General features: G+C 54.3%; 1 protein-coding gene across 1 annotated transcript; it reads left to right on the forward strand.

Moving 5' to 3' along the window:
• The first annotated feature begins 11,822 nt into the window (after positions 1-11,822).
• On the forward strand, positions 11,823-39,302 carry LOC142004027 (IgGFc-binding protein-like). The gene is made up of 11 exons (XM_074981448.1): positions 11,823-11,909; positions 12,831-12,884; positions 15,872-17,107; positions 23,654-23,991; positions 24,350-24,923; positions 25,317-25,915; positions 28,247-28,817; positions 31,625-32,214; positions 35,129-35,699; positions 37,150-37,349; positions 38,869-39,302. Exons 2-11 carry the CDS (start codon positions 12,833-12,835, stop codon positions 39,019-39,021), a joined length of 4,884 nt encoding a protein of 1,627 aa, XP_074837549.1. The 5' UTR covers positions 11,823-11,909; positions 12,831-12,832; the 3' UTR covers positions 39,022-39,302.
• Positions 39,303-70,322: the final 31,020 nt, after the last annotated feature.

Here is a 70,322-nt window from a genome sequence, read left to right on the forward strand (position 1 = left end):
CAGCTCATGCGAAAGTTCCTGAGCCAGCGGTCGTTGTCCCACTCTCCGAGCACCAGCCGCTCCCACCAGTCGGTGCTCGTGGGGTAGCTCCACAGCTGGCGGCGTATGAGGCCGGGGGGGGGGTGCTGCAGGGTTGGGGGCTGCGTCCTCCTCCCCTGAGGGCAGCTCCTCCTCTGTGGCTAGGATGTGCTCAGCTGCCTCCCGTATGGCATGGATCAGGGCAACCACTGCTCCTACAGGGGCGGCTGGGTGGACCTCTGGCTGCTGCTGCTGCTGCTGCTGCTGCTGCTGCTGCTGCTGCTGCTGCTGGGGGTCCATGACTGTGTCGCCCGAGGTCTGCGTGCCTATGGCTCTGCAGACCGCGTGCTGTGCAGGCTGCGTATGTCTGGGAGGGGCCCTTTAAGGGAGCGGCTAGCTGTTGCCCTGGAAGCACTAGTCCGCCCTGTGACCCTGTCTGCAGCCATTCCTGGCACCCTTATTTCGATGTGTGCTACTTTGGCATGTAGACGCTCCCCCGCAGCGCCTATTTCGATATGGTGCTGCCCAACGTTGACGTTGAACATCCACGGCACCAGCCCTGGAGGACGTGTAGACGTTATTCATTGAAATAGCCTATTTCGATGTAGCGTTCACGTGTAGACATAGCCTTTGAGACCAGATGTCACGGCCAAAAACTGGATGCCTGGCAGCCCTGCCCTGTGACTACGTGCACACCACCCCCAGACATCTCTTGTGTAACTGCTCCACAAGAGCTCTGGTTGGCCTCTTTCCAAGGAGCAGACATTTCCTATCAGCCCGTCCCTTTGATTGATATGGAGGAGGCGGTCGGTCAATATTAGCACGTCCGATAGCAACCCACTCTCCCAGTCACCAGCGGGGGATAAAGAGAAACATACCCAGCCTGTTCTTTACCTAACCTCGGCCAGCTTCCACAAGCCTGTGAAACGGAGCCAGGAGACAATGACCTCGTGCCTCACACTTTAGACAGGGGCTCCACCACACGGGCGGGTTAGTTTTCCATCCTCTTGCCGGATCATACAGATGTGGAGTGGGAAACGTTTTGCTTCCATAGTTAGGGATTTAAAGGTGCGCACTCGGAAACTGGCAGCGGCGAGGCCGGGGAATTCTGTTAGGACAGTGGACGCCGAGATGGAAGAAGCTGAGGACTGATGAACCTGTCAAACATAAAAGGATGGATATACCAGGTAAATACCCCTACTGCGAAACTGCAGGAAGGCCTGTCAGGCTAGCTACAGGTGTGCCTCCAGGAAAGCAGGGGATCTCCTCGGTGCAGTCAGCAGAACAGTGGCTGTGGCTTGAGGGGGAGCGTAGCATGTGTCACAACAGCTCAGGATCTCAGAGCAGTTAGCAGAGGCTTCGCACAAAGGAGCTGGAACTGGAGCTAGAAAACTGAGGTCCAGTCCTGAGCTCTGCCACTAAATCTTCATGCGAGCAGGAGCTAGCTGCAGCCTGGCTCCGTGCCTGCACTCGGGACCCCCCCATTTTTCACTCCACCCTGGACCCTAGGGAGTCACTCAAAATCTAACAGCTCCAGGCCCCAGAAGAGCCTCTGTCTCAAGCGGTATGCAGAGCAGAGCAAGGCTGGGACTGAAGGATACACAGGCGCGTTTGCAAATGGCTGGGCAGAGTATTCATGTGTGTGGGTGTAGGACTTTTGCCTGGTGGCTGTGAGAGAACAGGGCCTGGAAGGGGTTGCTGCTCACTAGCAAAGCTGTGTAAAAGACATGCCAGGCTAGAGAATGAATGGGACACAGCAGCTCAGGTTGCACCCGGGGGGGGTGTCACAGCCATGCCACAGCTGGCCCCAAGCTGCTCGTTACTCTGATTATAAACCATACTCACTTTTTTTTTTTTCTGATTTCTCAAACTTGATTACTATTTTTAGTTCTCTGTGCCTTAAATATTGAGTCTGTTCTGGTCTGGCGATGGTCTGAAGAAGTGGGTCTGTCCCACGAAAGCTCACCTAATAAATTACTTTGTTAGTCTTTAAAGTGCATTGTTGGCACATGATGGCATACATGATATTACTTGAGGAACAGGAGAATGTGCCCATGATTCTGTGACTAACCTGGTTAGGTCCAGTGATGGTATAGACTGTGTCTGTTGGTGAGAATCCTCATAAGGTTGGGAGGTTGTAACACAACACATTCTTAAAGACCTACAACCTATCCTTAATCAGGATGCCACACTCCAGAAGGCCCTAGGTGACAGGCTTGTCCTCTCCTAGGCCATGTCTACACGTGCACGCTACTTTGAAGTAGCGGCGCCAACTTCGAAATAGCGCCCGTCACGGCTACACGTGTTGGGCGCTATTTCGAAGTTGAAATCGACGTTAGGCGGCGAGACGTCGAAGTCGCTAACCCCATGAGGGGATGGGAATAGCACCCTACTTCGAAGTTGAACATCGAAGTAGGGACCGTGTATGTAGCCAATCCGCGTCCCACAACATCGAAATAGCGGGGTCCGCCATGGCGGCCATCAGCTGAGGGGTTGAGAGACGCTCTCTCTCCAGCCCCTGCAGGGCTCTATGGTCACTGTGTGCAGCAGCCCTTAGCCCAGGGCTTCTGGCTGCTGCTGCAGCAGCTGGGGATCCATGCTGCATGCACAGGGTCTGCAACCAGTTGTCGGCTCTGTGGATCTTGTGTTGTTTAGTGCAACTGTGTCTGGGAGGGGCTCTTTAAGGGAGCGGCTTGCTGTTGAGTCCGCCCTGTGACCCTGTCTGCAGCTGTTCCTGGCACCCTTATTTCGATGTGTGCTACTTTGGCGTGTAGACGTTCCCTCCCAGTGCCTATTTCAATGTGGTGCTGCCCAACGTCGAAGTTGAACGTCAATGTTGCCAGCCCTGGAGGATGTGTAGACGTTATTCATCGAAATAGCTTATTTCGATGTCGCTACATCGAAATAAGCTATTTCGATGTAGCGTGCACATGTAGACATAGCCCTACAGACAACCTCCCAGCCTTATGAGTATTCTGACCCACGACCACAGTCTATACTGCAGGAACACCAATCCTGGAACTTTTGCTTGCAACAAGGCCCGCTGCCAACTTTGTCCACGTATCTATTCTGGAGGTACCATCACTGGACCTAACCAGGTTATTCACAGAATCACAGGCACTTTCTCATGCTCCTCTACTAACATCCTCAACTAACCCATCTCCCCAAGATGGGTTGAATAACTGCTTTTTTGTTCTGATAGGCACAGTAAATTGTCCCAGAGGGGTGGCTTTGGTAGCCCGTCAGTCACTCGAGCAGAGGCTGTGAAGCCATCACAGAAGTGCCTGGGCCAGGATCTGTGCCTGGGGACGCGCAGGAGATCAGACAAGACAATCACATAGGTCACTTCTGCCCTCAAAGTGTGGAAGAGCGTTTTTCCGTCTAACAGGCCAGACAAGGCTAAGGGGTGGCAGCTTGCAGGGTCCGGTGCAACCAGAAGGGGAGTTCGGGAGCAGGGGGAAGCAGGTCCATCCTGATCGCCAGGCAGTAGATCTGGATCTATTAGTAGATCCTGCAGCATCTGGCGGGGGCCCTGACTGGGTTTGGCAGGAGGCTGCTGAGGGGCGGCACTTCAGCTGCCCGTTCCCCTGCCGCTGCGCAGCTCCTGCCCTTGCCTTGGGGCTGCGCCCTTGCAGCCTCCTGTTTGCTGTGCAGGGTGTTCCCCTCCCGCTACCCCTGTACCCATCTCTATGGGAGAAGGAGGCAGGACAGGGCTCTGAATGGAGGCAGCTTGCTGGCAGCTGCTCCTATGTCTTAACCTGCTCGGCATAATTAGAGGGGCAACATGCATCTGCCACTGTCTCGCAGCTTGTGTGTCTCTGTCTCTCCCCAGCGTGTGCATCTCTGTCACTCTCACACACAGGTCCCTCGAACTCTTCGACACTGGATGGTCTGGAAAAAAGGTTTAATTCCAGTGCCTTCGATCTCAGGCCTGGAATCCCGGCCTTCTCCGCTGGGGATGCAGGTTTTGTTCCTGAAATGTTGGGAAATATGTCACACTGCCCTTTCCACTTGCCACAACTTTAGTTTTGCTTCGACTGTTTGGACAGTGGCAAGAATTTGCTCTTTAAGGACTTCTTTGTGACACCTGGAGCAAGGACTGCAAAGGAAAAAAAAGGAAAAAAAAAACCCTCTTGGTTATTTTCGAAAAACGATGAACATCTAAGAATGAATAACTTGTATCTAAAGAGCAAACACTGCGTGATATTGAAACGTTGGATAATTCCCGCAGTGTCGGCCAGAGAGAGAGAAGGTTGGGGAGTGAAAGTCAGGGAGACAGTGGTACACACACACACACACAGGTGAAGTGTGAGGAAATAGAAGACGTCAAAATTTGTGACCGTCCTGCAGTAAACGAGTCACACTCCAAATCATTGTGTGCGCTGCTCCTAATCGAGGGGTTATGAAAAGTACTGTTGGTCATAGTTGATTAAGAATCGTCTCTTATTCACATGCCTTGCCGCTCTTGAAGGATAGGTTTTTTTACCACGTTGGAAAAAATGTGTCTTCTTGCTCTTTTGGTGACTGACACCTGTGAACTCCAGGTCACACAGGCACTGAGGGTTCTTCACCTCAGCCACAGCCTTTCCCTTTCGTGCCAGGAAAAGCTTCTCTTCTCTCCTCCGTTCATAGAACTGCACAAGCCTCCTCAGCCCTTGCACTTCACAGTAACAAACCAAAGCACCAGACGCTGCTTCAGGGGCTTTCAGTAGCTCTTTCCACTGCTGGCTCCTCAGCCCTTCACTTGTGATAAAGTTAGTGCCTGATACCACAGTTGGCATCGTGCTGTTCAGTCACATGGACTGTGTGCGCAGATCCTCTTGATGAACGATGCACAATCTACTCACCTGGATCAAGACCAGCACAATCCTTTTCTTTCTTAAATCCCTTCTGAGGCCCATCCGTAGCTGGAGCACCATCAGTAGTAAGACTCTGGGTAACAGGCGAAGGCACAGCGGGGGAAGGCATTGAATTAGAGTGGGGGGGGGGGGTTGGGGGTGCCTGGCTCTTGGGGGAAGGGGAGGGGATTGGGTTATAAATATTGGGTGCACCATGAAATTATAATGAGTGCTGAAGTGTGCCACAGGGTGAGAAAGGTTGCTGAGCGCTGACCTAGGTGGTGCCTGGTCCTCAAGAGACTAAACTCGATGACCCCTCAAGGTCCCTTCTCTGATTCAGTCCCCTGTGTGATCCCCTTGGTCGTATGGCAGAATGAGGCCGACCACACACCGTTCTGATTGTAAGGAGATGTGAGAGAGCTGAGCAGCGTGGTATGAAACGATGGAACATCAATAATCTGCAAACCGCAGCTCGCGGAACCTCACGGAAGGTCCTGGTGAAACCCTGGAGTCCCCATCAGAGCCCGAGCTCTTTACTCAAGCTGCTTTTTGGCACTCAGGTAATTTACAGAGGCAAATCCTCTGTTCCTTGGAAAGGTCCGTCCCCAACCATCTGGGCCGCCAGCCAGTGCCCTGCCCCGGCTCATCCAACCACCCAGGGGTTGAATTCCTTCCTTGTTCACATAGCTTTGGAGTCTCTGCTTTGCCAAGCAAACACTGCCCTGGCCTCCCCTCTTCTCTGCTGTTGAACAGGGAACCAGACATGGGGCCTTTAGCAGAACCAAGGAAGGACACTGGCTGGCTCAGGGGGCTGGGAACTGGGCCTTTCCTCTGGGCTGCCTCCGCTCGCATCTGGCCCCAGGGCAGGGGACTGCTGGCTTTGGGGCCCAGGAGGGTGAAACTGGGCACAGGGCCTTTCCGCTCTGGGAGGTTCCAGATTTGATCTGGCCTCAAGGCATAGCATTGGAGGGATCAGGGGAGTAATGAGGCAGGGGGCCTGGCCCCTCTAGGAGCACAGCTTCTGGCCCAGGGACCAACGGGGTTGGGGAACATGATGTGTCAGTACAAATGGGAACGCCCAGGCCTAGGCAGGGCAGAATGAGCCTCAGAGCAGTGGACCTGCTGTGAGCAAGGCGGGAGCAGGCCAGGGTGTCAGCTCAGGCCCTGCCACTGGTCCATGGCAGACATTGCATTTCCATCACTGCAGGATCTGGGCAGTTCTGGCCAACAACCCAGGACCACCAGACTTACCCCTCAGATCATGTCCCCTGGGGCTCGGTGCTTTGGTTGGAAGCTTCTGTTAATACTGTTCTGGAGCTATAAAGTTTTCTTCCCACACCGGCGGGAGCACTGATTTAGATAAACACAGCCAGGGCTAGCAGCAGAGGTACACAGCATCCTTTCATCCTGGCACCCAAGCTGGCTTCTGACCTCACTCAATCCAGAGTCACTCCCAAACTGCAGCGGGATGAGAGCTGGAGTTTGGTCTCCGCTCCTCTGGAGTCGAGCCGCAGTCACCCCCTCACTGCAAAGGTGGAAGAGGCAGCTTGCGATGTCAGTCACCCCGGGGTCAATCTGGAGTCACTCCTGATTGGAGTGGGGTCAGGGCCGCCCACAGTTCTGGGTCACACTGGGCATGGTGGGTGCAGTGGGATCTCTGGTGTTACAATGCTGAGTATCACAAACTAGAAAATCCCAGGAGCCACCTCTTGGCCATGTGCAAAGCCGGAGGAAAGAGCTAAATCTCCTACATCATGGACAAGGTGAGAGAGGTGCCTGAGAGCAGAAACTCCTGTGCCAGGTGGGCCCCATCCTTCCCACAGAGTTCATGCCTGATCCCAAGCTGCAGGAAGGCCTCTACAACAGGTAAGGGAACTGCATCTATTTTTCACTCTGTATCATCCACTGAGGCAGCCACTCTCACACTTTCAGTTCCCCAGCCACCTTGGGAAAAGACTCTCCTTCCTGACAGGGATAGCTCCAGAATCCTGCCCCCAATCCCCTGGCCAGACCCTCTCTGCCCTTGACGTGGTCCCCAGAGAGTAATACCACAGCAGTTGCCAACAGCTGGTCTGAAACAAGCACATTTATTCTCAGGGCAAAAGCACGACAAATAAAACGTCCTGACACACTCAGAGAACCTATTCGCTTGTGGAGCTTCCCCAACAGCCATTCACAAGCCCCGTCTGTTGTCTGGCCAGCCCCGCAAAGGGGTCTGTTTTGTGGTCACTGAGCTCACACCACCCAGCCCACTCCTGGCCAGTTTAATCCCTCCTTTGGACCAGGACTTTCCACAACCAGGTAACCACCGGAGAATGGGTGTTCTGTGCAGGGCAGAGCTGCAAAAGGCCTCCAGGCACCTCAGGCTCCCAAGTACCTCCTAGGAAACGCACATCATGTGCAGCCCAGAGGAGCCCCTCAGGGTTCCCTGTAAGCTGAGCGCTTGCGCGGCCACTCAGCAGAGTCAGGTGCTGGCCAGCTTTTTAGCAGAGCACCCACAGCCTGCAGCAGGCTCTTCTATGGGTGGTGCACATCTTCATATGCCTCAGTCCCCAGAACAAAATTTATTCTACCCATGGATGGAAAAAATTAGAGGGAACCCCAGAGCCCATCCAAGGTCCTACCCGAAGGCTGACATAGACACACCCCCATCCCCCACCCCTTCGATAGGGGCCCACTGACTCCTGTAATAGGTATTTAAATTCAGGCGGGGGAGTCCAGGATCTGGCCCTCTGCTGTGGCACTGCTCTCTGCTTGCGATCTATGGCTCAGCCAGCTGCCTCTGGTCTGGGAGGGAATGAGCTGGGTCCGGCTGCTGCCCCACACAAACTGGCTCAGGGGGGAGGAGAGGATGGAGATCCCCCACTTACAACGGGGCCCAGCTGCCGGAGAGGGAATCAGGAATCGAGGCAGCATCTGCCACCGTTAGGAGACTGCTCTAGCCACGGGGAGGAACAAGACTTTCTGAGGCCGGGGCAGTGGGAGGGGAGAGTTGGCTGCCCTCGCCCGGGGGCTACAGATTCATTTGTGCCCCCGTTCACACGCTCTGGCCCTGTGTCCACTCACATGTTTATCCACAATTGGTCGCCCCCCCTTGTGGGCTAGCCCCATAGCTAGAAAGGAAGTGGGTGAGAGTGGGGAGGCTGGAAGCCAGGACTCCTGGGTTCTCTCCCCATCTCTGGGAAGGGGCTGGGATCTAGTGGGTCAGAGCAGGATGGGCTGGGAGCCGGGGCTCCCAGGTTCTCTCCCCAGATCAGAGAAGGGACTGGGATCTAGTGGGTTGCAGCAGGGCAGGCTGGGAGCCAGGACACCTGGTTCTCTCCCCAGCTCTGGGAACGGACTGGGGTCCAGTGGGTTAGAGCAGGGCGGGCTGGGAGCCAGGACTCCTGGGTTCTGCCTGCAGCTCAGGGAGGGGTCTAGTAGTTAGAGAATAAAGGAGGAAATTGGCCATCAGGACTCCTGGCTTCTAACAAGAACCCTGTTGTTTCCGCCAGCTCCGTTCCTAGCCCTACAATCTCTGAGTCCCTCCCCAGCTACCACTTGAATTGTTAAGAAAGAAAAAACTGCCCTTTGCTTTGAGATTGGTGTTGAGCAACTGAGCCTTGGCCAGGCCTGGGGTGAGTCACAGCATTTTCTGAGATCAGCACAAGGGAACTCTGTTCGCTTTCATGGCTCTCTGCCAGGTTGGATGGGAAATTCTCCCAGGAGTAGGGCTCAGCCGTGAATTTTATTCTGGTCCCCTCTGCTTTTACGCTGATCTGGAATGGATTAATTACATCAGGTTTGGATCCAATCAAATAGCTGCCGTGCCCTCACCTGTGTAGACACACTGACATAAGAGTCATCTGATTGCTTTGATTCAGCCTGGTGTACTCAGGACTTGTCTACACACCAAGCATGGCCTGGTTTCCGTTTGGGGGTTGAAGTCAATCCAATTAAACTGGTGCGAGTGCTTTTATCTTCAAGGGAGCAGTTCTGATCATTGCCAGGAGAGGGCAGCAATCCTACGCACACAGAGTTCAAGGCTCTGCTGGTCCTTAAGCCCACTGTAGTTAATTCAGTCTTGGGGTCTTCCATCAAATATATCTGTTAGTCTATAAGGTGCCACAGGATGTCTTGTTGTTCTCCATCAAATATAGACACAGCAGAAACCTTGGCAGATGAGAATCCTCACGCTTGCGGGTAGCTCTGACGGGAAATAGATGGTTAGTGGCATCTCAGCAAACTGATAAGTGTTTTCATGATGTGGGACATTTTATTTTGGGGGAAATTTCCACAGCGTTGTCTTTCTCCATAGGCCTGCCCCTTGGGAGTTGGTAACTGGTAGGGGTAAAGGAAGAGTACAAGCAGTGAAAGGGTTAAAAATGAAAATTATTTTTATGCTTTTAAATGAACTCTGTCTGACCTGTCTCCTATGCTGTTAGATTTCATCTGGTCCTGGATGCTTCTGAATAGGCTCTGTCTAGACTACCTCCTATGCCATTAGATGTTATCTGGTCTTATGCACGGTTGAGCACAATCTGTAGCCTCCTTTCCCCATCCCTGAATGAGTGCAAAAGGATGCTTGTGGTGAACGAAAAGCCTGTGGAAAAGGTCTGTGTTAACCAATGGGTGCAATATAACAAGTGGTCGGCTAAAGGCAAAACGACGGACGTGCCTACAGCCCACGGGCACGCCAGCTAAGGAGGGAGTAGCAATCCACAAAAGAAAGAGGGAAGTGGTGGCAGGAGTCGACCACCAAACAGATCCTCCTGACGGTGCCGCTGCTCAGGTTGCCTGGCCAGCGGACTAGCTCAGGAGCTGCCTCGGGAAGATAGTATGAACTGCTGCCTGCTCATGCTGATACACTGGCTGGGACTGTAAGTGTGCTTGAAAGCAGGAGTGAGTTCCCTTTTCCCCTCCCAGAATTTATACCATCAATAAACTCTTTACACTCCTGTAAGGTGATCCCTCGTCCTGAGTGTCTAAAAGCAGCTGCAGCCTTTCACCTTGCAACAGTAACAGCAGAAAAAGAATTATTTTTTAAATTTGGTAAAAAATTTTCCATCTGACCGTTGTTCTCTCTCATTTTTTCCCATCCAGGGCAGAATGAATTTTATTCTGTGCACCAAGGTATGTACTGATGTGCACCACCAATAGCAACACATGCTGCCCACTGTGCCTAGGTGTGTGTGCTCTGCTAAGAAGCTGGACAGCACCTGAATGTCTCCTGGGCCGCCACCCAAGCACTCAACTTACAGGGAACTCTCCATGAGGCTAATCCCAGCATGCAAAATGGCAAGTCATTCAGACCCTCTCATAGACCTGCTGAAGCAGGTTCAGTGGAGGAAAACGAAAATGGTTAGGGGGCTGGAGCACATGTCCTGGGAGAGGAGGCTGAGGGATCTGGGCTCATTTAGTTTGCAGAAGAGACGAGGGAGGGGCGGTTTGATAGCAGCCTTCAACTTCCTGAAGGGGAGCTCTAAAGAGGATGGAGAGAGGCTGGTCTCAGTGGTGACGGTTGGCAGAACAAGGAGCAATGGTCTGAAGTTACAGAAGGAGAGGTGGAGGTTGGGTATTAAGAAAAACTATTTCACCAGGAGGGAGGTGAAGCACTGGAACGTGTTACCTAGAGAGGTGGTGGGATCTTCATCCCTGGAGGTTTTTAGGTCCTGGATTGACAAAGTCCTGGCTGGGTTGATTTAGTGGGGGTTGATCCTGCTTGAAGCAGGGCACTGGACTCAATGACCTTCTGAGGTCCCTTCCAGCCCTGGGATTCCATGATTCTAAAGCAAACACGCAACCAAACAAACCCCCTAAAATTAGAAAAGGAGGGAAAGCCCGACCTGGAAAATTCTCCTCACTTAACCCTGATTTCAGTGCAGCTTTCTGTGGGAAAATATTGATTCTGACAATTTTCCTATTTTCCAATGGGAAAATGTGAAAACCGAGTTTTGCCCACTTCTTATTGCGTGGAAAATCATGTAGGAAAGTAATTCCTGCATTTCCTGCTCTTTGTTAAGTGGTATTTTAAGTGGAAACAAAATAACTGTTTTCATTTTGGATCAAGGTTTTGTCATTTTTTTTTCATTTCATTTTGATATGCTCTGCAGAAAACAAATTTCAAGCTGTCAAAGGGGAATTTTCCCACAAAAAAATTAGTAGGAAAAATTTTGGCTTCCCAAAATGAAACAAACAAAAACCATCTTGCCTTCTTTCTATCCGTTCCCGACAGACTCTCATGTGCTCAGTTAGAAAGACCAATAGAAAACCATTTTTATTTAACATTTCCATGGAAAATATTTCCCCCCATGTAAGTGTGGAGTGGGGCCAGCCGGGGAGAAGTAGAAATCTTTTTATGAACAGCTCCAAGGGTGGGAGCTATATGAGAGTGAAAAAAATGTTTTTCTTCTAAACTGACAGCCAGCAGATGTCACCAAACAGAGCTGTGCTGGACTGCGTGAGGTCCTGCTTTCCCAGCTGTGCTACTGGTGTACACTGTGACCTTAAGCATGTCTCTTGTCACCTGGGACTCCTATATTGTCCATCCCAGCCTGTCAGTCTTGATGATAGACTCTTTAGGGCAAGGCTGCCACATTGGCAGAGCCAGGAGTCCACAGCCCCTTGCTCTAACCATTAGACCTCATTCCCATCCCACAACTGGGTATAGAACTCAGGAGTCCTGCCTCCCAGCCCCACCATGAGATCTCACAACTCTCCTGGGATGTCTCTGCAGGAACTAGCATGACAGGGCCCTGATCTTGGTCACTCTGTGTCTGGGCAGCGCCCGGCGCAGCAAGATCCTGCCTCGATCACTGTGTGTCTGGGCAGTGGTTGGTGTCTGGGCGACAGCTGGTGCCTGTAACCCCAGCCTGGGGCAGAAAGTTGTAATGCAGCCCTGTGGGTGCCGTGGTTTGGGCTCCAGGCACTAACTCCTCCTGTGCTGCATTCGCCACTAGCTGGAGCTGATGGAGCACACGCCCGTGCCAGGCTGGGCAGCTGCAGCAGACACATGCCCTGCAGGTCCCAGCGCTCCAGGAAGCTGTGACTAATACCTTGCTCACAAGTGGCACGGTAAGACATGGGCCGGGTTTCCCTGGCTATATAAAACCCGCAGGCTCCTGTTCTGGGCCAGCCAGGTGCACAGAAGCGGTAAGTCCAATTCTCTCTTTGCTTCTGACCCCACCAGCTGACCCTGGGCTGCCTCTCAGCAGGCTGGGAGCCTGGCACGCTGCACCCCTCCCCCTGCCCCAGTTCTCTGAGCTCCAGGAGAGTCCAAGGGGCTGCCCCAGCCAGCAGCAACAGGTGCAGAGTCGGGGAGAGAGAGCAGAGGTAGGCAGCATGTCACCACCTGGGCGCTGTGCAGAGATGAGCGGTACCACAGGCAGGGCAGAGACAGGCGCTGCTGAGGGAAAGAACAGAGGCTAACCCCAGTCAGCTGAGGCTGCCCAGTCTGGCGCCTCACTTACTGGCCTCGTTGGGTACACAGCTGTCTGGGCAAGCTCTGGGGGGGATGAGGGATGCCCAGAACCCCCAGGGGAGGTCCCTGAATGAGGGGTGGGAGGCCGAGAACAGTGAGTGCTGCCTAGACTGTGCCATAGAAGGGTGAGGGGATGCAGGAGGGGAGGGATGCACAGGATTTTAGGGACGTAGGTAGCAGTCACCAGAGAATCAGAGGGGCCAGCAGGATTTCTGGCCTCCACCCATGTGCTCCCCTCTCCATCCAGAGCTGGGGATAGAACCCAGGGGTCCTAACTCAACACTCCCCACTCAACACTGTGTGGTGCCTCACAGCAGACCAGCTCAGGAAGCGTTGGGGTTTGCTGGGGCACCTACCCTTAGAGTGGGTCTCCTGGTGTCCTCCTCACCAGTCCCAGGAGCTCCTCAACTCCTGGGGATGCAGGAGGCCCCCGAGTGCCCCCCCCGGGGGCCCAGAATTGGCAGTCTGGGCCCTCACTCCCCAAATTAACTCTCTCCCCATCCCTTGTTTTGCAGCCATGGCGATGAGGACGAGGCTGCTGCTCTGGGCCTGGCTGGCGCTGCTGGGGGGTGAGTGGAACATGTGGGGCAGGAGAAGCCCAGGGTCAGGGGTGTGACGTGGGTGTCACTGCTCAAGAAGATGCCCCTCCCCTGCCCCCAGTCTCTGGGCATAATCCTCAGCCACCAACGGGGCATCGCACCAGAGCTAGGGGGGAAATGGCTTTCCCATCCCAGGAGAGCTGTGAGGAGCAAGGTCTAACCTGGAGGCAGGACTCTCGTGTTCTGTGCCTGGCTCTGGGAGGGGAATGGGGTGCAGTGGTTAGAGCAGGGGGGCTGGGAGCCAGGACTCCTGGGTTCTGTGCCTGGCTCTGGGAGGGGAATGGGGTGCAGTGGTTAGAGCTGGTTCTGCCAATGACACGTCAGTAACAAGCCCAGCTCCTCAAGGAAGGGAATACAACCCCCGCCCCGACCCTCCACCAGGCCTAGTTGTTTGGTGCTGGCTCAGGAACACTGTGACTTTCATGGGCCCTAGGGGATGTGGTCTTCTCCCTTTGCCCCACACAGCTGCTCCTGGCAGTGTGAATGGAGGGCTTTGAGGTGGCTGTTTTGCACACCCAGTTTGCACCAGTGTCACTGGGCACCCAACATGCCTGGCAGGAGAGAAACCTCCCAGTGCTCCTGGAATTCGTTGTCTGTCACGGCGATGGGAGCAGCAAGCCACCCCTCAGCCCTGTCTCGCCTGCTGGGGAGGGGTCAGCCGTGCGTGGGTGTGCGAGAGAACAAACACTGATCAGACGGGCATGTGTGTGCATGTGAGAAAGCAAACACTGCCCCCTGCTGGGAGGTTCTGTCACACAGCCGTGGGGCAGCAGGAGGTGAGCGCCACACGCTGCGGAGGGGCTCAGACACGGGTGCGTGTGCTTGAGAGAGGGAACGCTGCCCCCTGCTGGTAGGTTCTGTTGTGCTGCTGCGTGCGCGTGGGCGTGAGCACCGTGCCTGCTGCCTCGGCTCTCTCCGTGGCTGCCCCCTCCTCTGCCCACACATGCAGATCAGGGCTTGTCCCTTCCGACAGGGGGCATCAGGGACATGCACACATCAGGGTCCATCTCAGGGTTGTCTCACACACACACACACACACACACACACACACACACACACAGAGCAGAGCTGGTCCTCTCCAGAAGGCGTGCACGCACACACACACACACACTCTCAGGGTCCATCTCCTCCAACAGGAGTTGTCTCTCTCACACACACACACACACACACACACACACGCACAGAGCCAAGGCCATCCCTTCCAGGAGGGACACAAGCAGAGTAGGGCCTGTGACACCAGCAGGGGCAGCAGGACACACACACACACACACACACAGAGGGATGGTAGGCAATGCTTGAGTGACAGTGACTTTGCCAATTTCCCACCCAGCTGCTCGGGGCTGTGGGTCTGGGGAGCAGGGCGGGGGGGATGGGAGTTTGCTCTGCTGAAAGACAAGGGGATTTAGCGATTCACACAGTTTAAGGCCAAAAGGGGCCATAGACTCCAAGCTCCCATATAGCTCAGGTCAGAGGAAATCCCTGAGCCCTGTTGCTGTGGGGTGGGAGGGGTGGGAGGGGCCCAGGCCAAGGCTGGAAGTTTACATGCAGTGAAGCAGTCCTGCAGCCTGAGCCCTGCTGCCCAAGGCGCTTAGCACTGGCCAGCCGCCAGCTCCTCCTGGCTGTGCAGACATAGTCCCAGAAGTACTGTCCTTGCAAGTTTGTGCTGCTGCTTATTTCCACCCGTGTTCAGCAGAGGTGGAGTCGCTCCTCCATGTCTGCTCACTCTTCCCCTGGTTATACAGCCAAGAACAGCAGCAGCCCCAGCAGCTTACATCACCTGGCTGTCCAGTATGGGCCCTCCGTCCTCCTCAGAGCCACGGCTTCCCTGAGTACCATCCCCATCCCAGCTCACTGGCTTGTGTTCCTTCTGCCTCGAGAGAGAACTTGGCACTGAGGGATATTCAAACCCATTTTCTCTGAAAGGGCCCAGCTTACCAGGCGACCCAGGTGGTGCTGAGTAATGGCTCCACCCTCACCCTTCTTTATCCTTCCACCAAACTTTGTGTCATCTGCAAATATTTTCGGCCATGATCATTTAATTCTAGGTCATTGATGAACATGTACCAATCCCTTCAGAACTCCCTTTGGGCGTGCTTGATAGAGTCAGAGAACCAGGGGGTTGGAAGACACCTCAGGAGAACATGGATTACAACCCCCTGCTGAAAGCAGAACCAACCCCAATTAAATCATCTCAGTCAGGGCTTTGTCAAGCTCGGACTCAAAAACCTCTGGGGATGGAGATTCTAGAGCTTCACCAGTCTCCTAGGCCAGGTCTACACTATGGGCAAAAAGTAAATCTTAAGATACACAATGCCAGCTAGATGAATTGCTTAGCTGGAGTCGACATATCCTGAACTGATTTTTCCTGCCATCCCCACAGTGGGAGGTCTAGGAGAGAAACTCTCCTATTGACTTCCCTTACTCCTCACAAATCTGAGGAGAACCAGGGTCAACGTGGAGCTACAATCATTCAGTTTATCACGGTCCCCACTTGGCGAGGTAAACAGAACCCCAGAAGATCAACCGCCACCGTGTTGATCTTTCGGTTCCTCTAGTGAAACAGTTTTTTTCCTGATATCCAACCTAGACCTCTTCCACTGCAACTTGAGACCATTGCTCCGTGTTCTGTCATCTGTCACCACTAAAAATAGCCTCCCTCCAGCCTCTTATAAGGCCCTTCAGATAGTTGAAGGCTGCTATCAAATCCCACCTCGCTCTTCTCTTCCGTGAACTACATAAGCCCAAATCCCTCAGCCTCTCCTCCATTCCCCTACCCAGCTCCGGTTTACAAAGGGAAAGTCATGGAGAACCCAGCCAAAGCCCTTAGAAAGTTGTCCTGATGATCCAGATATGAGGTAGATTAGATAGTATGAGACTTTTGTCTACTAAATGCTGTTGGCACATCATGTGCTCTGGTACTGTGTGGAATTGGTTTAGCTTGTCTTTGCTGCATGTAGTCTTTGCAGGCCTCAGCGAGCCCAGCCTCCTTGGCCGGGAGTTCATCACCATATTCATGGAGAACAATGGCAAGGCCAAAGATTCAGACTTCCAGCTGTTCATTACCGGCTTTTCCAACGACACCTGGGTCACCGTCACTGTGCCCAACTCCAGTTTCCGGAGAGAGCTCATGGTGGGGCAAGGGCAGACAGTGACGATGCATTTGCCACCTTCGGTGGAGATGGTGGGCAGCGGGACGTTCAACAGCACTGTGTTGATCTGTGCCGATAAAGACATCACTGTCTTGTCCCTCAGTTACAAGCCATACACATTAGAAACCACGGTGGTGTACCCTGTGCAGAGCCTGGGCAGGCTGTATTACGCCATCACGCCGAGCGGCAAGGAGAATGATGCTTACAAGGAGTTTGCTGTGGTGGCTGGGCATGACCCCACCACCATCAGCATCCTGCTGAAAGGCTCCGTGACTTTCCGAGGGGTCAAGTACGCAGCAGGAAGTAAGCTCACCGTTTTCCTCCTGGCTTTCGAAGCTGCCCAGTTCCAAAGCCGGGAGGACTTATCCGGCTCTAGGATCGTGTCATGGAAACCCGTGGCCGTCCTGAGCGGCCATAGCTGCACTGCCAAACACAGCTCCTGCGATCACATAGTCGAGCAGCTCCTGCCTGTCTCCAGCTGGGGCACCACCTTCGTTGTCCCACCCTTGTCTTTCCAACCCAAATATGACTTGGTGTATGTCGTAGCCTCTCAGACGAGCCAACTGAGCTATCTCTGGGGAAGAGAACTCTTCAGGGAGGACATGGCGGCTGGAGAGGTGATGGTCCTTGAAATCACACGCTCCAAACCTTTGTACATCACCTCCAGCGCTGGAATCCAAGTTGTCTTCTTCTGCACAGGCAATAGCAAAAAGGACTTCACGTATGACCCCTTCATCATTCTCATCCCTCCCATCACAAGCTACTGCAGTTCCTACCACCTGGAGGGGATAAAGGGTTTCCAGAACTATGCCCTGATTATTGCAAGGAGCAACAAAGCTGATGAGATCACAATGGGTGGCCAAGCACTTGGCAGTGTCCAATGGCAACCGATCTGGGGCACAGATTTCTGCTGGGCAGAGTATGACTTGGGTGAAGGGGTCAAGTCCGATGACCTGGTGAGCCCCACCTCCGCTTTCGGGGTGCTGAGCATTGGGATCTCCGCAAAGTACACAGGATATGGCTCGCAGGGTCTCTGCATGTGTGGTAAGTCCAATCTCTCCCGTCTATCCTTGCACCTTCTGGGGAGGCGGGGGGCGAGTTTCTAGGCAAATGTCTTGTTTGATGAAAAACGCAGGTATGGGTTAGCCCAAAACCAGTCCAAAATTCAACAGATAAATCACTTGTGGGTGAGGTTCACAAGGGGGACTTTGAAACCATCCATGTGACAGCTGGAGCTCAGGGGTTATGGTGCTGCCCTGGGACGGGTGAGACATCTCCCAGTCAGTGGAGGGATTTAACCCTGGTTTGTGCTATGCAGAAGTGAATCTCCTAACCACCCCACCCCGCCCCCAGGCACAGGCTGAGCTGGTGTTGGGGGACTGTCTTAATCCTACCAGTTGGAGCAGTTCCATGAACCAGATTCTAATTCCAAGCACGCTCACCACCTGGCTGGCCTGGGGCAGTCTGGGAACAGAGCCGGGTGAGTGATTAAAGGATTAGAAAACCTGTCCTAACATGATAGCCTCAGGGAACTCCATCTACTTAGCTCAACAAAGAGGCAGCTCAGAGGTAACTCAATCACAGTCTATAATGTAGCCCTTCTATCAATGGCAGGTGACCACCAGAAGTCCGGGTTCAGTTCATATGAGATTCCATCAATAATGCAACCTAACCGGCTCCAGCCCCCACCCAGTAACCTGGGACAATCTCACCCCACCTGCTGGAAGCCTGTAAGGGCAGTTCTTCCCCTCTCACCTGCACCGAGTCCAAGCTAGACAAAGTGTGTTTAATAAGAGTAGCTTAACATAAACTTGCACAGTGACACATACAATATTACTAAACAAGGGAAAGGAGAACCCCATTAAGCAAGGTACTGTCCACAGAGTCTGCTAAGCTGAGTCTTACTTGCACCCCCGCACTTCTAGGGTGTACATCTCACAGCATGGTCTGGTCCATACAAACCCAAAGTTCACTGGTATATCGCTTGCCCCGGCTGGCCAAAATCACCTGCCATCTGCTCATCTGCGGCTCCCACCGGCCACCCCTGCCATCCGCCAGCCACCCTTGCTGGTCACTTGTCCATCCTAGAGAAATATTTTTTCCTAATATCCAACCTACACCTCCTGCTCTTTAACAGGTCATGGATGATTTGTCATCACTGGCCATTTTTAACCAAAAACTGACTGTTTTTCTAACAGCTCTGCTCTAGGAATTTTTTTGGGGTCATGTCTCTGGCCAGTGTGATACAGGAAGTCAGACTGGAAGGTCAGAAGCCCAAATGATCCCATCGGACTTTGGGGTCTATGAACCGTTCTCTCTCTTGCTGCCCCCATGGCTGGTTGAGTATTATATACCAAGTGGAACACCTTTCACAGGCTTCACTGGGCCACCACTGCCCCCAAATGCCCTATGGGCTGGCAGGTAGGCTCTTATTTCTTTCACAGCAGTGACTTTCTCCTGGATCTCCCATGGGACAGCCAAAAGCCCTAGGCTGAAGCTTGTAATAGGGGCAGGGCCTCCTGGCTGGTGAATTTAGCCCTGTAAAACCACCCAGAAATAAAACATTTAGGGTTGAAGAAAACATTTTCATGCCACACAACATGGACTTTCTCTGTCTGCCAAAAATTCCAAAGAAATGGCACGTTCGGTTCAATCCAAACCAGCTCTTTTTCTGATGTTTTTGGAACTGCCAGTGAACTGAAGACGTCGGTCTTCACCTGGTTGTGCTTCTGCTGCACCCTTCCCTTAGCAGGGGCATGCCCACAGCCTGTGACTTAGTCTCATGTTTCTGCAGTGAGGACAAGAAGAAGGTCATAGCTCAAGCACGGAGAATAGAGCAGGGACTTTCTGCTATAAGAACTGAGGGGCTAAGTTCAATCCCTCCGGACACCATGATAGCAGAGAGGCATCTAGTAGCATGTTTTCACTATCTGCTGGATCGATGGACCGCAATCGATCCAGCCAGGGTTGATTCATGATGTCTAGTACAGACATGATAAATCAACAAGCGAGCGCTCTCCTGTTGACTCCAGTATGCCACAATAACAAGAAAAGAGCACCCGCTGTTGACTTAGCATGGTAAAGACATCACAATAAGCAGACCTAAAAAGTGGGTCTGTCCCACGAAAGCTCACCTAATAAACCATTTTGCTAGTCTTTAAAGTGCTACTTGACTGCTTTTTGTTCAGACCTAAGAAGGTTGACTTGAGCTACGTTATTCACGTAACTGAAGTAGTGTAACGTAGGTCAACGGCCTGCGCTAATACAGACAAGGCCTTAGGATTGCTCTGGAAGAGGTATTGACTAGCAGTTGGAGCGATGCAAAACTTGGCTTCCAAATGAAATGTTCATATTGCCATTTCTTGTAGGGTTCTTTGCATTTTATGTTTATGTTATTTCCAGACATCCCCAGGGTAAGAATGTGTAATATGTCACAATATAATACCTGGAATATTCCATTTCTATTTCCATATGTCATTTTGAAAAAGGACTGCAAGAGCCGATGTTACACAGTAGAGATGTGAGCATCTGTGGACTTCTTTTCCAGATAGGAGTCTCTGTTTCTGTAAGGCACCAAACAGGTGACAATTTTGCGGGAGTTGGAAGGGAAAAAATAGGAAGTCTGCTGTTGAGTACAGACTGAAACATCTTATCTCGTTCCTTCGATCGAAATGGCTCCTGTCTGTGCTGGGAGGAAACATTCTGACACAGTGTCAGCCTGTTTCCTGGCAAGGCAAACAGTCACACTTTGATCTAGAATAGAAGAGCAAATGTTTCATTGTGTGTGGAGCAGCTGACCTCCATGGGGTTTTTCAATAAAATAGAATCTTAGGGCTGGAAGAGACCTCAGGAGGTCATTGCATCCAACACCTTGTTAAAAGCAGGATCAACCGCAACTAAATCATCCCAGCTAGGACTTTGTCAAGCTGGGACTTAAAAACCTCCAGGAATGGAGATTCCACCACCTCTCTAGGTAACACATTCCAGTGCTTCACCGCCCTCCTGGTGAAATAGTTTTTCCTAATATCCAACCTACTCCTCCCACTCTGTAACTTCAGACCATTTCTCCTCATTCTGCCGTCCGTCACTAGTGAAAACAGCCTCTCCCCATACTCTTTAGAGCATGGGTGTCCAACCTTTTGGCTTGCCTGGGCCACACTGAGTGAAGAGGAATTGTCTTGGGCCGCATATAAAATATATAATATAGTTAATGTATATAAATCACATAATAATGTTAAAAGTTTACGATCTTGTGGGGCCGCATTACTAGCTGTCCAGGGCCGTATGTGGCCCGCGGGCCACGGGTTGGACACGCCTGCTTTAGAGCCCCACTTCAAGAAATTGAAGGCTGCTATCCAATCACCCTTCAGGCTTCTCTTCTGTAGATTAAATGAGCCCAAATCCCTCAGCCTTGTCTCATAGGTCACGTGTTCCAGCCCACTGATCATTTTTGTAGCATCCACATTCTTTTTGTAATGTGGGGCCCAGAACTGGACAGAATACTCCACACATGGCCTCACCAGTGCCAGATAAATAGACTATTTTAATGGCTGTATTAGGTCTAGACTTGGCAGAATTCAGCATTTATTGGTTTATAATGTTGACAGATAATACAGAAGTTTATTTTATGCATTTTTTATTGGTTTAAATGTTCACAGGAACACAAAATACTGGGTTTCAACATTTCTTTCTCACTTTTTATTAACTTAAATGTCCACAGTTGCAACAGATTGGGCTGGGGGCAGACAGCAGTTATTTAATAACAGCAAGCACTGAGCCAGAGAAAGTTAAAGCTTTATCAGCAGCATCACCCGGTGTCAGCTTCCTATGTCAGGACAGACCAGGGAACTAACTTTAAACCAAACTCCAAAGCATTCTTGGGCTGCATCGTTCTTTCTCTGCCTAGCTGAGGACTTGAGACACAGAGTGTCCATCAAAAACAATGAGTCCTGCAGCACCTTACAGACTAACAGATATTTTGAGTATAGGCTTTCATGGGCAAAGACCGGCTTCATCAGATGCATGAGCTGGCAGGGGTGGAGGGAGGTCAGAGGAGGATTTAAAGAGGGGGGTCTCAGTAAAGGGGAGGGCCGGAGCTGGTAAGGTCTATTCAGTCAGGGTCGAAATGGCCTATTATCGGTAGTATACATCAAGAGGGGAGAAAACAAGTTGGATCAGTCACGGGGGATGTGGCCCATTGTCAGATTGTAATGGGTATGTGTGAACATCAAGAGCAGAAAAACTGCTTTTGTAAGGGGCCAGCCACTCCCAGTCTTTGTTTAATCCTTGGTTGATGGAGCCAAATTTGCAAATGAATTGCAGCTCGGAGATTTCTCTCTCCATCGTTTTTGTTGTTGTTCTTGTAGAACGGCTACTTTAAATCTGTTAGAGTGTCCAGGGTGATTGACGTGTTCTCCTACAGGTTTTTGTATATTGCCGTTCCTGATGCCTGATTTATGTCCATTTATTCTTTTACGGAGAGACTGTCCAGTTTGGCCAATGTAAATTGCAGTGGTGCATTGCTGGCACATGATGGCATATATTATATCAGTAGATGTGCAGGTGAAAGAGCCCTTGAAGGTGTGGTTGATGTTAGGCCCTGTGATGATATCGCTGGTGTAGATAAGTGAGCAGAGCTGGCAGCGAGGTTTGTTGCAGGGCTTGGTTCCAGGTTTAGAGTTACTGTGTTGTGGTCTATAGTTGCTGGTGAAGGTTTGTTTCAGGTTCGCAGGCTGTCTGTAGGTGAGGACAGGCCTCCCTCCCAAGGTCTGTGAGAGTGAAGGATTGTTGCCCAGGATGAGTGTCTGTCTACACTGCACCATAAACCTGGGTCTTTGGGATCCCAGCTTGCAGACTCAGTGTTACCGAGCCGATGCCTGAGCATCTGCCTTGTGTTGTAAACCTGGGTGTGCAGTTGCTGGGCATGGAGCCAGGAGTGAAAGTAACTTAAGTTTCTCATAGGTACCGTTGTGACACATCCCTACCGAAGGGCAGGGGCGTTCAAGGGCAGGGAGTTGGGGAAGTGCAATACAACAGTGTCTGTAAGAAATGTAAGTGTGGGAGAGCAGGCTGGGGGGCTCATGACGGGATTACAGTGGGGAGGGGGTGGGGATATGGGGGATGTAGGAGTCAGGGCAGGAGCATGGGGGTGAGGAGGGGCTCAGGGCAGGGAGCTGGGGGTGCAGGAGCTGGCTGGCGGTGAGGAGGGGAGAGGAGGGGCTCGGAGCTGGAGGGTGTGGGAGGCTCCAGGCAGGGGATTGGGAGGTGCCAGAGGTAGGGCTCAGGGCCAAGGGTGTGGGGGCTCTGGACAGGGGCCTGGGTGCCTATACAGGTGAGTGGGGGGGTTAGGGAAAAATGTGGGGAGGGCGGGGAGGGCTGCAGCCACACATACTGCAGTGCTGCTGTTCGTCCCCTTCCCCTGCCCACCAGGGAGTGAGGAAAATGTGCACAGCTCACTTGAAGTGCTCCCCTGCCCGTCCTCTCAGTAGCTGGGGGAGAGAGGAAGGCACACCCGCAGTGCACTTTCCCCTCGCTCCCTGGTGTTCAGGGGCATGGCAGCGCAGCCGAGACCTGGGTATGCGTGGCTGTAGCATCCTGGCCCTCCCTAGATGGAGTCTTGGGTGGGAGGGCTTGGGGCTGGGACAGCCCAGGGCAGTGAGGGATGTGTGCGCCCCCAGCCCACTGCTGAGCAAGGCAGACTGCAGGAGTGCTCCAGGAGCCAGGCTGGGAGCAGTTGCAGCCAAGCACCCCTGCTGGCCGGCTTCTTCCCAGAGCACAGCACCAGGGCGCACCGGCTCACTTCCACCTCTGCACGGCTCTCATGGGTGGGTTAGCAGGGGTCTGCACTGCACGGCACCGACCATCCGACTCAGGTCTGCACCTGGAGATGCAGCCACACTGCAGCATGACGAGGCTTGCACCAGCCCTATGACCCGCACCCCTGGTGCTTGCTGACCCTGAGTCTGACTGATCTGTCGGTGGCTGGAAGGGGCACATGGGCTGACCCCGATCCAGGCTTAGGGGGCCCTGGCGCCCTCCCGAGAGAACCCAGACCCTGTTTCCAAAGGTACTTAGGCACCTAAGGATGAAGGTCAGTGCCAGAAGCCAGACCCACCCAGGGAATTACAGATTCTTAGGCCTTTCTCACTAATCAACCCCTTCTTAGCCTGACTGATACTAAGCACAACTGCCATCATACTCAGCTTCAGCCTCACCCTCTAGCTGCCACAGGTCAGATATTAGGAAACACGATCCCACCAGGAGGGTGGTAAGACACTGGAGTGTGTTGCCTAGAGAGGTGGTGGAATCTCCACCCCCAAAGTCCTGTCTGGGATGATTTTGTTGGGGTTGACCCTGCTTTGGGCAGGGGGCTGGACTCAATGAGCTCCTGAGCTCTTTTCCAGCCCTAGGAGTCTATGACTATATGATCAACTTTTGCTGGTGGAAGAGACAAGCTTCTGAACCACAGAGCTCTGTGCAGTTCCCTTTGCTAGAAGAGGTCACTGCAAATGTTTGGGTCAATGACCCAATGCAGTCCCACTCTAACCTCTGGCATGGGGTTTTGTGTGGCCTGCAAACCTCTCTCTCCAGACAGCCTACGTTCCTGCAGCTCCCTGGCGTGCAGGAAGAAGGAGAGATGCAGGGTCACGAACTGCAGCCCGGCGTGCGTGGCCGAGTCCAACTCCACCTGCCGGGTGCAGGGCGAGCCGCGTTATCACACCTTCGACGGGACAGCCTTCAACTTTACGGGCACCTGCACCTACGTCATCGCCAGGACCTGCGGCTCGGACCCCACTCTGCCGTCATTCAGCGTTGAGGCCAAGAACGAGAAGCAGCCCGGCACCAGCGGCCCTTCCATTGCCTTTGTGACAGTCCATGTCTACAACGTCACCCTTTGGATGGACAGATACGCACAGGGGGTTGTGCAGGTAAGAGGTACAGGGCTGGAGGCTTGAGTTTTGGATTTCCTTGTAGTCCAGAGATGGTCAATGCCCCTGGCTATCCCAGCCCTGGGCTCACCTCTTGCCTCCAGAGCTCAGCTGGCGCCCTTCATCCATCATCCCCAGCCTCTCACCTAAAAGCAGTGGTGAGTTCTGGGTGGTCTCATTCATGAGTCCTAATGGGAGGAGCACCCAGAGTAAACCCCCATGAAAGGTCTACTCCATCTGGCGCTGGGAGCCTCTGCAAGGCTGCTGAAGTGGGAGCTGCCCTAATCAACCCATGTGGAGCTGGTCACCCCAGGGTCTCAATAGCCCAAAGAGTAAAAATTGATTTGTACTCCCCCAGGTGAATGGCCAGCGCTCCCACATTCCCATCTCTCTGCTTGAGGGGAAACTGAGGCTGTATCAGAATGGGGGTGCCGTGGTCATCGAGACCGACTTCTCCCTGAGGGTCTCCTACAACTGGGGCACCTCCCTGGAGGTGAAAATCTCCAGCAGCTTCTGGGAAAACATGTGCGGCCTGTGTGGCAACTACAATGGGAACCCCGAGGATGACTTCACCACTCCGGCCGGGACGCTGGCTACCAGCCCCGTGGAGTTCGGGAGGAGCTGGAAGGTAGAGGACGGGGACAGGTTCTGCTGGGACGACTGCCACGGGCAGTGCAAGAGCTGCTCCCCAGAGCTGGTCAGCAGGTACAAGGCTGAGCCCTTCTGTGGCTGGATCACCAAACAGGCAGGTGGCCCCTTCAGCCGTTGCCACTCCACGATCGACCCCAAAATCTACATAGCCAACTGTGTCTACGACTTGTGCATGAACGACGGCCGCAAGGAGATTCTGTGCCAGGCACTGTCGAGCTACACTGACGCCTGCTGGAGGGAAGGGGTGGCCGTCTCCGACTGGAGGACTCCCACAGGGTGCCGTGAGTACACGGTGGGGAAGGGATGGTGTGGTGTAGTCCTAGGTCTGATGGGAAATCAGCAGGGCACATGTTCTAAGCAGGAGATCTATGGGGCTAGGACCTTCTCCTCAAGAATACCCTACTGCTGGGACATATAACACTACCTAGACAAGGCCTGGAGAACAGAGCACAGGGGACGGTCCTGTCCTGGCTGAAGGGCTGCAGGAGATGGGACCTGATGGGATTCTGCCAGCTGCAGGTCTGTGGGTTGGAGCTCATGGGAGGTCTGGGAGCTTTGCTACAGGCTGTTCTGCTGGAGAGAGTCCAGCTGGGCTCCCTCGGCACTGTGCCAAGCTGGCCAAGGATGAACACTGTGATATGCCCAGTGACCCACATGTCCCCTCCCTTTGACAGCTCTGCCCTGCCCTGAGAACAGCCAGTACCAGCCCTGCGGCTCTGCATGTCCTGCCACCTGTGATGACCAACAGGCCTCTAACAACTGCTCCCTGCCCTGTGTGGAGACCTGCCAGTGCAACGAGGGCTTCGTGCTGGATGCTGGAAGATGCATTCCCCAGGCCAGCTGTGGCTGTCAGTTTCAGGGGCGGCTGTATGCCCCCAGAGAGCGATTCTGGGCGGACGGCACCTGCACCAGGCGCTGCGTGTGCGACCCGCAGAGCAGGCAGGCGAGCTGCGAGGCTGCAGGGTGCCGGACCGGGGAGCAGTGCCGGGTGAAGCAAGGCACTCCAAACTGCTACCCCTCCAGCTATGCCAGCTGCACAGCCAGCGGAGACCCCCACTATACCAGCTTTGATGGGCACAGGTTCAACTTCCAGGGCAGCTGCCAGTATCAGTTGGCCGGGCGGTGCCAGGATCGGGAAGAGCTGGTGGATTTCCAGGTCCTGGTGCAGAACGCCAACAAGGGCTTCCAAGCTGTGTCCTACACCAGAGCCGTGGAGGTCCGCGTGTACGGCATGAACATCACACTTAGCAGGGACTACCCAGGGAGAGTTTTGGTGAGTTCTTCATTGCCCAGTCCCCGTTCATTAGTGCTTCAGCTTTGCCTGGCATTGTATGCACAGCTTGTGGGCTGAGGTCCTCTCCGATTTCCTCCCTGTGCCATCCTCTTTCCCGGCTTTGCTTGTCATCACCCTGTTCTTCATCCTTCTGCATGTGTCCTCAATGAATGGAGCTGGGTGCCAAACGGGGGACCACGGAGATTCCGCAGGGAAAATTTCAAGTTTGGAGCAAGAATGAAAAAAAAAAAACAATCTAAATCTGAAACATTCTGCCCCCAAACTGAAATGTTTCCATTCTGAAATGCCACCGCAGCACCTCGCAGTGTTTCGGTTCCTCCACAGTCCTTCAAGACAGACTACATCTCCCATAATGCACTCCAGGCGCCACTCATGGTGAACAAAGGCCCTTCATCATGGCGGGTCCATGGCCTCAGGGCATCATGGGAGATAGAGGCCAGCTTTGGAAAAAGGAGAATGGAGACCTAAGCTTGAGTCCCATGAGGTAAGCCGGTGGCATTTCAGAATCAAAATATTTTGGGTTTCATTGAATATTTAAGTTTTCAACCACAAAACAACTGGGAGTGGAGGGGGTTGGAAACTCAGTTTTGCTGCAAAAAGAAATCTTTTTTTTTTTTGTGGCCAGCACGTATTGCAGGAAAAAGTCATTCAAAAAACCAATCAATTTTGCACCAACATTATAGTTTTGTCCAGAAAGTTTTGATTAGCCATAAGGGTCAGCCGCAGCCAGCCCTTAGTCAGGCATTCATCTGTCATCACTGTAACCATAGTGTTCATTTAGTCTGCATGGTCAGAGATTTCAAAGACAGGAAGGAGCAGTTTGGTCAAACAAGCCCATCTCTTGTACAACACAGATCAGAGAACTGCCCCAAAACTTTTTCTCCCGCAAGCCTTATCCACCTGCTAACCTCTTATTGAACGACAGAGATTTTCATGATCTTCTTACATTTACCATAAGAGATGAAAATTTATCAGAGCCACTGTCCGTGACTTGGCATCATTTTTGGAGGAACGGAGCAAACTCCTGATCTTGGATGTTAAGGGGAGGTGGAAAGTAGAAGACACACACATCTCATAGAGCTGGAAAGGACCTCAGGCAGCCATTGAGTCCAGTCCCCTGCCCTCTTGGCAGGACCAAGCACCATCTCTCTCTTTTTTCCCCCCTCTCTATTTTGCCCCAGACCCCTAAATGGCCTCTTCAAGGATTGAACTCACAACCCTGGGTTTAAAGAGTCAGAGTGGGGCTAGAGGGTGGCTTTTTGCTTTAGATTGTGTTCTTTCCTCTCGCTGGGGTGCGTGTTGTGGGGCTTTCTGGTGCTGCTCACATTGCCAAGTTGCACAAGGCAGGATTTTTTCAAAAATGAGAGTGAGGGGGATGTCAACATGTGCCACCAAAAATTCTGGTAAGTCAAAAATCCAAAAGCACGTGACTGTGCAATGCCTGTGATGATCATTTCCCCGATTTTGTTCTTTTAACCGGCTAAAATATCGGCAGCCCAGCCCATCCTGGTCTTCTCTTCTTCAGACCAAACAAACCCTACCCCCACCCCGCCCCCAATCTCCCTTCCTAGCTCATCTTTTCTAGACCTTTAATTGTTTTGGTTGATCTTTTTTGTTTGTAGCCTTCAAAAGTGGCTTGTTGTTATAGCCCTGAGCATTTCAGTGTTTGGTACGTGATTCTGCAGAGCTGTTAAACATGTCCCACTCCAGGGGTGGCTGCACAGGAAACCTCTGATGAACATGATTTCAGCTTGCACTTAACTTGCATTAATACAAGTCACAATCCTGGGGTTTCCAGGGGCTGGTGGGAGAACCCCTCCTCCGCCAGCTCTCTGCTCCAGCCTCCAGCTCCCGCAGCTGGGGGAAGCCAGGGAGAAGCCATTATGCCATGTCTGTCTGCCCACCTGGATCCCCCAGCTGGGGAAAGCTGGGCAGGCAGGCAGCCATGCCACCATGTCTTCCTTCCGGCTTCCTGCCGCTATGGGATCCAGGAAACTGACCAGCACTGGTGTGCTGGTCACTTTCCCAGCTCCTGCAAGCCCAAGGGAGCCGGGAGCCAGGCTTCTGCCTGGTTCCGAACTCCCCCTGACTTGCACACTATTGAGTTATGCGAGGTTGCCCAGGAATGCAATCCTCTCATAACTTGGGGGTCTGCTGTATTCAATGCTAGGTGGCTGGGCAACTATCCAGCATGGCTGTTAATCATTCCCCATCCCGGAAGTGGCTGTGGTCGCTGCTAGAAGGCCCCTAGGGCCTTGCATTAGGAAGTCACTCTGCTGCCCTCACCAGTCCTTGGCCCATTGCTCACAGGTGAATGGCGTGCTCATCAACCTGCCCTACAGGACCAATGATGACAGAATTTCCATGTTTCTGAGAGGACAGGAGGCAACGATCCAGACCGACTTCCATCTCACCGCTGCCTTCGACTGGCAGAGCCAAGTCACTGTCACTGCCCCTAGCACCTACAGCGGCGCCCTGTGCGGTCTCTGTGGGAACTTCAACGGTGACAGGGTAGACGAGCTGACCATGAGGGATGGCAGGGTGGCCCCCAGTGCAACGGTCTTCGGGCGGAGCTGGCGGGAGGCGGAGACGCCGCTGGGTTGTACCGAACCTGAGACACAGGAATGTTCCAGCCTCGCCGCCATCCAGAGACACCAGCGGCGAATCCGTGGGGAGTGCGGCATGATCCTAGACAGGGATGGACCCTTCCAAGAGTGCCACCATGAGGTGCCTCCTGAGGGCTACTTCCAAGACTGCATCTATGACTATTGCTTCTTCAAGGGGCAGCAGGCCGTTGTGTGCCAGACCCTCGCCAGCTACGCCGCAGCCTGCCAGGCTGCTGGGGTGACCATCAAGCCCTGGAGAGCTGACAGATTCTGCGGTAACTTGGTCTCTTCTTCTGGGTCAAACTCAAAGTGAGGGTGGAGAGAAAAGTTGGCATCAAAGATCCCGAAAGCGGCCTCTGTTTGGGGTCTCGTGGGTAGGAGCCTGGAGTCTACAGATTAGAGCAGCGTGGCGGAGAACCAGGACTCCTGGGTTCCATCACCAGCTGTGCGAGGGGAGCGGGCTCAGAGAATCATAGAATAATTGAGAGGTCATCTAGTCCAGTCACTGAACTCCTGGTAGGATTAGGTATTGTCTAGATCAGTGGGTCTCAGGCTGTGGGTCAGGACCCCAGGGTGAGTCACAACCTTGTTTTGATGGGGTTGCAAGTCTTGGTCCTGAGGCCAAAGCCAACATCAGAGCCCCAAACCTTCCTTGGGCTTCAGTTTTTGCCTCCCCTGCCCTAAGCTGTGGGGCTCAGGCTTTTGCCCCCCACCTAGTCCAACAGGGCTCAAGGGAGCTTAGGGTTCAGTCTCCCTCCTGGGGTCCTAGATTCACTTTGTTCTCTGAAGGAGGCTGTGGTATGAGGAAGCTGAGAACCCCTGGGCTCAACCATCCCTGACGGGTGTTTGTCTAACCTGCTCTCAAAAACCTCTGCTGGTGGCGCTTCTAGTGCTTCACCACCCGGACAGGAAGTTTATCCCAATATCCTAAACTTCCCTTGCTGCAGTTTAATCCCATTGCTTTGCATCCTGTCCTCAGAGGTTAAGAAGAAATTTTTTCCTCCCTCCTCCCTGTCACAACCTTTTATGTGCTTGAAAACCACTGTCGCGTCCCCTCTTTGTCTTCCTTTCTCCAGACTAAACAAGCCTATTTTTTTCAGTCTTCTCTCATAGCTCACGTTTGCTAGACCTTTGATCATTTCTTTTGCTCTTCTCTGGACCTTCTCCAGTTGCTCCACATCTTTCCTGCAGCATGGTGCTCACATGTGGGCACAAGACTCCTGTCGAGGCCTACCCAGCGTGGAGAAGAGCAGAACACTGACTTCTTGCGTCTTGGTCGCAACACTCCTGCTAATACATCCCAGAACAATGTTTATGGTCTTTGCAACAGTGTCACACCCTTGGCTCCTGTTTTATCTTGTGATCCACCTCCGCAACCTTTCTGCAGTATCCTTTCCAAGGCAGCCTTTTCCTCTTTTGCAGGAAAACCATTGACTGCTCATTCCCGAGTGGAGTATTTTGCATTTAGCCGAATTGAGTTGTACCATACTTACTTCAGACCATTTCTCCAGCTTATTCAGATCATTTTGAACTGAAACGTAAAGTGCTTGCCATCCCTCCCATCTTGGTATCTCCTGCAAACTTTATAAGTGTCTTCTCTCTGCCATTGTCTAAATTATTGATGAGGATATTGAACAGAACCAAACCCAGAACTGATCCCTGCAGGACACCACTGGATATGTCCTGCTCTCTGGGAACAATATCCCAACCAGTTATGCACAGGCCTGATAGCAGCTCCATCTAGGCTGCATTTCTCTGTTTTGTTTATGAGAAGATCAAGCAAGACAGTATCAAAAGCTGTACTAAAGTCAAGATACACCACAGCTAACACTTCATCTCTGTCCATAGGGCTTGTTACCCTCGAGCTAGTTTAATCTTATTTTGTGCCTTGGCCTTTTTAATATTGTCCCTGCATACTCGTATTAATTGTTTATATGCATTCTTCATAGTTTGACCTAGTTTGCACCTTCCGTAGGACTCTTCTTTGAGTTTCAGATCATTCAGAGAATCCTAGAATTATATGTTCCTCAAGGTGGAAGGGACCTCAGGAGGTCATCGAGTCCAGCCCCCTGCCCAAAGCAGGACCAACCTTAACTAAATTATCTCAGCCAAGACATTATCAAACTGGGACTTTCACCTAAACTGCCTTCCACATTCAGATTCTCAGCCAGTTCCTCTCTAATTGTCCAAATCACAACTAGGACAGCTTCCCCCAGTGAGTTTCGCCAGCTTCTGAAACAATAAAACTGTCTCCATTACATTCCAAGATGATGTTGGGTAACCTGTACCCTGCTGTGTTAATCTCCCAGCAGATATCTTGTAGCTGACGTCACCCATCACTAGCAAGTCCTGTGCTTTGGGTGATTTTGTTAGTCTTTTAGAAGAAGCCACCTCCACCTCTTCTTCCTGGTTAACCTGTAATAGACACTTTCTGTGACGCTACCCTTGATTTTTACAGGGACTACTGGTAAGAGCCAGGCAGGTATTTAGGAATCAAGACATGAGCTTCTACAAGAAGTTTCAATTTGAACAAAACAGCATTTTCCAATAGCAAAAATGTGCCAGTGAAAAATTCTTGGCCACATCCAGCTTTATTTTCCTTCATCTTCATGTTTGATGATTTTGTTGTCCTCTTACTACATGCTTGAAGTTTGCAATTGCCCTTTTTACTTCTCTTTTGCCCTTAGATTGTCCTTTTATTCTTTTTACTGGTTACAATCTCCTTCCTCCTTATCTTACTCAATCCGCTCCTCACTTGGCTTCAAGCAGATGGGGGATCCTTGAGGGGCAGAGCCTGCTCTTCCACTGAAGGGTTTGATCCCTGCATTTTCCCAGTTAAAACATATTCACTTCTGAAAATGATCAGTTTGGGAAGCATAAATTATCATCAATTAATAAATATTAATAAAGCAATAAGTGTTAATTAATAAATGTGATAAAATAGCAGCAGAAAAAAAGTCAATGCTTTCAGTTGACGTGGAATTGTTTGGGGGGATGAGCATGGTTCTTTTGGACATGCTCGGTGATTTCACCAGCTTTCTCTCACTCCCATCTGCATGTCCCCTCCAATCTTCTCCTGCAGGACCCACCTGCCCTCGCAACTCCCACTACGAGCTCTGCGGGAGCGGCTGCCCTGCCACCTGCCACAGCCTATCGGCTCCGGACGGCTGCGACACCCCCTGTGCTGAAGGGTGTTTCTGTGATGCCGGGTTCCTCCTGAGTGGAGATAAGTGCGTCCCCATGGCACAGTGCGGCTGTGTGCACCAGGGCAGGTACTACAGGAAGGGGGAGGAGTTCTACACCAGCGCCTCCTGCCGGGAACGGTGCCGGTGCCGAGACCACGGCATCCTGGAGTGCCAGGAGGCCTCCTGCGGAGCCAGTGAGGAGTGCAGGGTGGAGAGCGGAGTCCTGGGCTGCCACCCTGCAGGCAGATGCACCATCACCGGCTACTCTCATTACCTGACCTTTGATGGACATACTTTTGACCTACACAGCAATTGCACCTACACTGTAGCCAGGGTCTGCAGCCGCGACTCCAGGCTGGTGAACTTCTCTGTGGTGGTGGAGAAGGAGAGTGCTGGCTGGGGCCCCCTGGCTCAAATGAGGAGGGTGGTGGTCTCCACTCAGGGTTACACCATCGCCATGGAGAGGGGCAGGACGTGGAGGGTCACGGTAAGTTTGCATTTCAGATACAGCTTGTTGGCACCTGGGACCTAATGTATGACTGACCCAGTCCCAGGGCTGGATTCGCTAGCCACAGCAAACTCACTGTGGGCTCTGAGCACTCAGGGGGCAGCCTGGGGCCTCTGCTCTCAAATCCCAGCTATACATACGACGCGATGGGGGCTAATTTAGCTGTGACCACTGAGGAGAGAGATTGTGCAGTCGTCGTGGATAGTTCTCTGAAAACATCTACTCCATGTGCAGGAGGAGTCAAAAAGGCAAAGAGGGTGTTAGGAATCAGTAAGAAGGGACAAAGGGTAAGACAGAGAAGATCTTATTGACTCTGTGTAAATCCACGATACGCCCATATCCTGAATCCTGCCTACAGATGTGGTCGCCTCATCTCAAAAAAGATACACAGTAAATCCTCGACATACACGAGTTCCACTTACACTTTACTGTGACTTAAGCACAACTGAAAACCCCACACCCCCGGCCCTGGCTCAACCAGCTTCTGGTACCATGCAGCCCTGGTTCAACCCCCCCGTCCCAGCTCACCACCCTTGTGCTCGGCTCTAGCTCACCCCCACCCCCTGCACGTGGCTCTGCTCAACCCCCCCCAACCCAGTTCAGACCCCCCTCACACAGGTCCAACTCAGCCCCTCCACCCCCCACATGCATGCGCAGCTCTGGCTCACCACCCCCTACTCCCCTGCAGGTCTAACCCCCCCCAGACTTAACCCCCCTGCTGCTCCTGTCCCATGGTCCCAACTCACCACCAGGCTTATCTCTCCCCAACTGCCCCCTGTAACCCCAGGACTTACCTTTCAGAAGGAGCTCCAGGTGCTCCTGCTGCTTTCCCAGCTGCAGAACATGTGTTCCGCCAGGGGAAAAAGCCGCCCCCGCAACTTACGCAAAATTTTTGTTATACGAGGGTGCGTGGGAACCCAACCCTCGTGTAACTCAAGGGACGGCTGGACTGGCATTGGAAAAGGTTCAGAAAAGGGCAACAAAAATGATGAGGGGTTTGGAACAGGTGCCGTAATAAGGAAAGATTAAAAGGCTGGGACTTTGCAGCTTAGACAAAAGGAGACTTAGGTAGGATATGACAGAGGTCTATAAAATCATGAGTGGTGTGAAGAAAGTGACTAAGGAAAAGTTATTTACTTGTTCCCCTAACAAAAGAACTAGGGGTCGCCCAATGAAATTAATGGGGAGCAGGTTTAAAACAAACGGCAAGAAGCTTTTCTTCACGCAGCATACGGTTGGCCTGGGGAACTCCTCACCGGAGGAGGTTGTGAAGACCAAGACTTTAACAAGGTTCAAAAGAGAACTACATACATTCATGGAGGTTCGGTCCATCAATGGCTGTTAGCCGGGCTGGGGAGGAATTGTGTCCCCAGCCTCTGTTCATTAGAGGTTGGAAATAGATGTCAAGAGAAGGATCGCTTTCGTGATTCCATGTTCTGTTCACTTCCTCTGGGGCACCTGGTATTGGACACTGTCAGCAGACACAACAAGAAGTCCTGGGGCACCTTATAGGCTAACAGATATTTTGGAGCATAAGCTTTCGTGGGCAAAGACCCGCTTCGAAGACGAAGCAGGTCTTTGCCCAGGAAAGCTTAGGCTCCGAAATATCTATTAGTCTGTAGGGTGCCACAGGACTTCTTGTTGTTTTGGAGGATACAGACTAACTCGGCTACATCTCTGATACTTGTCAGCAGACAGGATCCTGAGCTAGATGGACCTTTGGTCTGACCCAGTCTGGCCATTCTTATGTTCTCATGTCTGTTCTTAAATCAAGTTCATTCAGGTCAGAACATGGAAAGCAAATGAAAGAGTCCGATAAGTCAGTCAGGTCAACTCCGCTGACCACATCTACAACTACCCAAAGCCCCAGCAGGGCAGGAAGTGCCTGTAAGGTCTTGGCTAAACTTACTAGCAGTACCAAGTGGCCAGGGTAGTGAAGCTGGCTCAGCAGGCTGCAGTAGCGGTGTTGGCAGAGATGCTCTCCTGCAGACCATGCCCGGTGCACACCAGTGTTAGTGTGGAGAAAGTGAATAAAGAATTATTTACTCCCTCTCACAACCCAAAAACTAGGGGTCACCCAGTGAAATTAATAGGTAGCAGGTTTAAAACAGACAAAAGAATGTACTTCTTCGTACAATGCACAGTCAGCCTGTGGGACAACTTGTCAGAGGACCCTGTGAAGGCCAGGGATAGCAGATGTTCAAAAATCAGTAGATAAATTCATGGAGGACAAGTCTAGCAACGGCTGCTAGCCTGGCTGGGCAGGGGGGTGTCCCTAGCCTCTGTCTGCCACAGGCTGGGAATAGGCAACAGGAGAGGGATCACTTGTCAATTACCTGTTCGGTTCACTCCCGCTGGGTCATCATGCGTTGGCCTCAATCGGAAGACAGGGCAGTGGGCTAGACGGACCTTTGGTCTGACCCACTATGGCTGTTCTTATGTTCTGATAAGCAAAATCTATGTCTCCCAGGGGATGTTTTTTCACATCTTTGAGCGACAGAAGTTTTGCCAACGTAAGTTCTCAAGTAGACGTGGCCAAATTCCAAGCCAGATTCTGCTCGTACCTGTACAAGTGTAAATCTGTTGACTTCTGTGCAAATTTACAATGACTGTTGACACCAGTGTACATCTGGAGTTACCCCATTGATGCTGGTGTAACCCCAGAACAACTCCACTGATGCCAGTGTCAATCCAGAGCAATTCTGACCCCACTATCCATCCAGAAACACTGCATCATGGCCCAGAGGGATCCAAAATAACTCCCTGGATGCTTGTGGTTCTCAGCTGATGCTAGTGCGTCTCTGACAATATCTGTAATTCTGGGTGTGCGGCGCCGGGACATCAGTGTCAGGTTCCCAACAGAGGCAGGTGACTTTTCCTCTCATTGGCACAGGTGGATGGGGAGCACTACACCCTCCCACTGGCTTTGGACGAGGGGGAACTTGTGATCAACCAAGAGGGAAACAACCTCATTCTCCGATCTGCCTCTGGCCTCCAAGTCCTGTACAATTCTGCCTCCTACCTCCTGGTATCCGTCCCCAGCACCTACAGGGGACACGTCTGTGGCTTGTGCGGCAACTTTAATGGAAACCAGAACGATGACCTCGCACTCCCCAGTGGGAAAAGGGCCCGGAGCGGGGATGAGTTCGCGGCCATTTGGAAGGTGCCCATTGATAGTGTCACCTGCTCTGAGGGCTGCAAGGACAGGTGCCCAGCGTGTAGCGCTGCCCAGACGGCACTGTACCAGAATGAAACATCCTGCGGCCTCATCACCGCCAGCTCAGGCCCCTTCAGAGACTGTCACTCGCTGGTCAGCCCCACCAACTACTTCAAACACTGTCTCTATGACATGTGTGCCACCAACGGGACTGGCAAGACCCTCTGCCAGAGCCTGCAGGGCTACACAGCCGCGTGCCAGGCAGCCGGGGCCAAGATCAGAGCCTGGAGAACGACCTCCTTCTGCCGTGAGTTCGTAGCGCAAAGCCCCCAGCTGCCTTTCACACGGGTGCCACTGGTCGCCCTTGTGTGTCACTTGGCACCTGGCAAATGACATGTCAGATCAGGGAACGCGGGGGAAGGTGCTGGGCCAAACTGAGCTGAGGTGGAAGTGAAATGACTCTATCCACAGTCTTTACCACCAATAAAATAACTGGGTCCTGGGGCAAGGAGGGTTTGACCAGGCCAGGTGGGACCTCTGAATCCTCTAGTCTGCCTGTCAATCACAAGACCTTAAATTTCACCCAGTTATACCTATACAGAGGTATACCTATACCTATATATCTTGTGTTGGCCTGAATATGTTGGCCTTCAGTCCTGACCCACTGCATCCCTTGGGAATTTGTCCAGTGCTTATGTAACCCACACACCTAGGGGTGGGTCACTGTCCCATGGAGTGGCACCTGGACCCTTTACACAGGGAGAGAAGGAATCTCCCCCACACCTTTGGTTGAGTGCCAGCTGCCTTTTAGCTCTGCACTAAGTTCCAGAGGTCCCAGGTGTGAGTCTGCCTGTGGGGTGGCCACATTTACTCTTCGCACAACCCCATTGTTAAAAATTTGTGCCTTCTTTGTGAAATTTGTCTGGCTTTTGCTTCCAGCTCTTGTTGTGGCTTTTACCCGTTGCCGCTAGATTGGAGAGACCTTTGGTCCCTATTATTTTCTCTTCCTGGAATTATTTAGATCCTGGAATCAGGGCCACCTTCTGAGGAGCTGAACAAACCGAGCTCCTTATATCTCTTACTGCCCATCATTTTTTCCAGGTGACTAATAACTTTGGAGGCTCTTTTCTGCAATTTAAGATGTGGGTGCCAGAGCTGGATGCAGTGGGCCAGTGTCAGTCCCACCAAGGTTTTAGAATCATAGAATCATATATTTGGAAGGGACCTCAGGAGGTCATGAAGTCCAACCTCCTACTCAAAGCAGGGCCAACCCCAACTAAATCATCCCAGCCAGGGCTTTGTCCAGCCAGGACTTAAAGACCTCTAGGGAAGGAGATTCTACCACCTCTCTAGATAACCCATTTCAGAGTTTCACCATTGAGATAGTTTTTCCTTTTTATACAGAAGTAAAATCACTACTCCCCATTTATACATCCAGGAGATACTTTAGGCATCTTTGTCACAGCCTTGCTCTGGAGGTTTGCATCCAGTTGCTCATCCACTGTGGCCCCAGATGCTTTTCAGAGTCACAGCTGTTCAGGATACAGTCCTCCATTCTGCAGGTGTGGCCTGCATGGTTTGTTCCCTTCGACTATAATCTTTCAGGAATAAGGATCTCTTAATGGAAAACTGGCACCAGTAGTAGGCTGTTCCCCAGGCACATACTTAACCAAGGTGAATGGAGAGGAACTCGATAACAGTGTCTGTGGCAAGGTTTGTTTCACAGATTGCACCAACTCATTTGTTTCACATTCTAGCTGTCAGCTGCCCAGCTAAGAGTCACTACGAACTCTGCACTCACTCCTGCGATTTCACCTGTGCCGGCCTGTCCAGTTCACCCCAGTGCACAGAGAGATGCTTCGAGGGCTGCCAGTGTGACAACAGGATGTTGTTTGATGGAGAGAGTTGTGTGTTTCCAGATGGCTGTGGATGCTTCAGATACGGGAAATACATCAAGGTAGGTGACTGGCAATGAAAGCTGAGTCAATAATCGACAAAATAATGGGGGTGGGGAGGATTGTTTCAGATCAAAGGAAAACTTCTTTTGTTTTCTGATCCCAAAATGAAAAATCGAAGAAACAATTATTTGGGGTGGGACAAAAAGTTTCATTTAGTCTTTGGATGTTCTTAGTCTTTAAAAAAGTGAATTTCTCCTGAAATGGTGTTTCAAATGGAAAGGTCAAAACGTCTGCTTTCAAAAAGCTTAAAATTAGATATTTCCATTTTTCTTTCTTGCCAGAACAATATGTTGAACTCACGCCACATTTCCCAAGAGTTTCAGCTCACTCAATGCTGCATTATTTTTGTGCAAATAAATTATTCCTTCAAAAAACATTCATAGAATCATAGACTCCTAGGGCTGGAAGGAAGCTCAGGTGGTCATCAAGTCCAGCTCCCTGCCCAAAGCAGGACCAACCCCAACTAAATCATCCCAGCCAGGGCTTTGTCAAGACAGGAATTAAAAACCTCTAAGGATGGAGATTCCACCACCTCTCCAGGTAACACATTCCAGTGCTTCACCTCCCTCCTGGGGAAATAGTCTTTCCTAATATCCAACCTACACCTCCCGCTCTGCAACTTCAGACCATTGCTCCTTGTTCTGCCAACCGTCACCACTGAGAACAGCCTCTGTCCATCCTCTTTAGAGCCCCACATCAGGAGGTTGAAGGCTGCTATCAAACCATCCCTCACTCTTCTCTTCTGCAAACTAAATAAGCCCAAATCCCTCAGCCTCTCCTCATAGGACACATGCTCCAGGCCCCTCATCATTTTTGTTGCCCTCCACTGGACCCTCTCCACTGGATACACACACTTTCTATACTGAGGGGCCCAGAACTGGACACAATACTTTAGGTGTGGCTTCACAGGTGCCAAATAAAGGGGAATAAAAATTTCTCTAGATCTGCTGGAAATGCTCCTCCTAATGCACCACTAGCTCTGCTGATCTCCCTAAATCTCATCCTCACTGCCAGTTTGAGAGTTGAGCTAAAAGAAAATCCTTTTTGACCTCCCTTTGGAGCTGCACATCAACTGTTCCACATAGTTTGGTTCTTCAGAGCCAGGACCTTCCTGAGCAGGTGTACAACAGGCTACATCAAAGAGCCTTGGTAACTACCCATTTTCAGGAGGTTGGGCTTGCAGGAAAGCTACACGACTCCTGGGTTCTCTCACCAGCTTTGGGAGGAGCATGAAGATACACATCTCATTGAGCTGGAAGGGACCTTGGGAGACCATTGAGTCCAGTCCCCTGCTCTCTTAGCAGGGCCAAGCACCAACCCCCGCCCCACACTTTTTTTTTAAATTAACCTATTTGCCCCCAATCCTTAAATGCCCCCCCCTTCAAGGACTGAGCTCATAATCATGGGTTGAGCAGGCCAATGCTGAAACCGCTGAGCTATCTCTCCTGGGTAGACTGGACAAGGACTCAGGATTCCAAAGACTAGTGCTTCACCTGTGACTCCTGTTCTTTTCCCCAGTCAATGGAGACCGTGATTTCTGCCAACTGCACCGAGACCTGCACCTGCTCCCTTCGGAGCAACCTTGCGTGTCAGAACATCGCCTGTGAGCCCGGGCAGACTTGCACACTCCAGAATGGCACGCACAGCTGCACAAAGGAGAGGGAACCGTGAGCACCAGAGAGCCCAACAATGAGCAAGTGAGAACGTACATGATTTAGAGCCAGCACCGTAGGTGCTTTGTTTCAATGTGTCCTGTGGTGCTAGCTGTTACCTAGGTGCATGTGACGGTGAGCTTTTGAATGATTGGTTTTTGTAATATTATTAGCTGGCCACCAGCTGGCACCATTCTAATAGTTTTGCCAATTCTGTCAACTGACCGTAGAGATCTTGAAGAATGTTGTGTGATAGTTGTGGTGCATTTCTTTCTGTCCTCAATAAAGTGGGTTCTTTCAGCTGCAGTGCCTCTGATGGACTATGATTTTGAGGGGAATAGCTGCTGCCTATATCTTCTAGCTGCAAAACTTACCAAGATCACCCCATGGTGCCCAAACCTTGCACTTGGTTTCGCTCTGGGAAATCTTGAAGCACAAATCTGTACTTCATAAAAGCCATGCATGCATCTGATGCAGCAGGACTTTGCCCATGAAAGCTGATGCTCCAAAACTCTGTTAGTCTATAAGGTGCGACAGGACTTCTTGTTTTTGTGGGTGCAGACTAACACAGGAACCCCTATGGTACTTGCCCTAAAAGCTAGGGCATTGCAACCTGAACCTTTTCAAAGACGGTTCTTTCCAAACTTTCAGCACATAAATTGTAAACATTTGGGAGGCAGATTATGTATCCTTCACTTCTCTGCACACCTCTAGTACTGTCAAAACAATCAGTAACTATAAATGCCACTTTACCCTCTGCATTGTGTCCATTCTTCCTGGCACAAAATCAGAAGCAGGTAATCCAGTAAAAAAATAAGTTGCAGAGAAAAGACACAAAAGGGATTAAAGGCCTAGGGGTGGGGGGAATGTTTTATATTATGACACTTAAGTAATTCAATCACCTTAGCTAACCAACAGTAAGGTGAAGAAGTGAAGAGTTAATTATAGCAAGAAAATCCCATCAGGGAGTGGGGGAGGCTCTTTAAGCAATCAGAGAAAAAAAGAACAAGAACTAACAGCTACAAGCTGAATCAGACAAATTCCAATTAGAAATTAAGCTCACGTGTCCAGGAGAGGGTGATCGTTAACCATGGGAACAAACTCCTAAAAGAAATTGTGGATTCTCCGTTTCTGGAAGCCTTCAGATTAAGACCAGGCATCTTTCTACGTTAGTTTGTCACGAGGGGGACATGATAACAGCTTTCAAGTACATAAAAGGTTGTTATAAGGAAGAGGGAGAGAAATTATTCTCCGTGTCCTCTGAGGATAGGACAGGAAGCAATGGGCTTAAATTGCAGCATGAGAAGTTGAGGTTGGACATTAGGTAAAACTTCCCAACTATGAGGGTGGTTCATCAACTGGGATAAATAGCCTGGAGACGCTGTTGAATCTTCATCCCTTGAGATTTTTACGAGCAGGTGAGACAAACGCCTGTCAGGGCCGGTGTTTATGGTGCTTGGTCCTGCCAGGAGGGCAGGGGACTGGTATTGATGACCTCTTGCAATTCCTTTCAGTTCTGTTATTCTATGAGTCTATTTCATAAAGCTATGGGACTCAGTGGACGAGTAAATTCAGATTCATACTCCTGCCTCTCATGCCTTCCTGCCTGACAGCAATACCCTACCCCCTGTATTCCCAAAGAGAACCCCTGTTAATCTACCAGGGTTAGCTTGGACCTGAAGCACAGCTTAGTGCCTGGGCCAGATGCCCCCCAGGGCCTCTAGCTGTTTCTTAGGACAGAAAGGAATTCAATTGCTCGTTCTGTTGATCCGGAAGGAAGGAGTCTGGCACAACATGGGCTCTCATGAGACCTGGGATTCTTTCTGGATCCAAGATGCCCTGGGCTGGCAGACATCAGCGCCTTTTGTACACAGCATTATTCCAGCCTCACTGGGTGTAGGCTGTCATAGAGGCTTTGTCTGCGCTGGCCGATACATACTCACCCAGTGCAGGAGTGAAACCTCTGTTGCGTATCCACACCGTCAGCTGCCAGTGCAGGAGCGTCACCGTGCTTGCGCAGTGCACGCCAGGCAGCTATTGTGGGAGCACTTCTACCTCTTCTGATGCTGAGGCCCGTGAAAAGGCAGGGAGGTCGAGGGGCATCCGGAGGTGCTGTCCAGTGTTCCCAGGTAGCTGCTCCAGAGAGATTCAAATGTTGTTCAGCTGATTAGCAGAGCACCCACCGCTCGGTTTTGCAGCTAGTGGTGGGGCACATTTCTACGGGCCTTGGTGCACTTAAAAATTTTTCTGCACGTGGATGGAAAAGATTAGCAGTAACATCGGTCTTGTCCCAATGCCCTACGGTGCATCACTTTACCTCCCAGCAACCCCCGTGCTTCCATCCTCACTCAGAACCCTCTTTCAATACCTTATGGCTGCTGTATAATCCATGCTATGCCCATATCTTGAATGCTGCCTGCAGATGAGCTCGTGAAAATATATTGCCATTGGAAAAGGTTCCCAAAAGAGCAACACATATTTGGAACGGGGGCCATACGAAAAGAGGTTAAAAAGACTGGGACTTTTCAGCTTAGAAAAGAGGTGATGGAGGGGGCGTAGAGGTCTGTAATATCATGACTGGTGCGGAAAAAGTGAAGAAGGAAAAGTTATTTATTTCTTCCCATAACATAAGAACTAGGGGTCACCCAATGAGGTTAATAGGTGGCAAGTTTAATACTAACAAAAGGAAGTTTTTCGTCCAGCCGTGTGAGACAGGCCTGTGGAAGTCCTTGTCAGAGGAGGCGTTAAAGACCAGGACTTTAACGAGAAAAGAACTAGATAAATACGTGGACGTTGGGTCCATCTGTAGATGAATCTCTGTGTTAGGCATCTTCACTTAACTCTGTATCATTTTCTTACAACCACACGCTAAGTCTCTGATATACAAACGCTGTAATCTCTGTGCCATTGTCTTCACAGACAAACTTTGCACAGTTAACCCTTGAAATGCTCACTTTCGAGTTGCGCTTAACTAGCATTAATGCACGTTAAGCACAACTCAAAATCCCACTCCCCCCAGCCCTGGCTCAACCCTCTCCCCCACCCGCCACCCAGCTCACAAGACCCAGTTCAACCCCCCGCCCCACCCCACCCCATGTGGCTCTGGCTCATGACCTGCCACATGACCCTGGTTCAACACCCTCCCCCAGCCCTGGTTCAAGCCCCCTGCGCATCCCCAGTTCAAACAACCCCAGAGCTCAGCTCCAGCTCTCCCCACCCCCTGCTCAAACCTCCCTGGCTGCAGTTGACCCCCACCCCACACAGCTCTGGCTCACTCCTCCCCTCCCACACCCAGCTTTGGCTCCCCCCCCTCACCCTGTGTGGCTCTGGCTCAACCCCCTGGCCCATGGTCCCAGTTCAACACCCCCCAACCCCAGCTCACTGCCCCTGTGCACAGCTCTGGCTCACTGACCCCTCCTGCAGGCAACCCACTGCCAGGCTTAACCCCCCACAACTCAGGACCTACCTTTCACAAGGGGCTCCTGCTGCTTCCCCAGCTGCAGCACATGCATTCCGTGGGGGCAAAAAGCTGCCCCCGCCCCCACTAATGCAAAATTGAGTTATGCGCAGGAAGGGACCTCAAGGCTCTGCTGTCTTAAGCCTTTTTCTAGCAATACACAGGACTCTGTGTCAAGTCTTCGGTAAGAGATCCCTCCCTTTCGACTGAATGGATGGCCCTGTTGAATGACCGAGTGCAGCTGAGGCGGGCAAGCCAGCACCTCCCAATAGCTGCACCCCTTGCAGGGGGAACAGGACCAGATCCCAGCACAGTAAAGACCTGCCAGGTGGTGAAGACCAGAGGCATAACTGACGATCTCGGGAGGCAGGAGCAAGCACCTTCTCTGGAAGCAGTCAAAAACCCTCCCTGCAGAGGAATGCGGCAGCACTGAGGTGGTGCCCATCGGGCCGTGCTGGCCCGCCTGTGGCCACCGGAATACTGCAGTGCAGTGATTCCAGCTCTAGAGCCACCTGCGGCTCCTGGAGTTTTTAATGCGGCTCCTGAGAGCCACACGTGAGTGCCGCACGCCTGCTCCGCGCAGGCAGGCGCTCCACCGCTCGGTGGGGTAAGCAGCAGCAGCAGTGGCAGCTCCTCCAGCCATGGCTCGGACCCCGGTGTGGCTCCTCCCTCCTGCCGCTGTGGCTCAGGCCCCTGTGTGACTCCCAGTCCAATGGCTCCGGCTCTGGTATGGCCCCGGCACAGCTCCTGCTAGGGCAGCTCTGGTGAGTTGCCATGTGCAGGGGTTGGGGGTAGGGTGTGCCAGGCTCTGGGGGTGCCTGGCTCTGGGGTGGGCACATTCTGTTGGAGCCGGGGGGCATAGCAGATACGGAAGGACAATAACCACAAGTGTGGTGATCCTCGAATTACAATTGGACACCACTACACCGGGGGCAGTAACTAGCTGGTAACAAGACCAAGACGGTGTGTACTTGTGTGAGCAAGTGCAGGAGTCCAATGCATCATGCACATGTGATACAGTGTTGATTGATGGAAGCATTACCAATAAACGTGGCGTTTTGCCGTATCCCCCTGCAAAAGATCCTGCCTAATTCTTTTAAGCACAACACACCGATGGCTATCAGCGAGGGTGGGCAGGTGCACAGACTAGATGGCAACCCCACCACCAGCAGCAGCACAGGTGGCATTGTTGTGCTTCCTTCTACATTGCTGCTGGCGGGGCTCTAACGTCTAAGCTGGGCAGCAAGAGAACACAGGTGCCAAGCGCCCAAGGCATCTGCCACTGGCCACAGCGCAGAAGGTCTGCAAATGGCACTTTTCCTTCTGTGCCGCTGCTGGTGGCAGCTCTGCTTTCCCAGCTGAGCAGCGAGAGAGCAGCAGCTGCTGGCAGGACACCCAGCTCAGAAGCCAACGCTGCCACCAGCAGCAGCGCAGAAGGTAGAGTGGCCTGGCATATTATTGACACCTTTCCTTCAATGCTGGTGGTGGTGGTGGGGCTGCTTCCTGAGCTGGGCAATAACCTCTGCTGAGGTGCCCAGCTCAGATGGCAGCAATGCTGCCAACAGCAGCACAAAAGGAAGGGTGGAGTTTCATGGTATTGCCACCTTTATTTCTGTGCCACTGCAGGTGGCGTCTCCACCTTCCAAGCTGGGTGGCCAGAGAGAACAGGAGTTCAGCTGTGAAGTCAGTGTCACCACCAGCACAGATGGAAATGCAGCAAGCTCTGGCATTACCACCCTACCTTCCGGGTTGCTGCTGGCAGTGACAGTGTTTTCCAAGCTGGGTGGCTGAGAGCAGCTGCCACTCCAGCCACCCAGCTCTGAAGGCTGGGAAAAATCAGGGACATTTTTTCATATTCCCAAAGTCCACTTGGACGGAGATCGGAAGACGAAAGAAGAGGTCATAGCCAGAAAACCACCAACCCTCCTCACAACCCTCCTGCGCTTGTCTTGCTGCCCTTTACAGGGTACCCCCACTCCAGGAATTGCTGCTCTCAGGGATTCCTCTACAACCCCGAGGTCCAACGTGGCCAGTAGTTCTTGGCAGACCCTGTCCCCCAAGTGGTTGGAGATTCTCAGGGAAGATGTTCATATCTCAGATATGTATCTGGATGGAAACTGGAGGACCAAAAAGAAGGTCACATCCAGGAAACCCCAACTGCATGGTGTGCCCGTCAAACATCCATCAGCATCCCTGGCTTTAAGCGACCGTATACTTCTTTGTACGAAGAAACCTGCTATTTATCTAGGAACAAAAATATTGTTCCTCCGTGCCTCTTGTATCAGCCAGCATTTCTGCAGCCTGTAGCCTCCTGCCACCTGCTGCCTCTGCCTTAATTTCCTGGAAAAGCAAAAATGAGACAGCTTCTGAGAGATACTACATCAGTGCAAAACTCTTCATCCTGGGAGCATGGCCTACCTCAGGAGCCAATCAGGAGACTGGCTTCAAATTATGTTCTCCAGGCCCAGAGGAGGCAGGACATGCAGGAAAGGGTTAACCTGCAGCCTGGGAGACAGAAGGAAAATTGTCAGCCCCCAGAGGAGTTCGGCTCTGGACTCGGCATCCCAGGGTTGCTTTGGGATTCCTGTCACTGGAGGTTTTTAAGCCCCAGCTGGGAAAACCCCTCAGGTCTGGGCGGGGGTTACTTGGTGCTGCCTCAGTAAAGGGAGCTGGCTGGCTGCATTTCTACGCAGACTAGCCCTGCTCCAGTCACGTAATCAGCCTGGGGTGTTGGTTGTAAGGGCCTGCAGCTGCCCTGCTTCACCCAGCACCCATCAGGATTCGGCCAATCAGAGCACCATTTACAAGGGGTTAAATAGCCCTGGGCGGGGCTGTGCTGCTTTATGCTCCAGGCTTGCTCTGGTGATGGGTGAGGGGAGGGGGCTGCAGCCCCCTGGGGCTTGGGTGAAAAAGGGCTCTGTGGTGGTGCAGCCCTGGGTTCCTCCAGCTTATGCAGGTAAAAGGAGGGTAATGATGCTGGGGAAGGTAATGGGGAGGGGGACTCTGCCTTGAAGGCCCTCCTGGAACAGAGCCAGGGACTGTGTGGTAGGAAGGCAGCTACTCTTGTGGGCTCTGCTGGCTTCTCCCCAAGGCTTGTGCTCTGCAGTGTGGGAAATGCCCCCTCGAGTTTGGAGCCTGGCTCTCTGCTGAGCTGGGTGTAAATGGGGTGAGAGGACACCTGGCTCTTCACCCATTCACCTCCATGTGCCCTGGCCTGGGAGGGGATGAGGGGAGACTGAGGCACACCTAGGACAGATTTACCCAAGATCATGGAAGCCTTTGGAGTTCCAAGCCCTTTGCTCCAGGCTGGTGTCCCCGTTCCCTAGCTTGGGAGCCCACTAGCTGCGCTCCCTGTGTTCTCTACAGTGGCAGGTGGGGCGGGTACTCTGCTAGCTCTGGGGCTAGTAGTCATGGTTACTGTACCCCTTCCCCCCCATGCCCAGGAAGTGGCTTCTCCTAGAATGAGGTGCCACAGTCACAGGTTCAAGGCTGAACTGCCCTTGGATGGGTGGACACGGTTAGAGGAAGGTGGAGTCATGGTGCCAGAGTCCCTAGAACATCTCTGTGAATAAAATGGGCCCCGGGGGCTCTGACTTATCAGGCGGCTGCAACGTCTCTGGAGGGACCTGTTCTTTAGCTGTGTAACTTCAGACTTTAATGGGGTCTAACTTTTTGAGTGCAGTTCTGATGCTGCTCCCCCAAACTGCCAGCTGTGCCTGGGAATCCAGGCTGGCTCAGGGCTAGGACAGCAGCTTAACGCTTCGTAGATCTGTTCTTCCCATCCCCACCCCCCAGGCTTCCTGGGCAAGTCAGCGGGAGCCTCAGTGTCCCCTTGTAGAATGGTGCTAACTGTATGACCCACGTGGGGGAGGTGTGGGTCGCACTCCCATGGAGTGGCATCTGGGCCCCTTAAAGAATGAGTTTCCTCTGCAGCCTTATGGGGAACCAGCTGGCTTTGCTTTTAGCTCAAACTGTCCAGGCTTCTGCACTAAGCTCTGGAGACCCCAGGTTCAAGTCCGACTGTGGGTGGTTACACCAGCATCCCCTCGGGGTGTTAAGGGAACAAATGCCTGAAGGAGGTGCTGTCGTGCGGGTGGGGACGTCCGGCCAGGAGAGGCAGCATAGACATTAGCTAGTTTCCTGCCTGAGTTAATGCTCCTGTTTGTGTTCTAGCCAAAAGGCTGCTGCTGTGCCTTACCCTGGCCATGCTATTGGGTGAGTAAATGGGGTGGAGCTGAGTCTGACGAGTGGGCTGGTACATCCGCTGCCTTTTCCCAGATGAGTCTGGGACCGCTCAGCTGTATCTCGGGCCCTGTAGTGTAGACATCTTGTAGGGATTCTCATGTGAGCCAGGTCCTATTTTGCTCACTGCTGAGCTGCACCCGAGTTGTAACCACCATAAGGTCTTGAGCCCCTGGATTTGTGGGGCCATGTCTGAGGCTAATAAAAACCTACATGGGGCAGCGATTAACCCATGGTCACCCACAGACCTGGAAAGAGAACCCAAGTGTCCTGAGTCTCAGCCCTGTTCACCTGGCCACCGTGCCTTCCCTACGTAAGTGGAGCAGGTTTGCCGCGGGCTGGGTGCCTCTCCTTAGGCTGGTCCTGTGGATAAGAGTCTGCTGGTGCTGGCTGTTTGGAGTTAATCCCCTTTGACAAGTGATAGATGCAGATATTAGTTTATTGTTTGGGAACCAGACAGACATCCAGTCTGAGTGAAAATAAGTTAACATGGTGGGGGAAGGTTTCTAATTCACTTAGGAGTAAAGCAACCTCCGTGTTTTGACCAAACCAACTTTAAAATTTCATTTCAATTTGACCAGCCCTGCCTGTTTCTCTGGGAAAGAGCCTTACCTCCCCTCCAGATTGACTCCCCCTCTTCTGAGGAGGAAGGAAAAATCAATTTTCATATCTGCAAGTTGCATCAGAGTAACAGACAATAGCCAACCTAGCTGAAGAAACTTCTCATTTCTAGTCCAAACCTTGCCGTAACCATAGCCCCATTACAAGTGGCTCTATTCTCTCTGCTAGGCCCCTGTGTAGGCAGGGCAGCAACTCAGCCTAGTGATGGATCTGATTCATCTCTCCCTAGGTCCTTGCTCAGCAGAGCCCCTGGGCAAGGAGTTTGTCACTGTTTTCATGCAGAACTTTGTCTCAGCATACGGTCTGCCCAAACTGGAGCTTCGCATCACTAGCTACTTGCCTAACACCACGGTTGATGTCACAGTGAGTCAGTCCTCTTTCCGCAGCTGGATGCTGCTGCTCCAGCCTGGAAAACCAGTCTCCGTCCAGCTTCCCTCCTACACGGAGATGCTACACAGCTCCAGGACCAACCACACGGTTCTGGTGGTAGCAGATAAGGAGGTCTCAGTGGTAGCCTTCAATGACAAGCTCTATACAACAGCCGCCTCTGTTCTCTACCCAGTGCAGGAGTGGGGACGGGAGTACTACATCTTCACTCCATCTGGGGAGCCCGATGTAGCATTCAAGGAGTTGGCCATTGTCAACCATGGCCAACCCAACTTGGTGGACATCTACCTCAAGGGATCAGTCACATTTGAGAATATCCGGTACCGGGCAAGGGCCAAGCTCCGTCTCTCCATGGGGGAGCTCTCTGCTGTGCAGCTCCAAAGTAAGGATGACCTATCGGGCAGCCGTGTGGTGGCACAGAGACCTGTGGCTGTCTTCTCCGGCAACACATGTGCCCGACGGAACAGCGGATGCAACCATGTCTTCCAGCAGCTGCTGCCAGTGCCTAGCTGGGGCAGCTCCTTCCTGGTGCCACCTCTGCCCTTCCAACCGCATTATGACCTGGTGTATATCCTAGCAGCCCAGCAAGTGGAGGTGACTGTCCGCAGAGGGGCCAACATCCAGCTTGTGAATATGACGAGAGGGCAGGTGCTGGAGCAGCAGGTTGGGCAGGCTCAGGCACTGTACATCACCAGCACAGCAGGTGTCCAGGTTTTCTTCTTCAGCACTGGTGGAAGACTGCCAGGCAACCTCACCTTTGACCCGTTCCTGCTCAGTGTGCTGCCGGCTGGGAGCTACTGCACATCCTACCTGGCCATCTCCCACCCCTACTTCACCAGCTATGCGCTTCTCGTTGTGCCAGCCTCTGCTGTGTCTGGGCTAGCGTTCAATGGCAAGGAGCTGCCCCTCTTGGACTGGCATGGCATTATTAGCACCAGCTTCACCTGGGCTGCGATGGTGCTGCCCCCAAAGTCTGGCTACAACATCCTGGCTCATCCCCACATCCCCTTTGGGCTGCTCAGCGTGGGGATATCCCACATGAATGGCTTTGGCTCCCCAGCAGTGTGCCTCGACAAAGGTGGGCTGCTGATGGGGCTGTGGGGCAGTTAGCTGATGGGTGGCATGAGGAGGTGGGAGTCTGGATGCTGGCACCTATTCCAGACACTAGCAAAGCTAGTTCTGTTCCAGATAGTGCTGGGGGCGGGGGGCGGGAATCTCATGGTGTCCTAGACAACTCCTGGAACTTATATGAACCTAGGTAACATGGTCAGCAATAATAGTCCTGGCTCCTAGCCCCCTTACTAAGCCACTAGATCCCCCTTGCCCTGCCCAGCTCACTGTAGGATTGCTGTTTAGCACTGGGCTTTCTCCCTCAACTGTCTTGTTCCTTTCAGTCCTGGGGCCCTGCAGCTCCATGCAGTGCCGGCCAGAGGAGAGGCGCAAGGTGACCGGCAGCGAAGCATTCTGTTACGCGTCCTCCAGCAGAACGTGCGGGATCTCCAGTCACTCCCATTACCGCACGTTTGATGGGCAGAGCTCCGAGTTCCCAGGGGGCTGCACGCTCATCTTGGTCCAGACCGATGGACTCGGCCAGAAGCTGCCAGCTTTCACTGTGACTGCCCGGAAGGGCTCTGCTGGTCAAGCTTCCATGGTGATGCTGGAACTGCCTGAGAAGGAGCTGGTGGTCAGGCTAATGGGGTCTGATGCCAGCCATGCCTGGGTAAGTTCTGTGGGTGGTAGGGCTCTACAGCCCTGCTGCACAGGCAAGGCTGGCTCTCGAGCTGGGCTCTGGGATGAGTGTTTCAGAAAGGAGAGATCCAATCACCTCCCAGTTCTGCTGGGTGGAGAAAGTTCTCACTGTCAATGACAACCTCGGTGGCATTGCAGGGTGGGGGCACAAGGCCATAGCAGGGGGAGGTGCTCTCACCACAGTGCAGACTCCAGCTGGCCCTAGGGGCTCACGTGCTGCTGGACCTACCTTCAGCAGTTGCCTTTGCAAGGCAGCACTGCCTGTGCAAGCAGACATGGGCAGCTCTGGACCTGACGGTTGCACTCCTGAGCTGGTAGCAGGTGGGGCTGGGCCAGAGCAGCACCGTCCAGTCCTCCCACAGGAGACATAACACCCAGCTGCTTGTCCAGCACCCTGAGGTTCTCCCCCTCCACACACACACACACACCCTGCCCCATGATGGCCTCCAAGGTGCACTGGTGGCTCTGACTCTCAGCATCCCTGCATGCCAAGCATCCAGGTCCCAGGCTCCCCGGGGCAGGGTAGGAGCTGGACTCTCACAGCCTGGGGTAGTGATTGCTGGGTGAGTGAAGGCTGAGGCCCCACCCAGTACCAGATGCAGGGCAGCTGGCTGTGGGAGTCCTTCTGCAGTTCCACAGCCCCTCCTGACTGCTTGGCTTTCACTGTCCTTAGGTCAACCACCAGCGTCAGCCCCTGCCGGTCTCTGTGGAAGGAGGAAAGGTCAAGATCTCTCAGCGTGGACAGTCCAGTGTTATCCAGACCACATTCGGCTTGCAAGTGCTCTTCGGTCAGCCGCATCACATCACCATAGGCATCCCCAGCAGCTACCACGGGCTGGTCCAGGGGATGTGTGGCAACAGCAACGGCAATGCCAGCGATGACCTGGTTGTGCCAGGAGGTGCTCAGGCCCCAGATGCCATCACCTGGGCCAATGTCTGGAGGGTGTCTGGCGGGCAGGAGAGGCCCTGCTGGAGACTATGTAGGACCCTGTGCCGTAACTGCCTGGCTGCCAACCTCACTAGTCAGTATGGGGACCGGGAGCTGTGTGGTGTGGTCAGCGCTGCAGAGGGACCCTTCAGCCCCTGCCATCTGGTGGTGGCCCCCAGCCATACTATGAAAGCTGCCTCTATGACCTGTGCATGAGTGGTAGAACCCGGAGGTCCCGGTGCCCGGCTCTGGCTGCCTACACTGCTGTGTGCCAGGCCGAGGGAGTCACCCTGGATGGATGGCGGGAGGTGTCAAGATGCAGTGAGTATCCCAAGGGCAACAGGCCATGCAACCAGCTGGTGATTCACCTGCTCTTAGTGCCTTCTGCCCAGGAGCTCGCTGAGTCTGGTGGTTCCCTGTCAAAGGGCAAGGAACCCAGGAGTCCTGGATCAACTACTAAAGCCTATTCCTTTGCCAGGCTCCTCACTTGTGATGTACCCTGCAGGGGGCAGGGAGCCAGGACCCCTGGGTTCCACTTGGCTGTGTGATCACAGGCTATCCCCCTAACTGCTCCCATGGGGAGTAACTCTAGATAGGTGGCTCGAAATGCAGAGCCCATTGAAGCGGGACCCAGCTGTTGGGCTAAACCAAGGGTGACTTTTCCTCTAGTCAAGGTGGTGGGTCTCCAGCTTGTGCAAGAGGCTCTGGCTGCTCTGTCCTGGGGAGCTCTGGTGACCCATGTGACTCTGGCTGTGGTGTAGGTCTGCCCTTGTGCTGCCTACAGGGAGAGCTGGAGAACCAGTACGCAACCTTCAGTCAGCCTCGGCAGTGGAGAGCAGGCTGTGCCCTCAGGCTCCCATGAGTCATGTCCTCCTAGCAACTGGGATAAAAGCCCACTGCTGCTGCTAGCCACTGGAGTCACTCCAGAGCATGAGACGCTCTGTTCTGGCCCCCAAGCTGAGATGTCTCTCCTAGTCAAGGCCGTTTCCTATGAGCGAGTGGTGGGAGTTGTACTTTCTCTCTCCATTGCCTTGTCCCCTCTCATTGCAGTGCTGCAGTGTCCCCCACACAGTCGTCTCCAGACCTGCTCCAACCTCTCTGCCCCAGACAAGTGTCCTGCCCCCTGCCAGGAGACCTGCGCCTGCCTGAACGGCTTCGTCCAGCACGCTGCAGCCTGCGTCCCCCAGGGGGACTGCGGCTGTGCCCGGGAAGGACGCTATCTGGCATCGGGAAAGGTCTCGGGGGAGTTCTGCCAAAGCATCTGCATCTGCCAGCTGGGCACAGGGGAGGTGGAATGCCGCAATGCCAGCTGCGGGCCCCTGGAGAGCTGCCAGCTGGTGGATGGAGCATGGGGCTGTCATCCTCTTCCTTATGCATCTTGCCAGGTTGCCGGGGACTCTCACTTCGTCACTTTCCAGGGGCAGAGGTTTGACTACCAGCGTGGCTGCAGCTACCAGCTGGCTGGGTCCTGTTCGGATGACATCTTCTCCAGCATGGTCCCCTCCTACACCCAAGTCCACACTCGCCCTGGCAGGAATTCACATGGTACGGCCATCACATCTGAGATTGGGGTGTATGACAAGGCCATCTGCCGGAGCCCCGAGCAGAGAGGGGCAGTCCTGGTAAGTAGACAAGTGGAGTTGAGTAGGGACTAGATCTTTTTTTCCACCAGCTGTGGGAAGAGGGCCAAGAAGGGACATCATGACTCTGCAATGCAATGAGAACAACCTCCCTCCGAAGCGAAATAACCAATATCACTTTGGGTGGGCCGCAACATTGGGTTAGTCAAACCTCTCCAGTGTTAGCTGTTCAAGCTCTTCCCAAAGAAGTTGCATCTAAAGGGAAATGACAAACCAACCCCTGCCCTCCCCAACTTTTCACTAAAACAAGTAACTTTTTGGATATATACCAATATCTTTTTAAAGCCACATCTTCCCAGAGGACCACGTTCCAGTGAGTCCTACTCAAAACTCCTTAAGCTAAAGCTGTGACAAGGTGTCCCAGTGCCTGTGGAATAATGTCTTAATCCAGCTGGGAGAATCCCAAGAACCTAAGTCATCTGGCTGTTCTCCTGGCCTAGAATCGAGTAGGGACCACTGATTTCAACTTAAATCTCCTAACCAGGACAGTTTCTCAGTGCTGTGAGAAGGAAGAGACTAAATTAGGCTGGAGGTCTTGGTTTTGTTTCAGGTGAGCGAATCTCTTCGCCCACTTGTTTGGTGGAAGCAACAGACTGAGCTCCACATCTGGAGACGGTAACCAGGGTGTCCAAGCTCAATACAAGGTAGACTTTGCCTGGGAGTTGAAAGCCATAATTCAGCTGGACTCTGACTTGATAGGCAATGGGTTTATGGCCTATTAGATTTTTATAATGCACCCAGCTACCTGCTAGCCCTTGTCTTATACCTAACAGTGACTTACTTCCTGAACCCTTAAGCACACGGGTCTCAAACATTTGATCTAGATGTTCATCAGCATCTCTGGAGCAGAGATGTCTGAGCCACACAGCTCTCCAGCCAAAGCTGCTCTGGCAAACACTGCCTCACTGTCCTTGTCTCCCAGACCAAGATCTGGGAATCTCCATGTGATTGACAAGATCCTTTTATTAGACCAACTTCTATTGGTAAGAGAAGTTTTTCGACCATATTAATCAGAAGCCACCTTAAGACCTGTACCTTCACTTCTGGCCTGCATGGCTACCTTCCAGCTGCTGTCCTCCTGTCTGAGCAGAAAGCTGGCCTTTTTAGAATCTAATGTGGCGGGGGGAGGGATAGCTCAGTGGTCTGAGCATTGGCCTGCTAAATCCAGTGTTGCATTCAATCCTTGAGGAGGCCATTTAGGGATTGGGGCAAATAGATGCCAGGGATGTTGCTTGCTCAAACGGGCAAGGGACTGGACTAGACCTCCAAGGTCCCTTCCAGTTTTAGGAGGGGTGTGTGTGTGTGTGTGTGTCCGTGTCCAATTATTTGATAGCACCATGTGCACCCTAGGCACCTCCCCCCTTTCCTTGTGCAGGCAAAGGATCATCCATGCTGTGCCACTTCAGCAGGTCTCCTTCCAAGGAAAGGAAGAAGCTTTCTGACATGCTTCACGGGTGGCCAATGCTAGAAAGCTGGCTCGGAGAACATGCCTAGGATTGGTTCTGAGGCAGCTGGAGAGGTGCCCTTGTCCATGCTAGGCCACTGAAGACTGACAAGTGAGAAACCCCTCAGGCAGAACTCTGCTACTCCCAACCACTGCGGCTAACTGTCCCTCTGTCCCCTTCCAGGTGGATGGGCTCTCGGCCCACCTCCCCAACACCCTGAAGAACCAGCTCATGGTCTTCCACAGTGGCTGGGACGTGCTGGTGAAGACCGACTCCGGGCTCACGGTGGCTTTTGACTGGGACAGTCGGCTCAGGCTCCATCTCCCCGCTGCCCACGTTGCCGGCGTGTGCGGCCCGTGCAGAGCACCAGCAGGAACTGTCGCAGAATGTGGCCCCGTCACATGCAGCGGGAACTGCGCTGCTTGCGAGGGGGTTTGGCGATCCAAGGCCAGGGACGGCTGTAGCTGGATGATGGCTCAGAACGGGCCCTTCAGGGGGTGCCACAGCATCATAGACCCCAGTGGGTACTTCCAGGACTGCATCTCTGACCTCTGCTTCCACCAGGGGAACGAGACTGTCCTGTGTGGAGCTCTGGCCACTTACACAGCTGCCTGTCCGGAGGCCCACGCGCCAGTTGACCTATGGAGGAACAAGAGCTTCTGCCGTGAGCGAGAAAGGCGGGAACTGGGGGGTGGAGCAGGGAGGGGGTTGGGAGCCAGGACTCCTGGGTTCTGTGGATTGGAAGCTAGTGTGTCCCTGGGTTCCCACCCACCCCTGAAAAGACGGGGCTGGGGAGAGGATGGGATCCAGACCCTCTTCCCTTCATGACATAAGTCTTGAGCTCTCCATCTACCAAACTAGATCTTTGGGGAGGGTTTGCCTGAGCTGTGGGATCCCTGGCTAGGTGAGGAGGAAAACCCAGCAGGCCTGCAGCTGAGAGGCTACCACAGAGCCAGAGCACCTCCATGCCTGCCAGCTCCTAGCTGCAGGGCTGCTGGGGTCCCCCCACCCCCACAGCCAGGGTTCCTGCAGCTGCGGCTTACGGAGGGCTCCACAGGCCTGCTGGGGTGGTCCTGTCCCACCAGCTTGGGCTGCTGGAAGGGCTCTGCACCCTAGCACGGAGCTGCCAGGTTTTCTGTGGCTTAGACAGCTGTAGCACAAAGCCCCAGCTGCCAGGCTGCTGCGGTCTCCTGGCCCCCACCCCCCCCAGCCAGCTGGGCTTCCTGGGGCTGGAAGCCACCTGGGTGCAGACCCCCACTGGCAGCCCCAGCTGTGGGAAACCCAATGGGTGCCAGGAGTTTCCATGACCAGTCCTGCATTTCAGCAAAACTCTGCCAAAAGGCAGGACACTTTTGCACAAACGTGGGACTTCTTCGGGTGGAAATTTGGGCCTGTCCAGCAGATTGCAGGCTGCCTGGCAGCCCTCTGCCTACCAGCTGGGAATGTGAGTAGCCAGCCCGGGTTTGACTCCCTGTGAGCTGGGGGGAGCAGGGGAACCATGTTCAGGCCCTTGTTTGGAGTCTGTCTAGGGACTATCGCTCCTGTTCCAACCCCAGCTCTTCTCTGCTGGATGTACCAATGATCCTGACTCCAGGGTTCCTGGTCATGCTACAGGGGATGCTGTTGGGCCCCACAAGAGGCTGGGGGCGGGGTTAACTGTTGCCCCTCATCTCCACTAGCAAAGGCCCTGTGCTTAATCCATACTTGGGGGCTGGGGGGAGGGCAGGCAGTGCCTTTGAAGCTATGGGGGGACTTCACCCAGCCCTTGGTTTCTTTCTCTCCTGCAGGTCCCAGCTGCCCTCCAAAGAGCCGCTATGACCTCTGTGCCCCAGCCTGCCCTGCCACCTGCTGCCCCATCTCCCCCCTGCAGCCCTGCCTGCTGCTGTGTCGGGAGGGCTGCCAGTGCATCCCTGGCCATGTGCTCAGTGGGGGCGGGTGCGTACCCCTAGCAGGCTGCGGCTGCCTGCACAAGGGCCTATACTGGCCCTTGGGCAGCTCCTTTTACCCAGCTGCCTGCAGGGAGAGGCGCACCTGCCAGGCCCCCAGGAGGATGGCCTGTCAGCCCCATGCCTGCAGGGCCCATGAAGAGTGCAGCGTCCGGGCAGGGGTGCAAGGCTGCTACCCTTCCACCTTTGGGACCTGCACAGCCTTCAGCAGCAGCCACTACGTCTCCTTTGACCGGACAGCTTTCACCCTCCAAGGGAACTGCAGCCACGTCCTAGCCCAGGCACAGGCCACAGGCAACCTGACCAGCTTTGCTGTCTCCCTGCTGGGAGGAGGGAGCCAGGAGATGTGGCTGGAGGTCTGGGTCCATGGCCATAGGCTCACCCTGTCCAGGGGCATTGCAGCCATCCAGGTGAGTGCCGAGCATCCCTGTGGAGTGGGAGAGTGGTCAGGACTCCTGGGTCCCTCTCCCAGCTCCAGGGAGGCAGTAGGGACTGACCATGCCAAGCTCACCAGGCTGGTATTCCTCGTCACTGCTCTGACACTGAGGTTACAGGAGCCCTCTGACTTGGGGACTCTGCCCCCATTAGAATGGAGCTAAGCCCTAGGCCCATGTGAGATCCTTGCCCGGCAATGGGCTGCCCCCTACCCCCACCCCCACCCACCAGATGGAGCAGAAGGCCAAGGAAGTGAGGCCTTGCAGAACTTGCTGGCAGGAAATGTCCTGCACCCAAGTTAACAGGTAATGGGCACCAACTGATATCCCTTCCTTGGCCAGCAAGATGACCCAGGAGAAGACAACCACAAGTCCTAGGGCTCTTGTCCCTCTGTAGCTCCCAATGGCTGCTCCAGCAGAGACCTGCCCACTGCTAGCTCAAGTGGCCGGCCTGTGCAAAGCTTATGCACATCAGCCAGGTTTGACTCTGGTTTGAGTCACTGGCCCCTGGCCTGGCTGTCCACAAGGCACTGAGCACAGAACCTCTCCGTCCCCAGGTGGATGGCGTGTGGGGCTGTCCGCCCCTGGATCGGAGCGGCTTAGTGCGCGTCTTCGTGCATGGCAGAATCCTCCGCCTGGAGACGGACTTTGGCCTCCAAGTTGCCTATGACGGGGCCTCTCTTGTAGCCATCAGCCTCCCAGGACCTTACCAGGGGCACGTAGCTGGGCTCTGTGGCAACTACAATGGCCTCTCCTGGGACGAATTCACGCTGCCGAACGGCTCCATCTCCCGCACCCCGTCTGCCTTTGCCTCTGCTTGGAGAAGCAATGTGGGACAGAGTTGCTACCCAGATGGGGAGCTACTACCACCACCATGTACCAGCTGTGACAACCCCCCGTGCAGCCTCCTGCTGGCCAAGGACGGCCCCTTCAGCGGGTGCCGCTCAGCCGTTGACCCCACAGCCTACGTCAATGGCTGCCTCTCCGACCTCTGCCTGGGGAACAGCACCGCCAGACACTGCGCACTTGCGGCTAGCTACGCCACCGTGTGCCAAGCTGCAGGGGTTGCCATAGGCCATTGGAGGGATCTGGCTTCCTGCTGTGAGTTTGCCCTCCCCTCCCCTGGAACGGATGGGGGTGGCGGGTGGACAAAGGGGAGCCCTCTGCAGGCTGGCTCAGAACCAGGCTCTGGGGAGACGGGAAGTCCAATCACCGTGCCATGTAGTGAGGCCTTCTCTCGGACAAGGCCTAGAGGCAAATCTGCCTCATGTATGGCGACCTGGCAACCTAAGTCCAGGGTGTCAAACCTGAGACCAAGGCTCAAGCCCAGCTGCTGGTGCCTGTTAACTAGTTGTTTTCAACCCCTGTGCTGTGAACTATCCAAGTGTGCCAAGAAATTGTCAACTCTACCCCTCCCCAGGCTCTTTGCAGAGCCACTGGGTAGGGAGTTGAGGAACCCTGTGCTAGCTGGGACTCGGGCCAAGCAAGGGCAGTGGCACATCCTGTTGCAGACTGATCTACCTCTGGCTTCTTCCCCCTAGCCCTGCACTGCCCTGAGAACAGCCGCTATGCCTTGTGCATGGACCTGTGCTCTGCAGTCTGCCTGGCCAAGGAGGCCCAGGTCCCCTGTCAGCAGGGCTGCATGGAAGGCTGCGAGTGCCATAGAGGCTACTACTGGGATGGCCAGGCCTGCATAGGTCCAGGAAACTGTGGCTGCTACAGCAATGGCACACCCTACAAGGTAGGGGACCAAACATGGTGGTGTCCCCATTGGGGCAGCTCTGGGGATCCAAGAAGGAGCTGATGGTTCCCCTTCATCCCTGGGGGGGGAAGTCAGGAGGGCGGGGGGTGGGGGGCACCAAAACTACCAGTCTCTTCCTCAGAGCTCCAGAACATTAACACTGACTTCAGCCTGGAGCTCCTGAAGGTACCTCCTGTGGTCTGTCCCCAGCTCTGGGAGGGGGTCCATCAGTTAGTGCAAGGGCTGCCACAACCCAGGCTGGCTTCCCCCCCCCTACTTCCAACTTGCTACAGGCACCTTTCTGTGCCTCAGTTTACCTTCAGTACAGTCCACCTCTTCCCCTGGTCTCGTGCCAGAGCAGGGATCCTACCCAGCCTTTCAGGAAGGACAAGGCTGGCTAGCTCACAGGCAGAGCCGGCTAGATAAGCCCCTCCAGTGTTCCGTCACTGGCTGCAGCTCCAGTAAGAGGCCCAGCTTGGGAGCTGGGGCACAGCAGGGAAGCAGCTTTCCCCAGGCTATGGAGCACTTCGGGGCAGAACCCAGGACTCGTGGCTGCCAGTCCCCACCCCCACTTCAACCACTAGTCAACTCCCCCACAGCCTGAGGCTGGGTCCTGACTCTCCAGTGCAGCAGCTGTGTGCCCAGCCAGCGCAGATCACCTACTGGCACCTCCTGAGCACTGGCTACAGGGGAAACTGAGGCACCTTCTGCATGTGGGGTGCATGTGCCTCCCCTCGGAGGACCAACGTGCTCTGCTTTGCCTGCATCTGGGTGGTGCTGCTGCTGTCTGGCCTTGGGGCGCTGCACTTGAGCCCACTGATCACCCGTTGGCCTATTCCCCCCTAGCACAGCCAGGCCTGCTGCTGATGGGGTCCAAGGTCACCATCCACCCTGCCAGGCCCTGCTGGCTCTGCCTGGCACTTGGTGTCTATGCAGGTGGCTGGCGCTGGCCTGGCTTCAGTTCCTCCTGTCCCCCTTCTCTCCAGCTGGGGGAGTCGCTGCTGTTGGCCTGCGACCTGCAGTGCACTTGCCAGGCCTCCGGGAGTCTGAGCTGCACCCCACACTGGTGCCCCTGCGAGCTGAGGAATGGCATGCCAGGGTGCCACCCGCCGCAGCGTTCCTGTCTCCCAGGCGGCTCCTCTCCACCTTCGATGGCTTGGCTGGAGTTGCCCTGACCACTGGGGCCCATGACGTGAGCAGGGGCTGTGAACAAAATGCCCCTGGCTGGTTCAGGATCGTGCTGGAGAGTGGGCAGTGCCAGCCAGGTGCCAATCACTCCGCCACCGCCTACGTGTTCATTGGTGCTGTCTTCATGGCCATCAATACCGCGGGCACGGCATGGGTAAGCAGTGCCCCAGCGGGGCAGGTTAGGCTCCTTGGCGGTGTAATTTAAGATGGCCTTTGTCCAAAGGCCCAAGTCTGGTCAGTCTAGCCCCTCGGCAATCACCTGCAGTATAGAGGTCATGAAACACAACTGGATAACTTTTTTTCTCCTTGCCAGTAGGTGGCAGTATCACTCCAACCAGGGCAGCTCTAGGCACATGACAATTACTGCATGGGCTGCTTATCTCATTGGGTCACTCAGGACACCTTCCCTCCCCAGGGTGTGCTGGGGGGAAGAGTTAATGCTGGGCTGGGGCACAGCTAGTGTTGGATCTAACCGCCTTCCAAGGGGCAAATACATCAGCATTTGGAGAATCAGTCATGCGGTGCTTGAAGGGACCTGGAACCGGTGGTGAACCCAGGCCCTGGGCTGAAGCATCATAGGAGGTCCTTGGAGTTGAGGCCAGAGCTGCGTAGCCACCTTCTAATCTCTTCTCACCCCATTAGGTCAATGGCCATGAGGTCCTGCTGCCCACCAGCATTGGCACAGGCCTGTGTCTAAGCAGGTCCCAGCAGGGCGTGGCAGTCTGGTGGCAGGAGAAGCTGGAGGTCCATCTCAACGCCACTGGGGCACTGGAGGTGACGGCAAATGAGTCCTACGCTGCCTGGCTCTGTGGTGCATGCAGGAACTACAATGGCAACAGCGTGGATGACTTGATGGCTCGGGCAGGGACACCAGCCTCCAACACCCAGGAGGTGCTGGCATCCTGGGTAGCTGAGGACTTCTTCATGGTAACTCCTTTGGGGGTCGGGGGGGGCTGGCAGAAGGCTACTCCACCAGCAACCAATAGACTGGCGGCTGGCCCTCAGGCCAGGTTTGGCTCCCCAGCTTTGCCACAAGCTCAGTGATATATCGTCTCTAAGGCAGGTCACTCCTTGCTTCTGTGGAGGTGCTGCCCCATGCTAGAGGGGGCACCATTACCCCTTCCCCACAGGGATGAGAACCTCCTAGAATTGCAGGGCACAGACCCCATGAGGTCTGTCCAGCCCCTGTGCTGAGGTGGGGCCCTCGACCATCCCCGGCAGACTGTTCTCGGACCTCTGAGATCCTGCTACCTCCTTCTGCTCTGGAATAAGTTTTCATGCAGTTGTAGTGCCCTGAGACCTCATACTAGGGTGAGTGAAGCCTCCACTCTAGAGCCTGAGCTGAGCACTAGCTGGCCTTCAGCTCATGCGGTAGAGCCCAGGGCTTTTACCCCGCGATTGCAGGTTCAACCCCAGTGCTGGCAACCTTGGTCTGTTGGCATCAAACATTCACTTATGCTCCACTCCCCTGCCCCCATTAATGAATCAAAATCTCCCCGTCAGCAAATTAAGTCTCCTTTTGTTGCTTGTCCTAATTTCAGTGCCCAGAGACGGATCACCCTCTACTCCAGATTTCAGCAATGTTCTCAGCCCCCCCCCACCAGCTTGTCTCAGACATTCACCGTTCTTGATCTTTTCCTCACAGCTCCAATCTCTGGCCAGTGGGGCTCTCTCTTCCCTGGAGCGTGGTGCCTGCAGCTGATACCTTCTCCCAGCTCAGGCCTCCCCAGGGCTGAGCAGACCAGGACTGACCACCTGTGTCTGACAACTGACTCAGGATGATGGCACCTGCAGCTCACAAGGCCAGATTTGCTTTATGATCCATTGCTCCCAGCTTTGTGCCAGCCATACATCCCTTGCAGTAACTCCCTGGTTGGCAGCTGTGACTCTCTCCTTTCTGCAAGCACTGGCTGGGCACAGGGATGTCCACCTGGCCTGTGCCCAGCCAGTGCTGAGGCTGGATGGGAAATGAGCCCCTTCTGGCCTTGGGTCTGTGGAGGAACTGCTCCTTTACCTGCCTCTGCAGACCAGTTGCTAGAGTAGGTGATGCTTTGTTATATCCATGCTAAGGGCCCAGCTGTGGCTTCCTTCCTAACCCAGCTTCATGCGTCTGCATAGTTGGCAATTTCAGAGCTACCCTGTACCAGCTATTTAACTTGCCATGTGTTGCCCTCTGCCCACCATTACAACTCATCCTTCCTTTTGGTAGTAATGTCCAGTAGGCGGATCAGGGGGTGGGAGAGGATTACTCATTCCTCACTAGGAGTACAATTGGTTCCCAAACTTCTGCTCATAGATGAAAACTCATAACAGCAACACTAAATTCCCCTTAAAATACATGTAAAAGTCTCCAATTCAATTCAGTCCACGTGCTTGCAAGTTGGCACAAACCAAGTGAGTTTAGGTACTCTTCTGATTTGTATTTGAATAGTTCGGCCCCAGAAATGCGGGGGGTGGGGTGTGGAGAGCAGGGACTCCCAACCTAGGGGTCAGGACCCAACCATAGGTCCCATTAGATTTGTTAAAGGTCTCCAGCTGGGCAGTTCCCAGCTGCATGTGGCTGTTAAAGAAGCCATTTGCAGTTTAAGACTGCTGCCTCAGCCAGCCAGCTGCTGGTCCCCACACCCTGCAGCCAGCACCCTGTGTGTGGCTGGCTGGTATATGCAGAGGGAGTTACCTACCTTTGTTCACTAAACAAGTGTCCCTCATTTTAGCGAGTACTCAAACAAGGGATGAGTGTGAGCTGGGAGCCAGCACCCCTGGGTCCCATCCCCAGTGCTGGGTGGGGGGTACAGCCAGGGGAATCAGGTGCTGGGGGGCGGGAGCTCTTGGCTCTGTTACATTCTGGTGGGGTAGGGGGGCTCATAGGTGTGGAGCTCTCGAAATCCAGCTCCGCTGGCTGACCCCAAATGCAACTACACAGCCCTGAGGCTAGAACTAGACGCCTGACCAGGGCCTAAGCACTTCTGTTTACAAGAGAACTCCACTCAGGGTGAGGCCACTTGTCCCAGCCGTGTGCTCCCCACTGATTGCTATCCCTCTACTTTCCCCCAGCAGTGGACACATCCTAAATGGAGGAGCCGGCCCAGCTGCGAGCCTCGGAGCTGCAAATGGAGATGTCGGTGTTGAAACGTAACACAATAAAGCTGAAAGCTTTTGGCAACGGTCGGGTCCCTTGTGCATTTGTGTTGCCTTAGTGCCAGGGCAGTGAGGCCTACAAGGACCAGTCAGTCCATGCTTGTTGCAGTGGAATATGGAGGCTGCATACCCAGTTCACAGCATGTCCAGCAGGCCGGGGGCAGCCTTGACTTTGAGGCAAGTGCAGGTCCGTAGGACGTACTCTCCCAGCCTTGCCATGCTGTGAACTAGAGCTTAGTGAGGGGACACGTCCAACTTGCCCCTAATGGGCCATCACTGGCTTTGCCCCCAGAGAACGGGGAGGGCCTTGTGTATCACAAGGGTGGTCTCTGCTGTATCGGAAAGGGAGCGTCTAGATATAGACTCTAAACTTCAGTGCCCTCCTCTACCCTCCCTACAGCTGGCAGAGGTGTTCTGGGCAGTAGACAGCTAGTGAAAGATCAGGGGAAACTCTCTTGTAGAGAAGGAAGTGGTCTTGTCCCTACTCTGCACTTCCCATGAGGCCTAATCAGCACCGTGTCCAGTTCTGGGGACCACATTTCAAGGAAGATGTGGAAAAACTGGAGAGGCTCTAAAGAACATGAGGAGAGACTGAAAACTGGGCTTGTTTAGCTTTGCCAAGAAAGTCTCACAAGGAGTAAGAAATTGTTCTCCTCAGCCTCTGAGGCTGGGACAAGGAGCAATGGGCTCAAACCACACCAAGGGAGGTTTAGGTTGGACATAAACTCCCGGGGTGGGTTAAACCCTGGCAGGCATAGCTGAGGGCGACTGTAGAACCCCCATCACTGGAGCTAGTTCAAGAACAGGGTGGATGAATATCCAGCAGCGATGACCTAGATCACAGGATGGAAACCAGCAGCTCCAGAGCCACATGTGCCTCGGTGAGGAGTTCTTGCAGTCCTGTGACAGCAGGTAAAACTGAATGGGTTGAATGGCCGGCAGGGTGGTGGGAGGGATCCGGCTGTTAAACCAACTAAGCTTAGTTCTAGCCTTTCAGCTGTGGCACAGCAGGGAGTCACCCAGCACCACACATGGGGCAGGAGCTGGGGCGGCTGAGCCGGCCATACTCTACTGCACAGGCGGTGGGGAGAGCAGTGGCTGCAGGAGCCCTTCAGCTGAGACAAGTTAAGCCTGGGTGGGAGTGGGGCAGATCTGGAGCTGAGGGGTTAAGCCTGGGCATTGGGGGGGCAGGTTTGGGGACTGAAGCCAGGGGCGGGGGGGTTAAGCCTCCAGATGGGGCATGGATGTGGGAGCCCAGGCAGGTGAATGGGGTGGGGGCGGTTGCTGCAAACATTGTTTCTTCCCAGTTTTTTAAAAACCATCCCAGGTGCAGCTCTTCAACCTGAAAGTAACAAACTTTCTAACTGGTACAAATCCCTCTGGGCGCCGGTCTTAACCTAGGGCTGGAGCTGCCGGGCTGGCCCAGTCCTGTCTCGGATTCGCAGGCGGTGCAGTAGGGAACTGTTGATTTTGTAACTGAATGAGGGGGAAATGGCTCTTCTGGCTAGTTTGGTTACAGACCCCGGGTGAGGGATCTGCTTCCCCCCCCCCCACACTCAACCTCAGCACAAGGTTGAGAGTTGACAAAAGCATCCACTAGGCAGGCTCCATGGTCAGCATGCCCCCCACCCCCAGGGCCATGCGCTGCTGGTGCACTTGACCTCTCCCCCTCCCCTCTGCTTTGGGGCTAAGACTGGCTCTGCACCAGCAGCAGACCTGAGAGCAGTTGGGCCAGAGCCCTCCCAGCCCCCTCCTGATGGCACAACAGGTCAAGCAGACCCAGCTGCTGCAGATCTCCAGCCCTGGGTGCGGGGGTCACTGCCTCCCCAGCCAGGAGCACAGAGGGCCCTGCCTCTCCAAGCACCTCCACTCATGCCAGTCACTCCTGTTCACAGGAGCTCATGGTATAATGCTCTGGAAACAAGAGGTGCAGTGGCTTGGGGAGAGGGAACGGTGCTGCCTTCTCGGTCAGGTGCGGTGGAAGTGGGGAGTCCTGGGTTCTATCCCCTGCTCTGGGGGAAGTGGTGTCTGGTGGTTAGAGCAACATCCCCCCCCTCCCGGGGTAGGGGTGGTGGGTATGAAAGGCCATGTGTCCCCTCAGTCTTAGTGCTCAACCCTTCTCTTCCGAGCCGCCTCCTGCTGGTTGCCACAGGTTCCAATAGTGGGGGTGAAGGTGCTGCAGACCATGGGGTGTAGCTCACTCCTGGCAGCAGTAGGGGGTGCTGGCCCCCAGCAAAATGGAGACAAGCGGCTGGGCCAGGAGAAGAAAGAGGCAAACTCCAGGTCCAGGCAGACACCCCACTGGGGCTGAGCAGGAGGTGGGAAGCTACCCTCCCCCTCACTCAGTGCCAAACAACATCAGTACCCAGCCCCCTGGCATCTGCTCCAGGGAAGGGCTGGGAGCCTCGTGGTGCCAAAGGATCAGAAGTCACAGCAGAACCTGCAGCCAGACATATTCCTGCAGCAGAAGCGACAGCGAGGGGCTCTTGGAGCCTTTTCAGAGAGAGGGGAGTGAGGCCTGCTCCTGACAGCCCCATCTTCCCAAGCCCCTTTCCCTTCCCCTTCCCCGAGCTGGGGCCGCAACCCAGGAGCCCTGCTGTACTGCTAGACCCCACTCCCCTCGCTGCTGCGGTGACCCCCACCCCCTGTCCTGGCTCTCAGCCCCCTGCTCCACCCTCCCCTCCAAGGCTTTTCCCCAAAGGACTGTTCCCAGGGGGAGCTGCAAGGAAGAAAGTAAATCTCTAACAGCTGCGGGGAGGGGAGTAGGGTGAGGGGCTGGGGCAGAGAACAGGGGATGCACATGGCCGGGAGGCAGAACTCCTGGGTTCTGTCCCTGAGTCCCAGCCAGCAGTGGGCACTAAAGGGTCCTGTTCACTGCAGGCTGGCAGAGGTCAGACTCGCCACCGCTGCCCTCTGCTGGGCAGGAGAGAGGCTAGCGGGGCGAGGGGCTGGCCCTGGGCTACTGTCAGGTTTACCCCCATGGGAGTGTTGAACTGTGGAACTCATTGCCACAGGAGATGTTGGGTTGTGACCACGGGCCTACCTCCCATGGGGTACCCTGGGGTTAGCCTGTGGGACTCCCCACCACTGGAAGTTAATGTAGTCAGCCTATGGGACCTTACCCAATTGAACCACCTGCCATAGGATATTATGGCACCCCCAGCATTTTTCTCCCCTCCCCCATCGGTCCCATCTGCCACTCACCACTTCTCTTGTCACCATCACCTTGGACTTGCCTCATCCTTCCTCCAAGGGCCGGGACACCGAATCCTACAGTACACGAGAGCAGAGTCACTTGTGCCCACAGGGCTGCCTGGCAGCTGCTGCTCCACAGGCATTTACTGCCCAGCCCTAAAGCATGTCCTGAGTGGACTGCTGGGCTCAGTGCCCAGCTGTGGCAGGGGAGTGGGGTCTAGTGGTCAGAGCACCACTGGGAGTCAGGGCTCCTGGCTCTAGGAGCGGAGTGAAATCCACCCCAGGGCAGCGGGGGGTGCAGGCAGGTGGCGGCTGAGTGAGCACCATGATTACTGAAGTCCATTCCCAGTTCTGCTGCTGTGTGACCAGGAGCAACTCACCTGGGCCATGCCTCAGTTTCTCCTCCCCCACCCTATCTTGCTGGGGAATCCCTTGGGGGAAGGGTCAGCCTCTGGCTGCATGTTGAGGCAGCACCTGGCCCAGCAGGAACAGAAAGGGCTCCCCCAGCTCACCCCAGCCAGGGATGCACCACAGGTCCCCTGGGCACAAAGGAGGGATGCGGCCAGGAGCAGGGCCGCCAGCAGCTGGACTCTCATCGTCTCTCGGGGTCAGGGCTTCCCTGCCAGCAGCGAGTGTGACCAGGTGCTGCAGGGGCCTGGCTTTATTTCCCTACTCCCTGCTGTCGTGGGCGGGGGTGGGGGTCAGCGAGGGGAGGGAACGGGGGGTGGGGGTCCAAGAAGGTACGATGCTGGAGCGGTTTGTGTGCCCTGCTGGGAAAAGACTCTTGTGGTTACGAACTAGGGGCTGTTTCTTACCCAACCGCTTACCACACAACCAGGTGAAAGCACCTTTCCCAGCCACTCCTGGCTTCCAGCCCCCTGCTCCAACCCACTGCACCCCCCCACCACCCAATGTGGGGTTGGCCGCACCTTGCCCAAGTCGGTTGGCTGTGTTCCAGCGCAGGGTATAATCTTTCATTGATACATAATCCTTAATGCCAGGGGACATCCAGGCCAGGTCAGATTAGCTCTTCCGGGAGCTCCAGCCTAGTTGATTTGTGGGGGCTCCTAGGCTCTGGGGTGGGGCTGAGGCATTTCGGGGGGCAGGAGCGGAGGGGGTGGGGGGGGGGGTGACCAGATGGCCTGTTGTTAAAGGGACAGTTGTGTTTCAGCCTCCTGCAGGTGGCCCGGCTTTTTCTTCAGAACAGGCAAATTGTCCAGTGTGCACTCGCTCTCCCCACCCCAGCAGTAGCAGTGGGACCCTCTGCTGGCCGGTCGCTGCTGGTCAGACGCCCTCCCCCAGCAGGGGCGGGGGGGCGGGTGCTGTGGCTGATGATGAGGGTGGGGGTGAAAAGCTGGAAATGGGGGTGGAGCTGCAGCGGGCGGGGAGAAACCAGGGCACAGCACCGTTGCTCCTAGCCATGCAGGAAGGGCTGGTCTGGGGGCTGTGGTGCCTAAATCCCCTCTGTTAATCCAGCCCTGAGTCCTAGCCCCAGGCAGCCTGCTACCCTCAGCCAGCTCTCTGGCCACCTCTCTGGAGCCCCTGCAGGCTGGTTCTCTGGGATGTGGGGGGCACAATACAACCTTCGGGCTTAACCCCTTCCTGCCCAAGCTGTAGCCGAGGGACAGGCGGCGGAGGTGTTATGGAGGTGGCCAGTAGCAGCCTGGTGGTGTGAGCTGCCTTTGTCACAGAATCCTACAATACTAGACCTGGAAGGGACTTTGAGAGGTCACCAAGTCCAGGCACTGCACTAAGAACAGGACCAAGCACCATCTCGACCCTCCCTGAGAGATGCGTCTATCCTGCTCATAAAAGTCTCCAGTGATGGCGTTTCTACAAGCACCCCGAGGACTTTATCCCAGTGTTTGCCCACCCTGACAGGTAGGACATTTTTTCCTAATGTCCAGCCTAAACCTCCCCGGCCGCAGCTTGCTCCCATTTCTTCTCCTCCCATCCTCAGAGCTTAAACCTCCCCGGCTGCAGCTTGCTCCCATTTCTTCTCCTCCCATCCTCAGAGCTTAAACCTCCCTGGCTGCAGCTTGCTCCCATTTCTTCTCCTCCCATCCTCAGAGCTTAAAAAGCGTCATTTCCCTTCTTCGTCCTCGTAACAACCAGTCCCCACAGAGCTGGTATGTGACAGCTGTTATCATGTCCCCTCTCAAGCTTCTTTTCTTCTGAGACTAAACAAACCCAGACAGAGATGCAGCAGAACTAGTCTGGCTAATGCTGATGACCACGATACACCAAGACACTTGCTCCAGCGGAGTCCCGTTGCTGCCCCGGCCAGTGCTAGCCCATACACGTCGGCTGTGTATACAAGAAGTCAGCCCCATTTGGGGGCGGTGTGGAGATACAGGACTCACCAGGGCAGGGTTTGTCTTGGCTGGGAGCTGTGTGCCTGCAGCAGACCAGGTGGTCCTGAAGGGGTGGCAGGACACCCCCCCCCCGCCCCCACCCTTGGCAGGGGGTTGGGAGGCGGTTGCTGGGTCTGCCTTGGTAGTGCCAGGCTCTCCACCTGTCATTGGGGTGTCAGGCGAGGGGAGGCGTGGGGCTGAGCGCCCAGAGGGGTGACACGGCTGTTGGCCTCTGAACCTGGGGCAGCAACGGGACTCCGCTGGAGCAAGTGTCTTGGTGTATCGTGGTCATCAGCATTAGCCAGACTAGTTCTGCTGCATCTCTGTCTGGGTGAGGTTCTACTGTGGTTCCCCCACCCACACTGGGCCAGCCCCAGCTCACCCACCCCCCCCGCCCACAGCCAGCATGAGGATGGACCCAGCCCCCCCACACCCATTACAACAGCCCCTCACCCATGCAGGGCACAGCCCCCCCCCCCCCCCCCCCCGGCCCCCGCAGCCACGGAACCCCAGTCCCTTCCCTGGCCAGCGCAGGGCCCAGCCCAGCCCCCTCAATAGTGCCCCCCACCCGCACCCTGCCAGCCCGTGACCCCGGCCAGTGCTAGCCCATACACGTCGGCTGTGTATACAAGAAGTTTCTGTCTAGCACGTTCCTCCAGCCCAATGCCCGCATGCAGCCAGGGCGCTCGTGGTGCTCAGGTGCCCGGTTTGGTTTACTTTGGCTTTGATCTGCTGTCACTCACCCCCCTGCGTCTCCTACCGCATCAACCATGGCTGGCTGGGGCCCAGTGTAAATAACTCCTACCTGCAGCACCCACAGAGCTGTGGGACTGGGCACCCGGGGCTGGGGGGTGCCAGAGAAGAGCTGAGGGAGGCTGGGGTAGCAGGGGCAGAGCTGAGGGGAGCTGGGGAGCTGCAGAGGGGCTGGGGTAGCAGGGCAGAGCTGAGGCACTTTGTAGCTCCGATATCCGGGCTTGGCAGAGTTTGGTTTTTATTTTTGTAAAATTCTGGTTTAATTTTTAGCTGTGTAAATGTCGACACGTGCAGGAAGTTGGGGGGGGGGGTCACACTTGGGGAGATCAGACACTGGGGCATAAACTAGGAGTGCTCAGCCTTCGGTGGGGGTGGGGGCAGACACGGTGGGGCGGGGGGGGGGGGATCAAACTCAGGTCAGTTTCAGGGGCTCAGCCACAGGGCAATGGGGGAATCAGCCAGTGAGAGGCTCAGATGGGGCTGGGGCAGGCCGGGGGCGGGGGGCGGGTGGCAGGCACTGGAGGAGGAAAACGGCCGGGGGCAGGGGCCGGGGGAAGGGCAGCGGCCACGGAGTGGGGAGTCAAACACAGGGTGGTCAGTCTCAGGGTGGTCGAGGGGTCAGATTGGGGGGGGGAGGGGTCAATCGATGGGGGGGGTAACAGGCACATGGGGGGGGAGCCTGTCCTTGTGGCGGGGGGAGGGGGGTAGGGTCAGACGCAGGGGTAGAGTGGGGTCCCCAGGCAGTCTGGCTGGGGGCGGGGGGGGAACAAACATGGGTGGCGGGGGTGGTCAGTCAAAATGTGTGGGACATGGGGGGGTGCCAGTCTGGGGGGGTGGGGGGAGTCAGACACTGGAGGTGGCAGACAGATGGGGGGGGGGTCAGTCAAAGGCGGGGGGGGGGGTCAGACCAGGGGGGGGGCGGCAGGGGGATTCCTAATTGTGGTGGAGCTGTTGAGGTGCAGACTCAGCCTCGCGCCCCCCCCGACCCTGCAGCGAGTCCCCCCCCCCACACACACACACAAACACAAACACACACCCCACCCACTTCCCCAGTGGGGGGGCGCCCTCTGCTGGGCGCTCCAGGAACTGCTTGCCCTGGGGAGGGGGTGATGCTGTCCCGCGCACCCCAACAGTGGTCTGTCTGCGCCCACCTATGGTGGGGACAGGTGAGCTGGGAGCCCGGACTCCTGGGGTCGCTCCCTGGCTTGAGGTGAGCAATGGGCTCTAGTGGTGAAAGCAGGGGTGGGGGCAGGGGTGGCCAGGACCCCAGACTGCTGGGTTCTCTCCCCTGCTGTGGGTGCACAGTGGATGCGAGTGGTGGACCTGGGCATTATGACGCCTGGGTTCTGCTCTGAGTCCAGTGTGTGAGCTTGTACCCAAGCTGTTCCTGCTCCCTGTGGCCAGTTCGCCCCATTGTGACGTGCCCAGGGCAGCAGCCCCTAGCCTGGGACTTTCTCCTTTTACCCCTTGGCATTTCTTGCCCAGAGTGTCTCCTCACTTGGAAGTCACAGCTGTGGCTGCCGCCCTGGGGCTGGGGCGAGGGGAGCTGCAGTCCCTGACTCTGTGCATGTCCCCTTGTTCCCTGGAGCACCTACAGGGTAACAACCTTCTACTGCTGCACTGTTGGGTCTGGCTCCTGTAGCTCAACAGCAGAAGTTCCCTGCTATGGGGCCGGCAGTAAGGTAGGGCTGGGTTAAGACAAGTGGGGACCCTGCAGCCTCACCTCCCTCTGCCTCTCCCTGGCAACATGAGGCCACGTCTTCCCCTTCAAAGTGACAACCAAGGACTGCTGTCCTTCTGCAACTGGGATGTATGTGCTCGGGTATGGTGCAGGCTGCTCCCCGCCCCCCACTCAGCTCCCTTCTGGGGTAGGGCTGGCACGACCCCAACAGCGGGGGTTGGGGGGGAGCCTGACACCCCTTTGGGATGCACACGGGAGCAAAGCAATGAGCTCGTGCTTAGCCAGCGTTGCTGCATCAGCCACATCAGGACAGCTTCCTCCTCTCCCAGCATTGGGCCCAGGCTCGCCGCAGACTCCAGCAGTCGCTGCATGGGTCACACACGGGGCAGCTGCCTCTTCTCTCAGTGATGGGTCCAGAGCC

The sequence above is a fragment of the Carettochelys insculpta genome, chromosome 30, assembly GCF_033958435.1.
Source record: "Carettochelys insculpta isolate YL-2023 chromosome 30, ASM3395843v1, whole genome shotgun sequence".
In the NCBI taxonomy this organism is placed as follows: domain Eukaryota; kingdom Metazoa; phylum Chordata; order Testudines; family Carettochelyidae; genus Carettochelys; species Carettochelys insculpta.

Coding starts and splice junctions, on each gene's coding strand:
- LOC142004027 (XM_074981448.1), top strand. CDS start 12,833: ATGGCGATGAGGACGAGGCTGCTGCTCTGGGCCTGGCTGGCGCTGCTG. Junction 12,885..15,871: donor CTGGCTGGCGCTGCTGGGGG/GTGAGTGGAACA, acceptor TGCTGCATGTAG/TCTTTGCAGGCCTCAGCGAG. Junction 17,108..23,653: donor GCAGGGTCTCTGCATGTGTG/GTAAGTCCAATC, acceptor CTCTCTCTCCAG/ACAGCCTACGTTCCTGCAGC.